At 38.6% G+C, this 72,089-nt stretch overlaps 2 protein-coding genes across 4 annotated transcripts; both read right to left on the bottom strand.

The window, feature by feature from the left end:
• Positions 1–25,810: 25,810 nt before the first annotated feature.
• On the bottom strand, positions 25,811–27,010 carry rxfp3.2a (relaxin family peptide receptor 3.2a). The gene has a single exon (XM_067363656.1). The coding sequence runs from the start codon at positions 27,005–27,007 to the stop codon at positions 25,811–25,813; it is 1,197 nt and encodes a 398-aa protein (XP_067219757.1). The 5' UTR covers positions 27,008–27,010.
• Positions 27,011–37,694: 10,684 nt separating this feature from the next.
• On the bottom strand, positions 37,695–71,314 carry creb3l3b (cAMP responsive element binding protein 3-like 3b). Of its 3 annotated transcripts, none has more exons than XM_067362959.1 (10): positions 71,163–71,314; positions 62,544–62,654; positions 60,484–60,760; positions 57,462–57,595; positions 54,534–54,644; positions 54,011–54,117; positions 50,394–50,462; positions 46,403–46,487; positions 43,836–43,932; positions 37,695–40,360 (listed from the first exon to the last, which is right to left on the bottom strand). In XM_067362959.1, the coding sequence occupies exons 1-10, from the start codon at positions 71,181–71,183 to the stop codon at positions 40,113–40,115; spliced, it is 1,260 nt and encodes a 419-aa protein (XP_067219060.1). In that variant the 5' UTR covers positions 71,184–71,314; the 3' UTR covers positions 37,695–40,112. The 3 variants fall into 3 exon arrangements, with proteins under 3 accessions (XP_067219060.1, XP_067219061.1, XP_067219063.1); XM_067362960.1 differs by having other exon boundaries at positions 57,462–57,592; XM_067362962.1 differs by having other exon boundaries at positions 40,146–40,355.
• Positions 71,315–72,089: the final 775 nt, after the last annotated feature.

Here is a 72,089-nt window from a genome sequence, read left to right as displayed (position 1 = left end):
CACTCTAGCTTTGTTATATTGAAGCCATTCGCTAAAATCATTTAAGTTAATTTTTTTTTCCTCATTAATGTACACACAGCACCCCATATTGACAGAAAAACACAGAATTGTTGACATTTTTGCAGATTTATTAAAAAAGAAAAACTGAAATATCACATGGTCCTAAGCATTCAGACCCTTTGCTCAGTATTTAGTAGAAGCACCCTTTTGATCTAATACAGCCATGAGTATTTTTGGGAAAGATGCAACAAGTTTTTCACACCTGGATTTGGGGATCCTCTGCCATTCCTCCTTGCAGATCCTCTCCAGTTCTGTCAGGTTGGATGGTAAACGTTGGTGGACGGCCATTTTTAGGTCTCTCCAGAGATGCTCAATTGGGTTTAAGTCAGGGCTCTGGCTGGGCCATTCAAGAACAGTCATGGAGTTGTTGTGAAGCCACTCCTTCATTATTTTAGCTGTGTGCTTAGGGTCATTGTCTTGTTGGAAGGTAAACCTTCGGCCCAGTCTGAGGTCCTGAGCACTCTGGAGAAGGTTTTTGTCCAGGATATCCCTGTACTTGGCCGCATTCATATTTCCCTCGTTTGCAACCAGTCGTCCTGTCCCTGCAGCTGAAAAACACCCCCACAGCATGATGCTGCCACCACCACGCTTCACTGTTGGGACTGTATTGGACAGGTGATGAGCAGTGCCTGGTTTTCTCCACACATACCGCTTAGAATTAAGGCCAAAAAGTTCTATCTTGGTCTCATCAGACCAGAGAATCTTATTTCTCACCGTCTTGGAGTCCTTCAGGTGTTTTTTAGTAAACTCCATGTGGGCTTTCATGTGTCTTGCACTGAGGAGAGGCTTCCGTCGGGCCACTCTGCCACAAAGCCCCGACTGGTGGAGGACTGCAGTGATGGTTGACTTTCTACAACTTTCTCCCATCTCCTGACTGCATCTCTGGAGTTCAGCCACAGTGATCTTTGGGTTCTTCTTTACCTCTCTCACCAAGACCCTTCTCCCCCGATAGCTCAATTTGGCCGGATGGCCAGCTCTAGGAAGGGTTCTGGTCATCCCAATGTCTTCCATTTAAGGATTATGGAAGCCACTGTGCTCTTAGGAACCTTAAGTGCAGCAGAAATATTTTTGTAACCTTGGCCAGATCTGTGCCTTGCCACAATTCTGTCTCTGAGCTCTTCAGGCAGTTCCTTTGACCTCATGATTCTCATTTGCTCTGACATGCACTGTGAGCTGTAAGGTCTTATATAGACAGGTGTGTGGCTTTCCTAATCAAGTCCAATCAGTATAATCAAACACAGCTGGACTCAAATGAAGGTGTAGAGCCATCTCAAGGATGATCAGAAGAAATGGACAGCACCTGAGTTAAATATATGAGTGTCACAGCAAAGGGTCTGAATACTTAGGACCATGTGATATTTCAGTTTTTCTTTTTTAATAAATCTGCAAAAATGTCAACAATTCTGTGTTTTTCTGTTAATAACATGATGTTTTTCTGTCTTAAATGATTTTGGCAAATGGCTTCAAATTTTAAGGGGGTCTGAATACTTTCCGTACCCACTGTATGTTCTTCTTTGATCAGTTGAATGTCTGTTTTTTTGTAGTGAACAACAAACTTGAGATCTGCTATAGATATATTCTGTTCATCCATATCAGCACTCAATAAATCCTGCAAGTCAGCTGTTTCACTGAGCAAATTAAAAAGAGATTGTCCTATGAATTTTTCAGCAGACAGGCTTCTTCTCTGACATCTGCAGGGAGACAAGGGTGCAAGTGTGTCATGATAACCAAAAGCCACGTCCAGAGCTATCTGAAAGCTGAGCTAAACTACCCGCTCTAACCGGATCACTATCATCTGGCTAGGCCAGATGGAAAGGTCATGGCCTGACCAGTGTGAAACAATTACGATTATCTTTTGAATGCAATTACTTGTGTATTTCGTGTGTCAGTTTCAGCGAGGGAGAGCAGAGGCCTGAGGGGTGTTTGAAGGCAACTTCTCACAACACGTAAGTAGAAGACGTCCAGTGGGATCTGAAGTGCGTATTGTTACAGCAGTGTGTGAGACGTGCGGAGCTGTTGAGGAATACATATGAAGGTACAAGAGTAAGGAAACAGGAATTTAAAATGATGTATTTTAGCAGCCTACACAAAACCTGAACAATCTTCATAAGTAATAGCATTTATTTATCTTCTTTCTTTCTTTTTTATTAGCTGATTAGTCCATGGAAGAGTGAAGAAACTGGACATGACTCTTTGAATTAGTGATGTCTTTTGATCCCTTTTGAACAGGTTCTTTTTACTGAACCAGTTTACCAAATCAGACTTAAAGGGTTAGTTTGCCCAAAAATTAAAATTATGTCATTAATTAATCACCATCATTTCATTCTACACCCGTAAGACCTCCATTCATCTTCAGAACATGAATTAAGGTATTTTTGATAAAATCCGATGGCTCAGTGAGGCCTCCATTGCCAGCAAGTTAATTTACACTTTCAGTGCCCAGAAAGTAAAACAGTTCATGTGAGGTTCAACCTTAATATTATGAAGTGATGAAAATAGTTTTTGTGCACCAAAAAAAAATATATATTAATGACTTTTCAACAATATCTAGTGATGGCCGATTTCAAAACACTGCCACAAATCTTTTGTTTTTTGTGATTTGTAGCACCAAAGTCACGTGTCAAACGTGATTTCAGCAGCTTGACACGCGATCCGAACGCTGATTCGAAACAAAAGATTCGTAAAGCTTTAAATCTTCATGAAGCAGTGTTTTGTAATCAGTCATCACTAGATATTGTTGAATAAAGTCGTTACTTTATTTTTTTAGGAGCACAAAAAATATTCTCATCAATTTATAATATTAAAGTTGAACCACTCTACTCACATGAACTGATTTAAATATATCTTAGTGTCTTTCTGGGCACTGAAAGTGTAAATTAACTTGCTGACTATGGAGGCCTCACTGAGCCATCGGATTTCATCAAAAAAATATCTTAATTTGTGTTCTGAAGATGAATGAAGGTCTTACGGGTGTGGAATGACATGAGGGTGAGTAATTAATGACAGAATTTACATTTTTGACCATCTAGACCAGATCACGGCTCAAGTCAGCACAAATCTACAAGCAAAACTCACTTTCAAATGTGTCTAATAGTTACTAAATGAGCCACTATCCAGCAGTAACCCTTACTCACCCAAACTTTGCATATGAATGTGATGTGAGTGCATTAGAAGGTAGTTGCTGAATCATAGGAGTTTCACATATGAGATGAGGACATAATGAGGCTGAAACCAGCACATAGTGCAAGTAGGCTTTGACCATTTCATTTTATTTATTTATTTTTTGTCCATTATATTGAAGAGACCTGATTGGAAATTGAGAGGAAATTGAGAGGAAATTGTTCTTTTTGTGCACTTGAGCTTAGCTGAGATGATTGTAGACAGTCTGTTGTTGACCTTGAATTATTGCAATTTTGAGGTGTTCAGTTTCATTTCGACTTTAGGAAACAAACACATGATTGCTCAACCGCTTCTTGTTTTTTCATTTGTCTCTTTGGTAACACTTTATTTTACAGTGCTGTAGTTACACATTACTACATGTACGAACAGTAAATTATGCATAATTACAAGTAACTAACCCTAAACCAAACCCGGTAGCACTTTATTTTACAGTCCTGTTCCCCATGTACATACTATGTACATATTATCGTAACTGCAATAACTGGGTAATAACTAGGTACTGGCCCTGAACCTATCCCTAAACCTTACCTTAACCCATGTAGTTACCTTATAATACCAGTACTTTCTTGGGTAAGTACATGTAAGTGCATGTACTGTAAAATAAAGTGCAACCCCAAACCCTAACTGTAACTCTATAGTAAGTACATGTAGTTAATTAATAGTACTCAGTATTTATCTGAGTAATTACAATGTAACTACGGTACAGTAAAATACAGTGTAACCGTCTCTTCTTAAGTGTTGAGGACTAGTGCATCTCTGAGCCTAAATTTAGTATGAGTAAAATACTGAAGTACTGTTAAATTCAGACACTCTATGACTTTTACTCAAGTCATATTGGAATTGGTAGGAGAGGAAATGTTTACTTGAGTTGTTTCCCCCCAAGTAGGGTTGAGCTCTGTTGATTGGTCTTCAGGAAAAAAAAACTGGCTATAGAAATGTTTGACAGGATTTTGACTTGATATCACGACATTACTCTCTCTTCAGCCTTTGGCTCCCAATTCTGAGTGGCCCGTCTGAACACTAACTCTTTGAATTCTGAAATAAAATAAACGGTTTGGTCATGTCCTCTAGCTATGCCCTGTCACCTTTGCTGTTTATACGTTAATGAGAGGCCGTGCTTGTTTTCCTCAGTGGTTTTACAGAGGCAAACACAACCATGGATTCAGAGTTTTGATTCACTCCATAACACAAATATAGGGATCGTGCTCACAAAGCTGAGACTCAAAGGAATTAATACAAAACTGTGTCCTGCTGTCAGATAAACACAAAAAAAATATTTCCAATGTTTTCTTAGCTTTTGCAGTGTTTAGGTTTAATCAAAAAATTATACTTTTAAAGAAGTAGTTGATTATGATTTCACTTTTTTAACTTTAGTTAGTGTGTATGTGTTATGATATAGACACGGAGGCAGAGATAAAAGCAATCCAGGTGAGTTTATTGGAACAATATGAGAACACAGAGTGGAAATGGCTGTTATCGGGTTCTTGAGAGATGAATAGAGAGTAATACTGTCCTAGTATGGTCGATAATCCAGGAGCTGAAGTGAGATGGAGGGAGACGTTGGAGACACTCACACACACAGAAGGGTAAGCACACGAAGGGACCAGGAGACGAAGGAGATCGCTGGAGCAGGTAAGTATGATGAAGGGGAGTCCTTAAGGTAAGCATAAACACAAGGTATTGCAAACGAGACCGGACAGTGAGTGTGTGTGAGTGTGGTGGTTTTGAAGTGCTGGTGATTGCAGAGTGAATGAGATGCAGGTGGCGGTGATTAGTATGCTGGTGATTGGGTGCGTGGGTACTGTGGTGAGGTGGAGCCTGGCGTGTCTGTGACAGTACCCCCCCTCCCACGGCCCGCTCCTGAGGGCCGCGGACCCCGACGTCGTGGTGGTCTTCCCCTGGGTCGTGGGGCAGGTCTGTCTGGATGGTTGGTATGGAAGTTCTGTAACAGAAGAGGATCAAGGATATCGTTCCTGGGAATCCATGAGCGTTCCTCGGGACCATAGTCCTCCCAGTCCACGAGGTATTCGAGTTTACCACCACGGCGCCGGGAATCCAGGATCTCGTGGACCACGTAGGCTGTGCCGTCTTCTAGGAGAAGTGGAAGGGGGGGCTCGGCGGCTGCCACGTCAGGCTCTGTGGAGGGAACAACAGAAGGGTGGTAAGGTTTGAGTAGGGACACGTGAAATGTAGGGTGAATTCTGCTATACTGTGCCGGGAGTTGGAGACGATAGGTGACGGGGTTGATCTGCCGAAGGATGGTGAATGGGCCAATGAAGCGGGGACTCAGCTTCTTGCAGGGCAGACGCATCCTGATGTCCCGGGTGGACAGCCAGACCTTCTGCCCCGGCTGGTAGTCAGGGGCCTCGGAGCGACGAAGGTCGGCTGCCATCTTGCGTCTGCGCAGGGCTCTTTGCAGCTGGTGGTGAGCTGAGTCCCACACCCTCTCGCTCTCCCGGAACCAGTAGTCGACTGCCGGAACGTCGGAGGGTTCCCCGTCCCAGGGGAACATCGGGGGTTGGTAGCCGAGTACGCACTGGAAGGGTGTTAGTCCAGTTGAGGCTTGGCGGAGGGAGTTCTGTGCGTACTCGGCCCAACCCAGGTACTGGTTCCAGGAGTTCTGGTGGCCGTGACAGAAGGTACGCAGGAAGCGGCCGATCTCCTGGATCTTCCGTTCCGTCTGCCCGTTCGACTGAGGATGGTATCCAGACGATAGGCTGACGGTCACACCCAGGAGGGAGAAGAAGGCTTTCCAGACATGGGAGATAAACTGGGGTCCTCTGTCGGAGACGATGTCTTCAGGTAATCCATAATAGCGAAAGACATGATTAAACATTAGTTCTGCGGTGGCCATGGCGGTAGGTAGACCCTCCAGGGGTATTAATCGGCAGGACTTTGAGAAGCGGTCTACTACCACCAGGATGCACGTGTGACCGTCAGACTCGGGGAGGTCGGTGACGAAGTCCACTCCCAGGTGGGACCAGGGTCTCTCAGGAACGGGCAGAGGAAAGAGCTTGCCGGTGGGAAGGTGGCGTGGGCTCTTGGAGATGGCGCACTCCCTGCAGCCCTGTACGTACCTCCTGACGTCGTTGGCCATGTTGGGCCACCAGAAGCGTTGTTTGAGCAACGAGAGGGTCTCCTTGACCCCCGGGTGACCAGTGCCAAGTGAAGAGTGCACGTTGTGCAGGAGTGGAGTGCGACGTGCCCGTGTGATGTACTGCAAGCCCGGTGGGCAACCCGGCGGAGTGCGTGTGGAGGCATTGGCGGAGGGAATGGTTTCTTCGGACCACTGGATAGGGCTCACGAAGATGGACTCCGGCAGAATAGTATCAGGTTTTTCGGGCTTTTCCTCAGGAGCATAGAGGCGAGATAAGGCATCAGCCTTCGTATTCTTAGAACCAGGACGGTAGGAGATGGAGAAGTTGAATCTAGAGAAGAACATAGCCCAGCGAGCTTGGCGAGGGTTGAGTCTCTTTGCGGCCTTCAGATATTCGAGGTTCTTGTGATCAGTGAGGACTTGAAATGGGTGAGTAGCTCCCTCCAACCAATGCCTCCACTCCTCAAGGGCAAGCTTGACGGCCAGGAGTTCGCGGTCACCGATGTCGTAGTTGACCTCCGCCGGGTTGAGCTTGCGGGAGAAGAAGGCGCATGGATGGAGTCTACTTGGTGTCCCCTGCTGCTGTGAAAGGACCGCTCCCACTCCGGTGGTAGATGCGTCCACCTCTACTATGAACGGGAGGTCCGGGTTAGGGTGGACGAGGAGAAAGCGGTGGTGAAGGCTTTCTTCAGGGTCTCAAAGGCGTCGGTGGCTAAAGGAGACCAGGACAGAGACTTGGGCTGGTGACGGAGGAGGTTGGTGAGTGGACTGACGATTGTGCTGTAGTTTCTGATGAACCGGCGATAGAAATTGGAGAAACCTAGGAATCTTTGGAGTTCTTTGATGGTGGTAGGAGTGGGCCAGGACTGTATGGCGGAGACCTTCCCCTCGTCCATCCGGATGCCACTGTGATCAATCACGTACCCCAGGAACTGGACGGAGGGTTGGTGGAATGAGCATTTTTCAGCCTTGAGGAAGAGATGGAACTGCCGTAAGCGCTGGAGGACCTCCGCAACGTGGTGGCGATGTTCGGCCAAGCTCCGGGAGTAGATGAGGATGTCATCTATATAAACCAGAACGGACTTATGGAGAAACTCCCGGAGCACCTCGTGGATGAAATCCTGGAATACGGAGGGGGCGTTGACCAGGCCATACGGCATCACGAGGTACTCGTAGTGTCCAGTGGGCGTGACGAAGGCGGTCTTCCACTCGTCCCCCTCACGTATCCGGATGAGGTTATACGCGCTGCGGAGGTCCAACTTGGTGAACACAGTGGCACCGCGGAGATGTTCCAGGGCCGCTGGGACGAGGGGAAGTGGATAGCGGAACTTGATGGTGATCTTGTTGAGTGCACGGTAATCGATGCAGGGCCTCAAGCCTCCGTCCTTCTTTGCCACGAAGAAGAAGCTTGAAGCAGCAGGGAAGTAGACGGGCGGATGTAACCTTGTTCGAGTGCCTCCTTGATGTATTCCTCCATGGCCTTCTCCTCCGGTATGGACAGGGGGTATATGCGTCCCCTGGGCACTGGTTCACCCGGCAGCAGATCGATGGCGCAGTCCCATGGCCGGTGTGGAGGAAGCTTGGAGGCGCGTTGCGGGCAGAAGACGTCGCTGAAGGGCGTAGTCAGGGGGAACATCCACGGAGCGCTTCTCAACAGGGCTCTCGATGGACGTGGCATTCACGAGAAGAGACTTGGAGAGTGGAGGTTTTGGAACAGGAAGCGCTGGGAAGCAGTCTGGGAAGCAGTGATCGCCCCACTTCAGGACTTCGCCCGTGCGCCAGGAGATGTTGGGGTTGTGTTGTTCCAGCCACGGGCGCCCTAGAACCACGTCAGCGGTGGATTCCTCCAGAACCAGCAAATGGATGTGTTCAGTGTGCAGGATACCGATGCTGAGTTGAAGTGGACCCACGCAGTGACGGATGTGTCTGCGGCTTAGGGGTTTGCCCGTGATGGAGTGGATTTGATAGCTCGTCGGTGAAGGAGAGATCTTAAGGTTGAGTTGTCTACAGAGGGTGCCTGAGATGAAGTTTCCGGCTGACCCTGAATCAAGGAGCGCCACCACTGGAACAGAGATGTTAGCAGCAGTAAGGGTTACAGTTGTAGTGAGTGGTTTCATTTTCTGAATGGAGGGAAATATTGCACTCACCACGGGTCGAGGAGGACGGATTGGGCATGTGGAGAGATTATGCCCCATTGTTCCGCAATAGAGACAGAGATTCAGGGCCAGCCTTCTTTGTCTTTCGTTTGGGGTGAGACGAGAGTGATCAATTTGCATGGGTTCGTTGGCTGGTTCTGGGAGCTGACGGGTTCGGACCGACGGAGGAGGGTGGTGGTGGATGACTGGCCCTGGTGTTCTTGAATGCACGACTGCATACGGGACCCCACGCGGATGGCGAGTTGGATGAAGCGTTCTAATCCCATGGAGTCCTCGTATGCAGCGAGATGCAGCCGCACGGAGGGTACCAGCCCCTGACGGAACGTGGTGATGAGGGCTTGCTCGTTCCATCCGCTGGTGGCGGCTAGCGTTCGAAACTGCAAGGCATATTCGTTAACAGATAGGTTTCTTTGCTTTAGATTATAAAGTTTCTCACCAGTCGAGGAATCAGTCAGAGGTTTCCCGAATACTTCCCGGAAGTGGGAGACGAACGCCGAATAGGATTGGACGACTGGGCCTTTCTGGGTCCATAACGAATCTGCCCATTGCAGAGCCTTCCCTTGCAGTTGTGAAATAATGAACGCTATTTTAGCCGTGTCTGGGGTGTAGAGGTGCGGCTGCATCTCCAGGACCAGCTCACATTGGAGAAGAAATCCGCTGCATTCCTCCGCCGATCCAGAGTAGGGCGCCGGTTTGGCCATGGGACTGGCGGTGAATGCAGGTGAAGGAGTGGTGCTGGTGGGTGCGGAGACAGCCGTGTTGTGGGATGACGATGTTGAGGGCTGTGGTGTGAGTGCTCGACGCAGCACGTCCACGAGTTCCTGGAATGGATCGTTTGTACTCATGCCGTTAGTTGTTAGGGTCCGGTCTTCTGTTATGATATAGACACGGAGGCAGAGATAAAAGCAATCCAGGTGAGTTTATTGGAACAATATGAGAACACAGAGTGGAAATGGCTGTTATCGGGTTCTTGAGAGATGAATAGAGAGTAATACTGTCCTAGTATGGTCGATAATCCAGGAGCTGAAGTGAGATGGAGGGAGACGTTGGAGACACTCACACACACAGAAGGGTAAGCACACGAAGGGACCAGGAGACGAAGGAGATCGCTGGAGCAGGTAAGTATGATGAAGGGGAGTCCTTAAGGTAAGCATAAACACAAGGTATTGCAAACGAGACCGGACAGTGAGTGTGTGTGAGTGTGGTGGTTTTGAAGTGCTGGTGATTGCAGAGTGAATGAGATGCAGGTGGCGGTGATTAGTATGCTGGTGATTGGGTGCGTGGGTACTGTGGTGAGGTGGAGCCTGGCGTGTCTGTGACAGTATGTTGTTGTTTGAGCATAAACAACATCTGCAAAGTTACGACGCTCAAAGTTCAATGCAAAGGGAGATATTTTCTTTTAAAGAATTTAAAATTTTAAGGACTACAACAAATGGCTGGTAGGGACTACAACAAGGTTCTTCCTAGGTTGGTGACATCACAAACCCCAAAATTTACATAAACCCCGCCCCCCAGAACACACAACAAAGGGGGTGAGGCCATGATGGGCTGCTTTAGAGAAGAGGAAGAGTTGTTGTAGTAGAGTGTTGTTGTCATGCCAACACTCACACAATTTACACTGGACTGCTTCACAAACGAGGGTCAATTCAACGCTGGATTTGCACAAAAGATTAACATGACGACACATGCTAGTCGATGAGTTGAATCAACTCAACAGCAACTACATAAATTTATCCACTAACCATTCAGAAACGTCCAGTTTCATTCTAAAAGTTGTAACTTCTTCCTGAGTCTCTCCATCAGTGTCGATTTGAACAATGTAAGGCTGAACACCGTTACTGACAATCCTCATTTTGTCTGCGTGAGATTCTCCAGCTTTGTTGTTGTTGAGCAACCGAAGCATGAGCTGTTAAAGCTCCACCCTCTTCTGGAAAGGCGGCCGGGAGCAGCAGCTCATTTAAAGAGACACAAAAATGGTGTGTTTTTGCTCACACCCAAATGGGGCAAATTTGACAAGCTATAATAAGTGATCTGTGGGGTATTTTGAGCTGAAACTTCACAGACACATTCTGGGAACACCAGAGACTTATATTACATCTTGTAAAAGGGGCATTTATAGGTCCCCTTTAAATCTAACTCTATCTAATTGGTTCCATATAATGGAAACTTGGGTAACGCTTCAGAGTATCTACACAGAAACAAATGAGTTACGCAGTATTAACATACTACAAACTATTAAGTAACAAGAAACTTTGACTAACGAATTTGTAAGTAATAACGCTCAGTTGTATGAAGTAGTTCACAATTAGCTAATCAATAACTGAAATAACACTGTTGTAGACTAGTGTATGAATATCTTAAAATAAAAATAATTAACCTCTGCTGCTCTTTGGTCATTTTTGACTGATAAATGTACTTTTTTTAAGTTTGCGGGGGTTTTTTGTTTGTTTGTTTAGAATTTTTTACTTCAGAATGTGACGAAACTTAGCTATGTGAACACACAAAAAGACATGATTTAAAAAGGTTCAATGGTCCTGAATAAAATAGTCTCTCTTGTTTTTTTTTTCACGGTCAAAAATGGCCACATTGGAAATTAATTTCAACTAAGTGGAAACATTTGGTACTGCGCCCAACCAAAATCTTACTGAAAGCTCATTTTTTGAGATATGCTAGAATTTGGAACACAACTTGTTTAGATTTTCCTGCAGTTTTAGAGTAAAAAGTGTTTTGGAAAATATATATTTCTTATGAAAATTGAAAACAGTATTTTTGTGAATTTTTCATAACAATAAATGTAAAATTCTATAACTTATTTAATGTTAATTTCTATAAACCTTTTTTTCACTTCAGCAATAATCTGCCAAGTGTAGTCTTTAAAAAGAGATCAAACTTTAGTCAATTTGGATAAGATGGAAATTTCATCTTCAGGTGTACGCTCAAAAAGTGAATAAATGGATTATAACTACTGCATAAATTTAATTTAGTACCAAATAATCCCCTAAAATACAAAATATTAAATACAAAACATTAATGAACTAAAATAAAGTACATTCATGTCACTAAAATATATAGCCTACATTGAAAATAATAATAATAAAAGTAATTTTTGACCACCACACAAGGAGCACTAGAGGGTTAAATCTCACTATGTGTGTTATTTAGTGGTTGAAATGATCCATGCAATATATAATTTGCAAGTACTTTACTAGTGTATATGTTTTGTCCGATCTTGTGGGAGCAGCTGTCATCGAGATGAACGTGAATGCTAACAGCTTTCTTCAGGTCTCAAATGGATCTCTGGAGTATTCACTCAGTAGCCTATATAATGTCAGCTCACGTACAAGGAGCAAATGTCACTATAGGTTCTTTAAGACTTTTCTCAATCATTTACAATCACAGTTTTCAGCTTCCTGCATAATAAGTGCACATGTTCCAGAGCGAGTGGTAGGACCTACTTCATGGCTTTTTATACAAGGTGTGCGTTAAAGGTTAAGTGCTCATTTCAATGCACAGACTCTGGTTAATTAGCAGCAGCGAGGGATCACGTCTCACAGGGAATCCTGGATAATTACATAGTTTAATTTTAGGCCATTTGTGTTCTTGTTTGCTTGTGTTGCATATTACAAGTACTATTGAACTTAAGGTGCTGTGATATTGATCCCTTTTTAAATTAAACCCTTTCAAAACCCTTTAGGATTTTCTGCCTGGAGGTTGTGTATTGTGTTGTGTGTTTGTAAACAGCTCAGATTTTATTCAGGATTTAGTATCCTTCACTTTGTGAAGAATCATTTTTATACATGAATTGGTTTTTGGGATATGCTGGAGGACACTTTACAGAGTGCTCGACGCTTGCATTGTCAATACAAGATCTTGACCAAAAATGTATGCAACAAATTTCCATCAAAAGGTACATTAATTTTTGGTCAAGATCTTGTATTGACAATGCAAGCGTAGAGCAGTCTCCTCCAGCACATCCCAAAGACTTTAAATGAATTTAAGGTCTGGATGTCAATTCATGTGTGAAAATGATTGTTCATGCTCCCTCCCAACCATTCTTTCACAATTTGAGCCTGATGAATCTTGGCCATGGAATATGGCTTGATCTGTCTTCCTACATGGTTGTTTAAGAAATGAAAAGTTACACACTTCATAAATTAGGGTTACTGCAACTGTTTCCAAACATATAACATACTAGAAACATCAATAATGATCCAGTCATAGACTTAAGTATTTGCCTATTAAAATCCAAACAGTGACTTAGTATTTTGTTGTGAGTAATACCACTTTAATTCTGAATTTCTAACATCATACCATGATATTTACGCTATATTTCTCTGTCCTGGATATTCCACTGTGAGATCTTGATTAAACTGACAGCAGAGTATCAATGACCTTTGCAAAAATCACAAACAAAACAGCTTAATTTAATCAAACAACTGCTGCATCCTCCAGATGCACAAGAACAGCACTTTTTAAATGGCAAATCCACTTCAGAATTGCAAAGCAGATCATCTCTGCTCTCTTACACTCCTGCAGTAAACAAATCAGTTCATTTTTCATTTAACCTTTATTCAAAAAGGGTAGTCGCATGAGATTTCCTTCTCTTTGGCAATTCAGCTCTGACATAGAAAGCTGCATATGTCTCACAGTGATGCTACGCTTAACAGACAACGATGACAGTAACACGCCAACCAAATTAAACTGTTTTGACCCGGTCTGACTGCTAAATTAAGACCAGTGCTTTCATGCAATGACATGTTTTGATCTGGTTATTGATAATGGAGAGCAGGCTCAGGGGAATGGAGATCATACACACCTACTGTGAATTGTTAAATGATGTGAATTGCCCAGCGATGCCCCTGAGCAAATGAGCCTCAGTATATATATATTTTTTTCTCTATTTCAAGGCTGCTTCTTCATGCAGTTGAGGTACAAAAACTATCATTGGTTTTATAATATTTCAGTTTGGAGACTTTATTTGTCCACGTTGTGGAACTTTGTCTTTGCCTTCACATTACAGAAACAAACAACAGTAATTTAAAAATCCTATTCACAACCTTACTCATAAATGAAAAAACTTCTTTAATCATTTGCAGATACACACTCACCAGCCATTTCCAACTGCTCATTAATGAAAATATCTAATCAGCCAATCACATGGCAGCAACTCAATGCATTTAGGCATGTAGACATGGTCAAGATGATCTGCTGAAGTTCAAACTGAGCATCAGAATGGGGAAGAAATGTGATTTAAAGGTGCCCTAGAACTTCTTTTTAAAAGATGTAATATAAGTCTAAGGTGTCCCCTGAATGTGTCTGTGAAGTTTCAGCTCAAAATACCCCATAGATTTTTTTAAATTCATTTTTTTAACTGCATCATTAACTATGCACCGATATATAGGTTGCGGCCCCTTTAATTCTCGTGCTCCCCCTCCCCCGGAGCTCGCGCTTGCCTTGAACAGCATAAACACAGTTCACACAGCTAATATAACCCTCAAAATGGATCTTTACAAGATGTTCGTCACGCATGCTGCATGCATACATCGGATCATGTGAGTATTGTATTTATTTGGATGTTTACATTTGATTCTGAATGAGTTTGATAGCACTCCGTGGCTAAAGCTAACATTACACACTGTTGGAGAGATTTATAAAGAATGAAGTTGTGTTTATGAATTATACAGACTGCAAGTGTTTAATAATGAAAATAGCGACGGCTCTCTTGTCTCCGTGAATACAGTAATAAACGATGGTAACATTTAACAGTACATTAGCAACATGCTAACGAAACATTTAGAAAGACAATTTACAAATATCACTAAAAATATCATGATATCATGGATCATGTCAGTTATTATTGCTCCATCTGTCATTTTTTGCTATTGTTCTTGCTTGCTTACCTAGTCTGATGATTCAGCTGTGCACAGATCCAGACATTAATACTGGCTGCCCTTGTGTAATGCCTTGAACATGGGCTGGCATATGCAAATATTGGGGTCATACATATTAATGATCCCGACTGTTACGTAACAGTCGGTGTTATGTTGAGATTTGCCTGTTCTTCAGAGGTCTTTTAAACAAATGTGATTTATATAAGAAGGAGGAAACAATGGAGTTTGAAACTCAGTGTATGTCTTTTCCATGTACTGAACTCTTGTTATTCAACTATGCCAATATAAATTCAATATTTAATTCTAGGGCACGTTTAAGTTACTGGTTGTTGGTGCCATGTGGGCTGGTCTGAATATTTCAGAACCTGCTGATCTACTGGGATTTTCACACATTAAAGGGTTAGTTCAGCCAAAAATGAAAAAATGACTTCAGTGGTTCAACCTTAATGTAATGAAGCATATGAAGCAAAGAATATGTTTTGTGTGCAAAGAAAAAAAAACAAAGAAGACTTATTTCAACAATATCTTCTCCTCTGTGTCTCTTCTGACATATAAGTGATCACCCAGATTTAGACCTATATTGTAGCTATTTATATAAAGCGTTCACAGGCAAATTTGCTTTATGTATTTCCCCAGCATCTAAATCAGGTACATACAGGCCTAAATGTCAGGAAACTGGCTGCATGTCAATATCCATGGATCACTGGATCTTTGGTAAGTTGTAAGGAACACTGTATCGCGTCCAGCCTTTAGTTTAAAGTGATAATCATTTGTTTTACTCGTTTGTTCCAGTGGGAAAGTGACGTCAATTCACACCCTCTATAAACTGTAATATATATATATATATATATATATATATATATATATATATATGTCACAGATCCCTTGTTCCCCTGGACTCCATTTCCCATGATCCTCCTGTTCTCCACACCTGCACTCACTTCCCTCGTCAGTTCCTCATCATCACGGATCACCTGCACCTGGACTCTATTATCTGCACTCCCTTTATATTGCACTCACTCCCTTCACTCCTCGTCCGTCTTAATGTTATGTTTACGTTGTATGTTTGGTTCCTCTTGCCTCTTGGATTAAAGTATTATGTATTGTGGAAATCCGTACCTGCCTCATCTCTTCAAACCAGTACAACTGTAACAGAAAGACGGACCAATACCATTGGATTTCCACAAGAAGATGGAGACTTTGACCAGCTCCCTGGATCCAGCTCCTCCAACGCCTCTCACCCTGACAGCCAGCGATCGCCTTATCGGGCTCCTGCAGGTAGGACGTTCGCTGGAGAGGTATGTGGAGGAGTTCGTTGAGCTTGCTTACTTGTCTAACTGGCCCGACGCTCAGTTGATCTCCCTGTTTTTGGATGGATTGGATGACGACACTATCCGTTTTGATGAACCTGTTTTTTGTTTCTCCTTAAGCGATACTATCAATTTAATTTTGTGGTTGAATGGCTCCAAATTCTTAGTGGAAGAGGTTCAGGATCAGTGTTGTCGTCCGGTCCATCCAGAAACACGGTTGGCCGGGCCAGTCAGTCAACCTCCGGCTTCCTCCGCACACCTTTCCAGCGAACTCCCTGCCTGCCCCAGGCTGGACCCATATTCCGCTACTGGGCCCAGTAAGCGGAGGAGGAGGAAGAAAGTGGCCCCAATGTCTCCAGAGCCCGCTCCAGTATCTCCAGAGCCCGCTCCAGTGTCTCCAGAACCAGCTCCAGTGTCTCCAGAACCAGCTCCAGTGTCTCCAGAACCAGCTCCAGTGTCTCCAGAGCCCGCTCCAGTGTCTCCAGAGCCCGCTCCAGTGTCTCCAGAGCCCGCTCCAGTGTCTCCAGAGCCCGCTCCAGTGTCTCCAGAGCCCGCTCCAGTGTCTCCAGAGCCCGCTCCAGTGTCTCCAGAGCCCGCTCCAGTGTCTCCAGAGCCCGCTCCAGTGTCTCCAGAGCCCGCTCCAGTGTCTCCAGAGCCCGCTCCAGTGTCTCCAGAGCCCGCTCCAGTGTCTCCAGAGCCCGCTCCAGTATCTCCAGAGCCCGCTCCAGTGTCTCCAGAGCCCGCTCCAGTGTCTCCAGAGCCCGCTCCAGTGTCTCCAGAGCCCGCTCCAGTGTCTCCAGAGCCCGCTCCAGTGTCTCCAGAGCCCGCTCCAGTGTCTCCAGAGCCAGCTCCAGTCCCCACAGAGCCAGCTCCAGTGCCTGTGGGGATTTTAATTGTATTTGAGGGGATGAAATGGCCCTCAACCCCAGTCTCCTCCGAGCCAAGTTCTCCAGTCTCCTCCGAGCCAAGTTCCCCAGTCTCCGCCTCCGAGCCAAGTTCCCCAGTCTCCGCCGCCGAGCCAAGTTCCCCAGTCTCCGCCGCCGAGCCAAGTTCCCCAGTCTCCGCCGCCGAGCCAAGTTCCCCAGTCTCCGCCGCCGAGCCAAGTTCCCCAGTCTCCGCCGCCGAGCCAAGTTCCCCAGTCTCCGCCGCCGAGCCAAGTTCCCCAGTCTCCGCCGCCGAGCCAAGTTCCCCAGTCTCCGCCGCCGAGCCAAGTTCCCCAGTCTCCGCCGCCGAGCCAAGTTCCCCAGTCTCCGCCGCCGAGCCAAGTTCCCCAGTCTCCGCCGCCGAGCCAAGTTCCCCAGTCTCCGCCGCCGAGCCAAGTTCCCCAGTCTCCGCCGCCGAGCCAAGTTCCCCAGTCTCCGCCGCCGAGCCAAGTTCCCCAGTCTCCGCCGCCGAGCCAAGTTCCCCAGTCTCCGCCGCCGAGCCAAGTTCCCCAGTCTCCGCCGCCGAGCCAAGTTCCCCAGTCTCCGCCGCCGAGCCAAGTTCCCCAGTCTCCGCCGCCGAGCCAAGTTCTCCAGTATCCGCCGCCAAACCAGCTCCATGCTCCTCCACCCACACATTGACTTTATTCCTTGGACTCCTCTATATGATCCTTAACCTCTCCAAGTATTTTTTTGGGGGGGCCAAGTACCCGTGGGTGGGGGACATGTGGGCGCCACACATGTGGGTGGGCCTCTGACGTGGCCTGCCAAGGCTCCTGACCCGCCGTGGCCTGCCAAGGCTCCTGACCCGCCGTGGCCTGCCAAGGCTCCTGACCCGCCGTGGCCTGCCAAGGCTCCTGACCCGCCGTGGCCTGCCAAGGCTCCTGACCCGCCGTGGCCTGCCAAGGCTCCTGACCCGCCGTGGCCTGCCAAGGCTCCTGACCCGCCATGGCTCATGGATCCACCCTGGAGACCTCCACTCCAGTCCACTCATCCCCCGGCACCTGCATGAGGTCTCCAGGGCGCCCGCCCCCCCCTCCCGGTTATTCTATTTACGGCGCGAGGACGCGCCTACCGGGAGGGGGAGGTACTGTCACAGATCCCTTGTTCCCCTGGACTCCATTTCCCATGATCCTCCTGTTCTCCACACCTGCACTCACTTCCCTCGTCAGTTCCTCATCATCACGGATCACCTGCACCTGGACTCTATTATCTGCACTCCCTTTATATTGCACTCACTCCCTTCACTCCTCGTCCGTCTTAATGTTATGTTTACGTTGTATGTTTGGTTCCTCTTGCCTCTTGGATTAAAGTATTATGTATTGTGGAAATCCGTACCTGCCTCATCTCTTCAAACCAGTACAACTGTAACAATATATGTGTGTGTGTGTGCGTGTGTGTGTGCCTATATTATGGTTAAAGCATACCAAAAATAAAATGCATTATTTAAAAAAAATACTTTTTCATGATCTTCCATTTCAATTAAGAAAATTTAATTTGAAAGGTTTAGATTTATTGTAAATGTATCTGCTGTTGTTTCAAGTGTCTATAAGTTTTATGCAAAATATAGACACTTGAAACAACAAAATATTTGAAGGTAGGCTCAAACTGGGCTAAGTCATTAAAACACAGCCTTCAGAATGCATCTGCATTTTCTTTATAGTGCAAAGTTGTGTGAGGCACTTAGATCAAGATGAGAGTAAGACATCTCTTGCATCAAACTGCCACAATATTTCAAGGTTTTTTTTAATTTTTTTAAGAAAACTTTTTCTGAGTGTGGAGTGTGTCTAGGCCTATTTTATTAATAACTTTACACAGACTGTGTTAAGCTACTTAACAATAAGCATGTGAGACCATCCATCAAAGCAGAAGCAGCACAGCATAATTGCAGTGAATTATCCTCCATTAAAGCATTCCACTGTAAACAGCAGGAATCAGAGGAACGGAACCTTTTGGCACTCTGGTTTTTCAAGCAAACTTGTCAAAATGTTTTTTCCAAAATGTTCTCCCCAGCATCTGTCACTTCGGCAGCTTCTGAAACTGATCTTGTTTTCAATCCAGCGAGAGATGAGGTGAGTAACGGCATGTCACCGTCAGCAGTGCCAAACGCTTCAAAAAGATTTACAAACACACGGGATGTGTGTTAAGACTGCAAATTAAGTCATTAGCATTCATGTATGCTAGTTGCCATTTTGATGGTGAGCAATTAAAGCATTACAGATGTGTTTGTACAAATAGGCTATTTGTTCATTTAAACAAATTAATTTGTGAATGAAATGATTTAATGACTCACTCATATCTGCGTCCAAAATCGCATATCTCTGAGCAGGTACTTCTTTAGAACAATTAATTACTTTGCCCGTCATGTTGTCATTGGCATGTGACCTACCAGCATCAGTTGCATTGCTTCACTGCAATTCATATATTCTCTCACATGGCCTCACAGGATAGGAAAAATGTCCATTGAATGCGCACTTCAGAATTAATTAGTAAGATATATTTTGGATACTGTTTTATGAATACTTTAAATTCAGACATACCACCATGTTCACATACTGTTTTCATTTTATTATACAAAAGTACTATGTGATTTCTATGGAAGCTTGTTTCCTCCACTGAATAAAAATAAAGATATAAAGTCACAAATGTGTGTTATAATGTCACGGTCGCTGGTTGCAGCACAAAGGAAAGTTGTCAGGATCTAGATGCAGCAGCTTCTTTTATACAAAACACTGGTTAATCTCTGGAACAGAACAACCAACATACGTAATAATGAGGACAGACAGTATACTGAAAGAGACACAGGGCTTAAATACACAAAAGCAAACAAATGAACTAATAAGGCTAATTAGCGAGACAAACCTGAACAGAACTAATTTATTCTAACATTAGTCAGGGAGAGAATTGAAGAGAACTGAAAAAAAAATAAAAAATTGGATTAACAGAGAAACTCAAACATGAACAGAACAGATCAAAAACAAACTCTAAATGTGAACAAGCAAACTCAAAGAGTGACACAAAGTCAGAAACTCACAATTCTGAGAAAAAAAGTCAGAATTGCAAGTTTATGTCTCGCAATTCTGACTTTATTGTGAGTTATAAAGTCAGAATTGTATGTTACACTAAAAAAAAAAAATAATAATAACTCTTTGAACAAACATAAAAAAAATCATGGAAAGGATTTCCACATGATTAAGTTGCTTTATTTCAGCATTGTGCAATTTTGTTATTCCAATTTAATGAACTTACGTTGGGTCAACTTAATTTATTAAGGTTGATTAAACTTATTTATTATGGTTGGGCACAGCTTAATTTAACAGTGTCAGCCCAACTAATTTGCACTTTTGTGGAAAATAAATAAAAAGCAATAAATAAATAAATAAAAATCAATTGTTTTCATATACATTGATTTTACAATTAAATCTTCTTGTTTAATTTTGTGATTTATATAACTTTTGTGATGTTCTGTGTTAGAAATCCTGATGTGATACTGGATTCATCCTAAATTGCCTTAACCAAAAACATTGTAAAGCCTAAATTGGTAGCAATGGTTTTACAAACAACATAGGCTTACAATGCTTTTGGGAAATGCAACCCAGAACACTACCACAGTGACTTTTTTATTAAATAAAATGAAAGTTTGTTAGCAGGTCCTCAACCCAAGCACAACTGCAACAATTCACCACAATGGTAACCCTAAAACTATTAATTAACAGAAACGTTTAAATACCAACATAATAGAACAGTAAACATTAAAAAGACTTTCCATTTTCTTATCTTCCTAAAAACTGCTTAAAATAACACTTTATTTCAACATATACACTCCTAGTTCAGCCCCCTTGCAAAGCATGATGGGAAGTGAAAATCCTGTTTGATTGAGTCCTGGTTGGGTTTACTTGATTGAAACATGTTATTTCAATATGAAAACATCAAGTTAAAGGGCACCTATTATGCCCCTTTTTTACAAGATGTAATATTGGTCTTGGGTGTCCCCAGAATGTATTTGTGAAATTTCAGCACAAAATACCCCACAGTTAATTTATTATAACCATTTGAAAATGTCATTTTTGGGGCCTTTTTTAAAAAGAGCTGTTTTGGTGTGTACCACCTTAAATATAAATGAGCTGCATATCCCCGCCCTGCCTTTGGATGAGGGCGTAAACAGTCGGTAGAAGCAGAATGGCTGAGAGTGAGAGACCCGCTGTTTTGAATGGCATTCAGCCGTACATGTTTGAACCGGAATCAGACCCAGATGATGAAGAGACTCCGGCAGAAGAAACACAATTGAGAATGGAGCAGGACGTTTCTGAATGGTTATTTGATACATTTATGTACTTATAGAGTTTTAATCGCGCCCCCTTTGCAATTATGGATGTGCAACACGCACACACACACACTGTGATAACGTTTGCACAATTTTTTGAAACTACAAACACAAATACTGTGATAACGTTTGCTAAGTACGTTAGCTACACACTATACAAACAAGGTTTAAATTATATACACAGACATTCTATGACGACGACGACAACAACTTTAGACGCATTTGTTATTGAATTGGCTGACATCGACTGAAATGACTATTTGCTCAAAAAAACATTAAATACACTTACTTCTTCTGGAGGTGACGTTGGATCGCGAACAGTAGGCAACGATCCACTCTTGAGGATTAACTTTGAAGCAAGACCTGCTTTGAATTGACCCTCGTTCTCAAAACAGTCAGTCAAAAAATGATTCGCGCAAACATAAACGTATTTTGGAATTTTGAGTGGCGCCTTTCCTTTGTAAATTAAATCCATCCACTGCGTTTTCAGTGGCTCTGATGTTGGAAGTAAGTGAAAACTACTATGTTCATTATTACATCCCACAACAGAACACTTATGTTTCTTAGGAGACATTATCGGCTGTCGTTGAAACAATGGAGGATGGTTGACAGATCACCGACGGCAGGGTCTATGCCAAAACCAGATTGTCAATCAAACCACGTGGGTGGGGCTTAGCGCAATTCTGCGTCACAGTGAGAGCAATCTTAGAACAGGGCATTCTGAGGCAGTGCTTATGAATTATTGAGATTGTAAAAAAAACACTGGGTGGATTTTTCTCATTCTAGGGTGGTTTTGCTCACACACTGCTAACACACATTTATGGTCAAACAGAATGTAAAAGTGAATTTTGCATAATAGGTGCCCTTTAAGTCAACGAGTAATCATTTCAAGTCAATTTAACATGAATCAATCACATTGAAATCAGAAACCTGATACAATGGTACAATTGAATCAAAATAAATTGTTTAAATAAACTGAACAGCATCAAAAAAATATATATTTTTTGAGTGTATAAAGTCAGCATTGTGAGATATAAACTTGCAATTTGGAGAAAAAAAAGTTAGTCTTTTTCCTCCAAACTGGACTTTATAACTTGCAATTGTGAGTTTATATCTCACAATTCTAAGAAAAGAAGTCAGAATTATGAGTTTATATATTGCATCTGCAAGAAAAAAAGTCAGAATTGCAAGAAATAAAGTTAGAATTGCGAGTTTGTTACTTGCAATTGTGGAGAAAAAAAGTGGCAGAAACAAGCTTCCATGGATTTTGGATCCAGCCAGTTACTTTTGTTCTTGAATGAATGAGAATCGGTCGAGTGAATTATTCAATGGTTCACACATAAAAAAGACTGAATTACAGAACCCTGCACATGACATGCAGAAAAATTTTTTGCAAGATTTACTTTTTTTTCCTGCATGTCATGTGCGAGGCTCCGTACTGAATGAATCAGAGTTTTGAACAAATCGGCTGAATGAATGATTCAGTGTCTCACTCATAAAGACATCTTTTTCCACAGTCACATATCGACACCTACGGGAGTAACTGCATATCTTGCAAAAAAAATCCTCACCATTAATACACTCTGTAAGTTACTAAATAAATGAAAAAATTCACAGAGGATGTTTCTTTCTACTTCAAAACACACTTATCCCCAATGTTTTGAAAATGATTTGAGACAGTTACACGTCTGTCCATTAAATTGTTATTTAAGATGACGCAATGACATAAGAGGCCAGTCATACAGAATTATGGTTATAATGGCACTGAAAGATATTTACACTACATCAGCTGTGCTACATTTTGGTTTGACCGAATCAAAGCAGAGCATGCATTAGCTATGCTGCTTTATTTCTGAAGTCCATGAAAAATGTAGGTTAAGCTTCCAGCACAAAATGTTCAGCAATTTCATCCAGAGCCCCTGGTAACAGGCAAACAAATTTAAGATTCACCACAGAATCCCTAAATAAATCAACTGTCAGCTCTGCTATAAAGCAAAGCCATGCCACTCATTTAAAATTAATAGGCACAATCTAAATCTGATTATTTAGAATAAATGTACTGCATATAATAATTTAAATCATTTAAAATTTAAACAGGATCCAGTATATTGGGGTTAGTTTTATAATATCTCTTCAGTCACAGCTGCAAAATCTAAAGCTGATTTACAGAAACAGATGCAAGAGTGAAGATCTGTATTGCCAGTTGACAGACATGACTAATGAAGAGCGCTTCATGACCTGAGATTGTGCATCTCACATGAAACCTATCTGAACATGTGGAGAGATGAGAAGACTTAACCGTGATTGACAGCTCACGATGCTGAATGTCAGATGAGAGGTCACGATCATGCATATTGCAGTGAAATTTTTCTCCAGTTTTATTGCATTATTATTCTGTGTGCATGAAGCTTGGTTTTCATCAAGTGGAACGCATGCTATAGAAACCACATCATCACATTTCCATTCTTGTCACTGACCTGTTTACAAGCCAGGCTAATGTAAATGCACAATCACTCAAAATATTAATAATAATAATAATAATTCTTTGGTTAAACTTAATTTGGTTGTGGGCAGAGGTTTCACACACTGGAAATTGATTTTTTCAAAGGGATAGTTTACTCAAAATGAAAATCTTCATCTCGTTGCAATCCTGTATGAGTTACTTTGTTCTGTGAAACAAAAAGAAGATATTTTGGAGAAATATTTCCCCATGAAATTAAAAACAAATCATTTTAAGATTTTCTCTCTCTGTGCTTTCTTGCATCTGGAAATGACTGGCCTAGTTTCAGCAATGCTGCATTAACAGCGACGGATATTATTTGTACACAATTGGATTGAGTAAACTTCTGTTTTAGAAACTGAAGTGGATTGCATGAATTATACTAGCTCATTTTAATTAAGTAACCAGCAAAAAAATCATTTCTGAATGTTTCAAACGTTTGCTTTCTCTTACAGTTGCACATTATATACTGTATTGTGCCTATTTTCATTTTTTATTGTTGTGTTTCATCTTTGGTATTTTGCTCAAATAATCTAGAGTGAGGAAGATGTTAAAAATTGTGACTAAATAAAACTGGTTATGGAAGGTCAAGTAAAGTGCTTCATACTGTACAGTATTTTAAGCAATACATACAGTATTTATTTATTTTTTTAAAATAAAGGTTGCAAAAGGGTTTTTTGCAGTGATACCATAGAAGAAACCTTTTGTTGTTGTTCAAAAAAAAAAACTTCAGTGAACAGTTCTTGAAAGAACTTTTTTCTTCTTAGTGAAAAGAACATTTTAAAATCTGAAGAATCCTTTCCAATGTAAAGAACCTTTTGTGGAATGGAAATGGATGTTAAATGTTCTTCACGGAACCATACAGTGAATGTCAATAAAGAGCTTTTATTATTAAGAGTGTATATATGAATCTGACACACATTACAGCAAAGCCTGCAGAATCTATGTAATACAAATACCTTGAATATCAAGGCATAATGCAGAAATTGTTTCAAATTAACAATGCTCAATTTTAATTTTAAAAATGAATGACTTCAACAACTGGATTTAGATGTTATGACAAATTGTGCATCTCCAATAACAAATTCCATTTTTTCTCAATGTCATTGACTATCATTTGAACAAAAGTGAATAATCACCAAAAATAGAGAATTTGCTTGAAACATTTTTATTTACACAGAGCCATGTACAATCCAGCAAAGTGAACTATTGCAATTGACTCATGCTATCAGAAGATGTATCAGAAGTGGAAATATACTTAAACATTTATTTTTTCGCAGAAATGACACTTTGAAACATCAGAAAGACAGTGTTGTTGATGACTGTGTTCACACTGCAGATGGACTGAACTATTCAAAGTGCTTAAGGACAGTTAAGAAAATAGTTCCTCTCCTCATGGCTTTTTCCTCTCAATTCAGTCAATATTTTTCTGTCCTTATTTCCCCCCCAGAAGGAAAGAATAAACTCCGTCTCAGTGAATGTCCTGAAGCTCAGCTTTTGGAAACACTGCATATTTTATGGAGACATTGGCTGTTTGAGATATTTGAGATGGCCAGAAAACAAAATGTTTAGAAATACAATCAACTATCATGGTCTCATATGTCACATTACCAGTCAGGAGGCTGAACACACCTCATTTATTATATAACTATTATTGACATTTTAGAATAATGGACTCATTTACAGGATTCTCAGAAGCACAAATCTTCATAGTTGGATAAACTTCCATAGTTGTGAACAGAAACTACAACAAATATCATTTTTGCATTCCCATGACATTTGCTAATGCTTTTACATCACTATCTGCTTCAATTGACCCATTAAATGAAGATTAGATAGATAGATAGATAGATAGATAGATAGATAGATAGATAGATAGATAGATAGATAGATAGATAGATAGATAGATAGATAGATAGATAGATAGATAGATAGATAGATAGATAGATAGATAGATAGATAGATAGATATTTTGACAACACTTTATTTTAAGGTGATGTAGTTACACAGTACTACATGTACTAACTACATAATAACAGTAAATTATGGTAATAATTTAAACCATACCCTACATGTAACATATTTGAGTACTTACAGTACTTATTTGAGAAAGTAAAATTTAACTACGTCACCTCAAAATAAAGTGTAACCAATTTTTTTTTGTTTCTCCCTTAAGCTATTTAAGAATATTTCCTTCAACTTGAATGGGAAAAACATATAAAAGTGTGTCCAAATGAATAACTGGTAATGCAGATGTATTATATGCTATTTCAAATAAGCAATGTCTGATAAATCCATGTTGTAGAAGTATGCGATGATGATGCATTTAAAAGTTCAAACAAGTCTCAGTGGCTTTTTCCTTATTGGTAACGTCACATCCCGATATCCATCTGCACCACGGCAACTCCAGGCGGAGCCTCCGCCACCTTCTTCCTCCTGTAGACCAGCTTGGCCAGGCTCCGGATGGACGGAGTGGCTCTAAACAGCAGTTTCTTGAGTCCGGTGCGGTACTCCTGTCGGATCAGACAGTACAGCACCGGATTCAGGCAGCTGTTGGTGTGCGCCAGACACACGGTGATAGGGAACGCATATGCCTGCGCGTTGTAAAACGCGTTACTGAACGGCACCAGGTCGAATTTGATGAGCACTCCCCAAAGGGTCAGCGCCTGGTTGGGCAGCCAGCACAGAAAGAACGATAGAACCACGATGGTGACGGATCTGGTGACTTTGGAGCGGCGCTTGTGCCGTCCTCTCTCGCTCTCCGAGCCGGGAATGCCGCTGACGCGCCGCCGCAGAACGAAGCGCAGCAGGAGGAGGTAACAAACGCAGATGATGACTAGCGGAATTACGAAGCCCAAAAGGACCTTCTGGGTCTGATAGAGCCCGAGCAGCAGCTGCGGGTCCCAGCTGCCGGAGTCCGAGAAGCGGACTAGGCACAGCTCGTCGTCGGACACCTGCGCAGTAGTCGAGTACACCGCGTGCGGGATGGTGGCCACCACTGACACAAGCCAGATCCCCAAGCTGGCCCACTTGACCTCGGCCGAGGCCGTTTTGGGACTTTGCATCCGTAGGGAAGAGGACAGAGAGCAGTAGCGCGCCACGCTCATGGCCGTCAGGAAGAACACGCTCGCGTACATGTTCATGGTGGTCACCGAACTGATGATCTTGCACATCACCTTTCCAAACGGCCATCTGAAGTCCAAAGCAGTGTCCACAGCCCAGAACGGAAGGGTCAGGACGAACTGCAGGTCTGTCACGGCCAAACTCATGACGAAGCAGTTGATGGACGACTGCTTGAGTCTGTGGCGCGACTGGAGCAGGTAAAGTGCCAACAAGTTCCCGACGAGCCCCAGCGCGCACACGATCAGGTAAACGAGCGCAATCACGACGCGCATGGCCATGCTCGAGCTGTCGCCGTAGAGCTCCGGCGCGGATTCTCTGGAGAGAAGCTGCAGCCAGCAGCGGAGCGACAGGTTCTGGACAGTCCGGTTCGACAGCGCATCGCCCTCGTCCAGTCCCGGACCGCACGACGCTAAACCCGGTGCCAACGCGCTGCTGTTCCCCTGCATGGCACGGCTTTACGCACCCATACAATTTCTACAACATTCTATGCGCTACACAAATGTTTCCCTAAAGTTCATCCTACATGTGCAGCATGCGATCCTAATGTGTGTAAACACTTTATTCCCAGATTCAGACGCTGCTGCTGCGTGAATCTGTGTCGCTCCTCTCTCCTCTAACTCACCGCACCTGAATGAGCTCGAGGAGCATCACTGAGCTTTTATAAGCGAGACTGGCTGCTGTCACATGGGGAAGTTTTCACTTATAGCGTTAAAAAAAAGAGAGATAATATTGTTGGCTAGTTGTTTTTTTGTTTTTATATATATATATATATATATATATATATATATATATATATATATATATATATATATATATATATATTATTATTATTGTTGTTATTTAACTTATTATAACAGACATTTGAGTATGGATGAAAGCATCGTTAAAATCAATAAATGTATGTTCTACAAGACTGAAACTTATATAAGTTATATATAAAATGTAGATTCTTTAATGCCATTTTTTGCATTACAGTAATGCAATCTGATGAAATGTATGTGGGTGACTATTATAATGTCTTTTTCCTGGTCAATAACAGTGGAAATGTTCAATGGCTCTAATAGACTTTAGAGAGCGTGTCTATACTCAAATGTTCATAAAAAATAATCTTACCTTGAGAAATATTCACTGTAATAATTGCTGGACACACATATATAATGAACCCCAAAGCCATTAACATCACCGTAGCTAGAATCGTGGGATTGAGAGAAGTGATTTTTTTTGTAGTTGAAACACAAAAGCCTGTTCTGACCTAAGCAAAGTAACTGGAACACATATCAGTTAATTCATTGAGTTTTACCAAGTTTTTCACTCTTGGGAGATACTGAAATTAATTTAACAGTTTGTCCTGAAAATCATCCCTGTGTAGTAATATAATCTAAGAATGCATATTCTTAAACTTTTATAGGTCAAACAAGGTGACTTTTCTGAATGGATGTGTCCTGTTTTCCTTGTATATTCTTGAAGATTCTTAATAGTTCTTGTGTGTTAAACAAAGACTGATACTTAAGTCATTATTTGCTGAAAAGACAATGTCATCATGCTTTTTTCCATAAGTAGGTTTAAGGGTTAAACAGAAATAGGGGTGACACTATTCATTTATGTTGTTAATTTAGATTTTCTTATATCATTTTAATATGATCATACTTTTTTCTCCACCCAAACAATGTCACTTGGAGGACGTTGCAGAATGAAAAACAGGAAAAACAGGAAAAAACAACTATAAATTGATTAAAATTTAAACTATATTCCTAAAACAATGAGATTATATAGAAAAAAAAATAGGCACTGCTGAAATATTTATTTTTCGTGTTAGTAGTGAAGCAGAAATCATCTGATCAAAAACACCTGCTCAGACCAAATCAATGAAACCATTTCAAATACACTTAACTGTGATAAAAACAAACTAATTTATATCTTTAAATAACTTTAAGTTTATAAACTTTAATTCATATAGGGAGGTTTTTGATAGCCAGCTGAGAGGTAAATAACTGAGAAATGTGAGAGAGATGGTGGCTGAATTCTGCTGAGTTTGATGATCTTCAACATTTGCCTGTAAAAATGGGTCAGTATTCAGACTTCATATCCATTAGAAGTGTTATTGGAATGCAAAGGGATTGCACTTATAAAACCATCATACTGAACCAGAATTCTTCTCAAAAAGCCAAGTTGAGCAGGAGGATGGACATCTGAATGTGTGCGGAGAATCACTGACTGCTCTGATCTCTCTCTAACTTCATTCCCTTTGCATTCCAATAAAACTTGAAGCAACAACAACTGAACCTCAAACCGAAAAAGGGAAAGTGGCAGTATGCGTAATCAATCACGAATGAACATAGTGTAATACCATCTGTTCTGTTCAGGGACATGCAGAGAGTTCCTCAGGGGCAGGGGCTCAAATGTAAAAAAATATGATATATATATGATCCTATTCCAATTGCCATTTGTTTTTGGTGTATGTATTTAACGCTGTTTTCAGATCTGTAAAGGGTATAGAACATTTTTCTGGTTTAATGCTTCTTTGGCAGCATTGTCTGCTGAATTAGATTCCTGAGTGGCCAGGTACCCAAAAAAAAAAAAAAAAAATCTCCAAAACAATCGCAGAATACGCAGTGAGGTGGTGTTTATTAATTAATAATTGTTTGTTTATTAATTAATTTTAGGTTATCTAAAAATTTTTAAGTGACTTCCAAGCTCCACCTTGGAGGATCACTGGCCTACGCAGTCATTATGGTACACCACATCGCCCTCCACTGAGCGTATTAATGAGCATTTTAGCATGTTATGCTGTCATACTTCTGTGGTTATTTTGGTGAAAGTAACTCAAAAGTAATGCAAAAGTAGTGTAATGCATTACAATTCAGATAGAGTAATATTGTAATGTAACTAATGACGTTCAAATGACAGTAACTACTAATATATAATGTATTACATTTTTGAAGTAAATTGCCCAACTCTGTTTATTACACATACTGCCACTTTCCCTTTTTTCGGTTTGAGGTTCAGTTGGTGTTGCTTCAGGTGTTATTGGAATCAGGGGCGTAAATCGCGGGGGGGACGGGGGGGACATGACCCCCCCTATCTGAGTGCTGTCCCCCCCAAAAAATATAATTAAAAACCACTCTAAGTATTGTAAATAAATGATATATCCTTAAAATAATTGTGTAAGAAGCAAAGCAATACAAACGCAAACAGGCGTTTTAAGTTTAGAAACATTTTGAGTCACCCCTCCCTTGCCTCACAGTGGTTTGGTCCACCGCGCACGTCACACTCGTGCGTGTAGAAATCCGGCGGCGCCGGCGGGAGAGAAGACAGACGGTAGTTGAGAGGAGCTCTAGTAAGTAGGCTGTTTAGGCTATTTTATTCAAACACATCGGATGAAGTGGTTATTTTTGCTTTAATGCTGACGACGCTGAGTAATTAGTCATAACAAAAAAAAGCAAGATGATAACATGATTTTTTTTTTTTTTTCCGTGAGTCCGCTATTTGGTTTCAGGCTTTCGAGGAGTGCACATGTGTATGCAAAGCCTACAAAATCTTATCAATTGACAAAGTAAAAATAAGTCGACAGAGCCCTCTGCTATGAACACTAAAATGCAGATCAAAATCATTCTAGATGCTGGCAGTGTGCAAAGCTAACTTACATCTGATAACAAAGTCTTTCTGTAGGCCTAAAGGAGAGCATATCAATACAAAATACAGGGTATTGTCCTTTGGACAAGTAAATTGGTCACTTGTCCGACCAAAAAAGTTGTCTGGAAAAAATTTGATGTTTTTTTGGTGTAAATATAATTTATTCTGAAGCTATATTCTCAACAGTGTTCCGTCAGCTTTTGCATATTTATATCTGCATATTTGTGATATTTACCCCAAGGGCATTTTTTCCCCTAATCTTATTACATGCTTCATCTTTTATTTCATTTTTTTTTTACATTTGATCAATAAATTCAATAAGAAAAATAAAGCAGGACTGTTATGAATCAAATTAAATAATTTACACTGAAAAATTACAACTGCATTAAATAATGTTATGATATTCTTTAAATATTTTTGAATATACAAATAAGAAATGTTGGGAAAATTTAAACATGAAACTGAACTGGCAGTAGGTGGTGGCAAGTGACTGTCCTAGTCATTCATTCAAACGACTGATTCATTCAAGAATGAGGCAGGTGTTTTGGAATAGGCTATTACTGATTCTTGACTCAACCGATTCGTTCAAAACGCTGAATCATTCATTAATAAAATATTTATTATTAAATATTTATATTATCCATTATCAATCGCCACTTACACTAAATGTAATAGAATCATGCTTGCGTTTTGATGACTCCCTAACTATTTTTGTTATTGTTGTTTTAATCAGGACAAGTAAAGCTCTCTTTCTCTTGCCCCTTCAAGAAATTAAGCGTTAATGTCGAGCCCCGGACGGCCCCGGCCCAATTTAACCCCTGCATATATCCTTTATAAGTAAAATTTTGGCTGTATTATTTGTGTCCCCATCAAAAATTGCTCTTGAGAAATGTTATGTTTATTGTCCCCCCCTACTGTCCGATGAAATTTACGCCCCTGATTGGAATGCAAAGGGAATGCAGTTAGAGAGAGATCGGAGCAGTCAGTGATTCTCCGCACACATTCAGATGTCCATCCTCCAGCTCAACTCGGCTCTTTGAGAAGAATTCTGTAATCCAGAACAAACTACTCAGCCCTGGGCTCTGTGAGACAGTGATTGACCATGTTAGAGGTGGAGGGGCAATCGACTTTTCCTCAAGGCGGCTGATGCGTTAATTGAGTTCATTCCAGGACAACTGGCTTTCCACAGATACTGAGATATTCAGTCAGGATTGTTTTAGTGGCTCTTCTTGAACGTTTCATCCAGATAAACTCTGATGTGTATAGAACCATTCAAGATATAATGAGGAATGTGTGCAGGATCATAATTAATAATCAATCCTAAATCATTCTAATGGGACCAAAGAAGAATCCTCAAAGAATCAAATAAGAATTTTTTTTACACTACTCAATGAACATTTTTTAGTCCCCAAAATATATATATTTTAATTTGTTTTATTATTATTTTTTTTTTTATTAAAGCTACGCTATGTGGGTTAAAGCATAAAAATACAAGGAGGAACATTGTTTTGGTAATGACGTGAGTTGTGCTTCAATTCCGCTCAGGGCCGGCGCATGCCTAGGGCGGCAGCGCAGTGAAGGCGGCAAAAAAGAGAGGATTTTTTTATTTATTTAATTTAATTAATTTTTTTTTTTTTTTTTGTACGTTTGTTTGAAATTATTTCACTTATATCAAAAAGTTATCACCAGATTAGTTATTCTAAATCTAAATTACCTTTCCTTTATTCTACAAATTATCAAAACCTGCCCCAACCTAGAGCGGCATATATCACACTGAACAAAAACACTGGCGTTTGGAGCGGTCAGTAGACTATGAGTTTGCACGCTCACATATCATCTCATAATAATAAAACTAATTGTGGCGTGCAGTGGTGTTCTGAAATGTGTTCTATTTATTTATGAATCAATGTAAATTCATGCATTACTCTTAACGTTGACACATCTTCCTTGTTAAATGAACATTACTTTACATTACATCAAAAAAGAAAAAAAGAAACCAAATATGATTCTATTTTGTAATTTTACATTTAACAATGTAATGTTCTATTTATCAAAACCAAGTCAATCTCATCAAGTTAGTGTTTTAAGCATTTCTACATTAATTCCAGAATAATAACTAAAGGCAATAATAATTTAAGCAATATCTTTTATTTGTGTATTGATGTCTTACTTTTTAATAGTCAACTTAGGCTATTTTGGATCATCAGTCATGCTCCATAAACACCGTCTGTCACAGACACAAATTGCATTTTTAATTTCATCAAGCTGATTGCAATAAAAACCCCCGCAGTCATCATGCTTTCAGTCCATTTCAAGTTTGATTTTGATGTGACATAAAGCGGTGATATCTAACTGTGATCTGTTTACTTCCTTTTCAATTAGTCTTCCCTGTGACGCCATCATTCGTTCATTCAAACTGACACGCGGAACGTGCACCTCAACAAGAGGCGGGATTTATCGCACAAACCAATCATATCCAATCATAACCAATTACATCCAATCATAGCGCGATGGAGACATTGCCTCCTCTCACGTGACTTTCCTCCATTCATTCTCAATTAGCCCCCACAAAACCCACCGCACGCCGGGGGTCTGATGATTTTCTATGGTTTTCTATGAGAGCAAAGGGAGGCATGACTCCTGCTGTAGCTTTACCTGCGGGTGTCGCTATTGGGCAGTGTTCCTTTAGAAATACGCTTGACTTGCTCTCTTTTTAATGTCATAATTTGTAATATTTGTGTTGTTTTATATGTAATATGGATTATTTTCTCATCCTATTTTTTTTTTTTTTTTTGAGGAGGCACTGCCTGCCTTGCCATGTCGGAGGAAACGCCCATGTTTTAGACATTATGTAAATAAGAGATTCATTGTGCAGACAGCTTCATTTAGAGAACTTTCTAAGATTGCAATAAAGTTGCCTAATATGACAACTTTTTAGTGATTATTGAGGTAACGCTCTTTGCGCGCTTCCTGCCATGCCAAATCCATTATACATTTTCTGTTGAAAATAGCAGTGGTTTGTGAACATACTTAGATGCTTTAATAATGCTTTGTCAGGAGAGGCTGTGTATGTTGTGCGACGACACGGAAACTGGAACTATTAGAAGGAAATGTATGTTTTTTTTAAACGCACTTCTCCTTAGCCTTTTCCTTGGAGTTTCCTTGCCATATATTTATAACTTCTATTTATAACGAAGAGCTGTGCACACGCAAGTGACGGCAGTTTGAGCGTGAGAACCGCGTGCACACCGTCGCTTCACCACTATTATGGTAGGTGTCCACTGGCGTGGGGCGGGCGGAGCAGAGCGAGCGTTTTCAATTCATTCCTATGGAAGTCGAGCTTCACAATCCCACAATGCAACTTGTGAGCCTGAAAATCGACTTCCATAGAGACAGAGCGCATTTAGTATAATGTGAAAATCACGCCCACCGGGGGGGTGTACAACAAACAAGCTAAAAAACCCAGAACTAAGTTTTTATAAGCTACCGAAGCTGACACTCAGTATGCCTCAGTAAGCCTATGTGTGCAGTAGACATTTAGTCACTGTTAAGTCAAATATCCAAATGTCAGTTTTATATATTATATTTCCTGTTGCTGATTACATTCCCCTCCAGTGGGCGTCACCTGTATCCACTTTTTAGTCCTTAAACGTTCGTTTTTTGGGTCGACAGCTTATAAAAACTTCTGGGTTTTTGGTTTTGTTTTTGTTTAGCTTGTTTGCTGCACACCTTGTCATATAACAGCTTTTAGATATTGTTCTGTTTTTTTCATCATGAAAATCTGACTTTTTCCATGTTTAAGTAGCCTACTATAATCGGGACAACCCAGTAACTTTGTTTTGGTAAGCTTTTCTCTGCAAGCATGTGAAAAAACGGCATGCTCAGATTTCACTCCCCTAGAGATGTAGGAAGGGTATCGTATTATAATATTACCACCCCTTAATCTGCACGTTTCCAACAACAGCGCCGCCATTTTGTTTTCGCAAGCGAAAATGATGGACCAATTCTAAAGCCATGGCAAAAGTTAGAGCAAAGCATGCTAACTGTTCTGTGGTTGGCTGCACAGATGAGCACTGAACACTATTTAAAGTCTTGTTAGCTTAGATAGCCTGCAAGTTGATCCTGGCACGTTCAGTTGCTAAAAATGAGCGTTTCTGTCCAAGCAATATTTTGGAAAATATATTAGACCACTCACAGCATTTAATAGCAATCATAAACATTAGCCTGGTGTATATGGCTCTGTTTGGCAAACAGGTACACTATGTATAGTGGATGTCCATACAGGTTTTGCACAAAAGATTAACATGACGGCACATGCTAGTCCAGGCACTGCATGTTTTCCAAGTATCCTTAATCAAACACACCTGATTCAGATCATCAGCTCATTAGTAGAGACCCCAAGACCTGAAATGAGTGTCAGACAAAGGAGAGATACAAAATATGCAGTGTTGGGGGGCCTCCAGGAAAGTGGTTGGAAACCACTGTGATAGTTGATGAGTTAAATCAGCTCCACAGCAACTACATACAGGTGCTGGTCATATAATTAGAATATCATCAAAAAGTTGATTTATTTCACTAATTCCATTCAAAAAGGGAAACTTGTATATTATATTCATTCATTACACACAGACTGATATATTTCAAAATGTTTATTTCTTTTAATTTTGATGATTATAACTGACAACTAAGGAAAATCCCAAATTCAGTATCTCAGAAAATTAGAATATTGTGAAAAGGTTCAATACTGAAGATACCTGGTGCCACACTCTAATCAGCTAATTAACTCAAAGTACCTGCAAAGGCCTTTAAATGGTCTCTCAGTCTAGTTCTGTAGGCTACACAATCATGGGGAAGACCGCTGACTTGACATCTGTCCAAAAGACGACCATTGACACCTTGCACAAGGAGGGCAAAACACAAAAGGTCATTGCAAAAGAGGCTGGCTGTTCACAGAGCTCTGTGTCCAAGCACATTAATAGAGAGGCGAAGGGAAGGAAAAGATGTGGTAGAAAAAAGTGTTCAAGCAATAGGCATAACCGCGCCCTGGAGAGGATTGTGAAACAAAACTCATTCAAAAATGTGGGGGAGATTCAGAAAGAGTGGACTGCAGCTGGAGTCAGTGCTTCAAGAACCACGCACAGACGTATGCAAGACATGGGTTTCAGCTGTCGCATTCCTTGTGTCAAGCCACTCTTGAACAACAGACAGCGTCAGAAGCGGCTAAAGACAAAAAGGAGTGGACTGCTGCTGAGTGGTCCAAAGTTATGTTCTCTGATGAAAGTAAATTTTGCATTTCCTTTGGAAATCAGGGTCCCAGAGTCTGGAGGAAGAGAGGAGAGGCACACAATCCACGTTGCTTGAGGTCCAGTGTAAAGTTTCCACAGTCAGTGATGGTTTGGGGTCCCATTTCATCTGCTGGTGTTGGTCCACTGTGTTTTCTGAGGTCCAAGGTCAATGCAGCCGTATACCAGGAAGTTTTAGAGCACTTCATGCTTCCTACTGCTGACCAACTTTATGGAGATGCGGATTTCACACTGCCAAAGCTACCAGTACCTGGTTTAAGGACCATGGTATCCCTGTTCTTAATTGGCCAGCAAACTCGCCTGACCTTAACCCCATAGAAAATATATGGGGTATTGTGGAGAGGAAGATGCGATATGCCAGACCCAACAATGCAGAAGAGCTGAAGACCACTATCAGAGCAACCTGGGCTCTCATAACACCTGAGCAGTGCCACAGACTGATCGACTCCATGCCACGCCGCATTGCTGCAGTAATTCAGGCAAAAGGAGCCCCAAATAAGTATTGAGTGCTGTACATGCTCATACTTTTCATGTTCATACTTTTCAGTTGGCCAAGATTTCTAAAAATCCTTTCTTTGTATTGGTCTTAAGTAATATTCTAATTTTCTGAGATACTGAATTTGGGATTTTCCTTAGTTGTCAGTTATAATCATCAAAATTAAAAGAAATAAACATTTGAAATATATCAGTCTGTGTGTAATGAATGAATATACAAGTTTTACTTTTTGAATGGATTAATGAAATAAATCAACTTTTTGATGATATTCTAATTATATGACCAGCACCTGTACATTAATCCACTAACCATTCAGAAACGTCCAGTTTCATTCTAAAAGTTGTAACTTCTTCCTGAGTCTCTCCATCAGTGTCGACTTTGGTTTGCACAATGTAAGGCTGAACACCGTTACTGACAATCCTCATCTTGGCTGCGTGAGATTCTCCAGCTTTGTTGTTGTTGAGCTGTTAAAGCTCCGCCCTCTTCTGGAAAGGGGGCCAGGAGCAGCAGCTCATTTGCATTTAAAGAGACACACAAAAATGTTTTGCTCGCACCCAAATAGGGGCAAATTTGACAAGCTATAATAAATTACCTGTGGGGTATTTTGAGCTGAAACTTCACAAGACACATTCTGGGGACACCAGAGACTTGTATTACATCCCGTTAAAAGGGGCAGGTTCCCTTTAAATGCATATAGTAGTAGTCTGACCTTCTTTCCTTTATTTACGGATATGCCGTGAACGCACACAGATGAATGATGAAAGTATGCAGTTTCCAGGGAAATCTGTCCCAATAACTCTAAAGTATGAATAATAATTATAGGCTTACCATAATGATTTAGGGTAAGGCAAAAACACGGGTTGGAAGATGTTTTATGAGAGCTACTCGTTTATTATTTACATTTTGTTGATTTCGAACAAAACAGTTATATATAGTGTAGCTTTAAATATTGATGGAGAAACCCATGGTGCACAACTGAGCCAATTATATACCTATACTATTTAAGTGATGTTAAGTTGTGGATATTTTCAGCAAACAGTTTCATTAGTACATTCATCATTAGAGGGCAAATGTTAGCATTCAACTGAACTGTGTATATGCTCTTTCATAACACATTAACACATAAATCACATACACTGCTTTTTATACACCTTTCGAAAATAGAAGTGGTTAAAAGTGGACCTAACCAATGTTTAAAAAAAGAGTTATGAAAACCTTTGTCATATTAGATATTGTAGCGCCTTAACAGACCCTCACTTTTATTGGAGTTTAAAATACCTGAAAGACTTTTTTTTTTTTTAAATAAATATATTCATAATCATAATAGTCCTATATTGGGAACATAATGCTCTGAAAGATCAAGCTTTTGAAGAAAAGTGATACACTAAAATGTATTAAAATGCCTTGTGACTGGAAGCTTTAATTAGGAGAGACTGGATCTTGGTGTCTGTATGAAAGGAGATTAAATCTGCAGTTGAATTACATACATCCACAAAGTTAATTAACTTCTAAAGATGGATTTCTTTGTATGTATAAAGCTCATTGTTAAAGCTCAGATAATGCTGGATGCAAATAAACTTTGTGAAATTAACAAATTAAGTATACATCGTAAACATGATCTACTTGACTGCTGTCAGTCAGAGGATTTTCAAATCTCAAAGGAACTTCACACATACACACATAGCAACACCTGAGGTCATTTATTTGCAAGTGGATGCCATCATTCAAGTCTGAATATCGTCTAAAAATACAAAGCAAAAGGAAATAAATACATTCAATTTAATGTGGTATTTTACACATTATTGCAAAACCTTGAAATCTTCCAACTTTATCTTGGAAAATGTAATGCCACATACTCATAATACTGAGGTTACCAATTGATCAGTAATATTCTAAAGACTCACTGCTTCAATTATGCAGTATAAAATGTAAAAAAAAAAAAAAAAAAAAACACACACCAAAAAGTAGAAAAGAATTTAATGAGCAAAAACCACCGAGGAAGGAGAGGAGAAATGTGTAGAAAGAAAACAAAGCTGCTCCTTCAGTCCAGGGTTGCACTGTATTTCCTGGAGCTCCACACTGTGTGCCAGCAGCGCGGTTTTGATGCAAAAGGATTGACCTTGAGTGAAATGGGTAATTGTTATTCCTCACTGCCTTTCCCTCACCGCTCAAGCACACAACATGAGCAGAACATTCGGCTCAGCACCTGAAACTAGTGCATGTTGAAGCAAAGGGTGCTTTTTAACGCACATGGCCTTGACCACTCCTGATGCGCTGATGAATGCTTCGGTCTCAGGATGTGTAATACTCCACGGATCCAATTATACACATTCAGATCGTCGGGCAACCGCTGCCTGGAGGTTCAGAGATGGAGCAAGAAAGAGCAAACCCCTGCTTGAACAATCTACATTCTCTGCTTCATTATTATGCAGTAAGTTTAGGTTTCACAGCTGCTGCCTGTTTTAATAGGCGACTAAATGGATTGTGCATCTAGTTTACAGAGCAACAAAAAGTAAAAGTGTCATTTAGCATTCAGGAACCGCACTTGAGGGAGTTCTGTGCACCGAATAAGTTAGAGAACAAAGTTATAGACAAAAATGACCCCTCAGATAAGGATTAAGACAAAGATATTACTGGATACAAACTCACATTAACAAACGTCTGGAATGAACACCCAGTCCTATGTTGGTACATTACTCTTTTGCTGCTGCTTGATTCTGCACAAATGAGATGAGCTGTCTGTGCATCAATTTGAGTTGATCAACAGCTGAAGCAAAGGTGATCTTGGCACGGCGATCAGCACACCGCTTGGCAGGAGCATTGGCTTTTAATGCGATGTGCCGTTTTAGGCCAATTTCCGAATGATTAATCTCTTCCCCAATGGCAACATTTAAAAACACAGGCCAGCATCTGACTTTCTTGCAAATTTGTGGATGCATATGCTGGCTCACTGATGCATATTGCACAGAAAACACTTCCTAATCAAATCTGATTGGCTGGTTTTATGCAGTTTAAGGAAGTGAACAAAGCCATGTTTACAAATGTTGATGGTCAGAAAAGTCAGCTTAAAGGGCTGGTTGATTATGTTTCACTTTTTTCACTTTAGTTATTGTGTAATGTTGCTGTTTGAGCATAGACAATGTCTGCAAAGTTGTGACGCTCAAAGTTAAATGCAAAGGGAGATATTTTCTTTTAAAAAATTCTCTTTTTAAGGACTACAACAAATGGCTGGTAGGGACTACAGCGAGCTTCTTCCCCGGTTAGTGACATCACAAACCATACAATTTACATAAACCCCGCCCCCAAGAACACACAACAAAGGGGGTGAGGCCATGTTGGGCTGCTTTAGAGAAGAGGAAGAGTTGTAGTAGAGTGTTGTTGACATGCCGTCATTTTACGCCAAACTGCTTCACAAACGAGGGTCAATTCAACACTGGATTTGCACAAAAGATGAACATGACGGCACATGCTAGTGGATGAGTTGAATCAACTCCACAGCAACTTCATACATTTATCCAATAAGAATTCAGAAACGTCGAGATGCATTCTATATGTCTCTCCATCAGTGTCTGACTCTGGTTTGAACAATGTAATGAACACCATTCGTTACTGACAATCGTCATTTTGGCTGCGTGAGATTCTCCAGCTTTGTTGCTGTTGAGCAACCAAAGACTTGTATTACATCTTGTACAAGGAGCATTATAGGTCCCCTTTAAGCGTCTGTGAAATATGCACTTTATCTATACACATTTTACACTATTTTTTGTTTTGCATACGCTGTTTCGATATTTGACGTATTTATTTTCCCATTCCATTATGTTATTGTGTAAAAAAACTATTCTGATAAACCTGGAAAAATGTACACTATTTTACAATTTTTTTGTGTTTTCTGTACAATTTTATTTTTTGCATAGGCTGCTGCATCATTAAAGCATGATTTATGTTTCCATTCCAGTCTGTTATTGTGATCAAATCTACTCAGATAAATGCACAACTGAATGCAACATAGAAGCAAAACAAACTGGTTGGTTGCAGATGGTCTGCACATCTGATATGTGGCCGGAATGAGCAGCGTTGCCATAGTCAAAAGTCTGGTATAATATGCGCCAGTTGCTTACATCACTTCCTGTCTTTATCGTGATGTGATACCCAGCTCACTGAGGCAGCGTGGCCGGTGATGGGGTCGCTGTGGTGATGCTCACGGTCTCTGTAGCTATGGTTGTGATGTAGACGGTCCATGTCGGCGTACTCGGGCCTGAGTTGAAGCTTGCTGCGAGGGGACGAGGACACATCAACATCTCTGTTGACTGAGTAGCCAGGCTGAATGCTGTAGACTTCCATCACCGAGCGCAGTGACCTGGACTGAACTGCAGGAGAGAGGGGAAGAGTAAAACAGATCTTGTTTTGAGTCTCGGCACAGTGACTCACTGCTGCATATTCAGTGTCTTCTGTCTCCGGGAGTTTTCAGAGTCAGTGAATTTTTTCATTTGTATGTACATAGAATTAAACGTTCACCCAAGTGCATTTCCATCATAGTATAAAAACAGGATATTGCTATAGTAGAAAAAGATCAGTATGTCTGGACATGCTTCAACACTCTTGAGCTTATTCTGTCATAATTTTCTCAGCCTTCAGGGTCAGAACAATACGAGGGTGAGTAAATGACATTTGGATTAACTCTCTGTTTAAAACTATAATTTTACTTTAGTTCTTTTCAGTACTTTTAGGTTCTAGAAATAATTTTCTATCAATAATCACTTTTGGCTGTATAGTGCACTTGAGTTGAGCTGTATCTCTGGATATTAAAAGAAGTTGTAGATTGCGACATTAAAGATCTTCAAATCAGTGTTTTAGATTCTGGGTTCTTTAAAGAAGGGGTTTCTAATGTTTTGATGACATTGACCCCAGATATAATGATCCTCTTGCTAAAATATAATGGCAGACTATATATTTTTATGTATAAAGACCCATTTAAATTGTGTGAGAAATAGTATGATATGATACATCATTTTGTAAAATAATTATTTAATTAAAAAAATTTTGTATTTAAATATTTACCAACATGTTTTTTATAAAAATTAAATAGTAATAATTATGTTTTATTAAAATATTAGCTTTGTATTATTTTGAATTAATCTTTTTCTCTTCCATATATATAAGATGCATCAGTCATTTTGAAAAATAACCATTTAATAAAAAAAAATTATTTAAATATTTATCAAAATATTTTAAAATATTTATTCAAATTAATATAATTAATTTGTATAATCCCAATTATATATATCTACATATATGCAGACACATATTTACAACTTGTTTTTACATTTTTTTATAAAAATTAAATGATAATATAAATAATTGTTTTATTAAAATCTTTTTCTCTTTCATATTAATGTTAGATGTTACAAAAATTGAAGCAATTCATTTAAATTAAATTAAAATATATTTGTATAGTGCACACTAAATCAAATTTTTGTAAAAAACAAAAAATCGTGTCAAATTTTCCACAGACTTCGTAGAACCCTCTTCTAGAGCCTAGTTTGAAAACCCCTGCTATAAAACACCAGATGGTTTCTAGATGTAGAGAATAAAAGATTTTATTTATTTATTTATTTATTTTTTCAGCATCTCCTACTATTGTCCATAACATTGTTTGGTTGAGTGCAAGCAGACAGTGAAACGAACACTATCAGAGATTAAATCAAGCAGAGTATGAGTAAGGTCAAACATGAGTTGAGAAGAAAAGTTGTGCCACATGAAAAATAAATGCAGGTGAGTGTTCTGAGCATCTGTGATTGTGAAAAGCACACATTGTATAACATCTGACAGCCGTGACCCCATTGCTGTCACTACTCTAAAAGTACAGAAGTGCCTGGCGACTCTCATATGTGAGCTATAAATTGCCTGTTCGCTTCAATGCTGCAGCCTCCCACTTTGACCTGTTCAAGAAACTGAATATAAATCAGGTTAAGCCTTGATGTAGAGTGCTTACAGTGGGTACGGAAAGTATTCAGACCCCCTTAAATTTTTCACTCTTTGTTATATTGTAGCCATTTGCTACAATATTCATTTAAGTTCATTTTTTTCCTCATTAATGTACACACAACACCCCATATTGACATAAAAACACAGAATTGTTGACATTTTTGCAGATTTATTAAAAAAGAAAAACTGAAATATCACATGGTCCTAAGTATTCAGACCCTTTGCTCAGTATTTAGTAGAATCACCCTTTTGATCTAATACAGTCATGAGTCTTTTTGGGAAAGATGCAACAAGTTTTTCACACCTGGATTTGGGGATCCTCTGCCATTCCTCCTTGCAGATCCTCTCCAGTTCTGTCAGGTTGGATGGTAAACGTTGGTGGACGGCCATTTTTAGGTCTCTCCAGAGATGCTCAATTGGGTTTAAGTCAGGGCTCTGGCTGGGCCATTCAAGAACAGTCATGGAGTTGTTGTGAAGCCACTCCTTCGTTATTTTAGCTGTGTGCTTAGGGTCATTGTCTTGTTGGAAGGTAAACCTTCGGCCCAGTCTGAAGTCCTGAGCACTCTAGAGAAGGTTTTCGTCCAGGATATCCCTGTACTTGGCCGCATTCATCTTTCCCTCGATTGCAACCAGTCGTCCTGTCCCTGCAGCTGAAAAACACCCCCACAACATGATGCTGCCACCACCACGCTTCACTGTTGGGACTGTATTGGACAGGTGATGAGCAGTGCCTGGTTTTCTCCTCACATACCGCTTAGAATTAAGGCCAAAAAGTTCTATCTTGGTCTCATCAGACCAGAGAATCTTATTTCTCACCATCTTGGAGTCCTTCAGGTGTTTTTTCATGTGTCTTGCACTGAGGAGAGGCTTCCGTCGGGCCACTCTGCCACAAAGCCCCAACTGGTGGAGGGCTGCAGTGATGGGTGACTTTCTACAACTTTCTCCCATCTCCCGACTGCATCTCTGGAGCTCAGCCACAGTGATCTTTGGGTTCTTCTTTACCTCTCTCACCAAGGCTCTTCTCCCCTGATAGCTCAGTTTGGCCGGACGGCCAGCTCTAGGAAGGGTTCTGGTCGTCCCAAACGTCTTCCATTTAAGGATTATGGAGGCCACTGTGCTCTTAGGAACCTTAAGTGCAGCAGAATTTTTTTTTGTAACCTTGGCCAGATCTGTGCCTTACCACAATTCTGTCTCTGAGCTCTTCAGGCAGTTCCTTTGACCTCATGATTCTCATTTGCTCTGACATGCACTGTGAGCTGTGAGGTCTTATATAGACAGGTGTGTGGCTTTCCCAATCAAGTCCAATCAGTATAATCAAACACAGCTGGACTCAAATGAAGGTGTAGAACCATCTCAAGGATGATCAGAAGAAATGGACAGCACCGGAGTTAAATATATGAGTGTCACAGCAAAGGGTCTGAATACTTAGGACCATGTGATATTTCAGTTTTTCTTTTTTAATAAATCTGCAAAAATGTCAACAATTCTGTGTTTTTCTGTCAATATGGGGTGCTGTGTGTACATTAATGAGGAAAAAAATGAACTTAAATGATTTTAGCAAATGGCTGCAATATAACAAAGAGTGAAAAATTTAAGGGGGTCTGAATACTTTCCGTACCCACTATATGTGTCTGTATTATACAGTCTCTTTAAATTAAAATCAGTCGATGTTTATATTGACATCTCAAGTCACAATTCACTACACGCTTCAGATGGAAAACAGAGATGTTTGGTAGATACACACAGTTTTTCAAAATGCGTTGAGAAGCATATCATGATATAAATAAAGTAAAATTCACAGTTTCATGATGCTGTCTGAAATGCTTTTCATGTGACATGATGTTGATGTTGACCAACCTTTCACGGTGCTGAAGTCCCCGGGGTCAGTGGCCCTTCTGTGTGAGATGGGCTGGAGGCTCGGGATGAGAATGAGAGAGAAAGAGATGACTAGCACCTAGGAAAAGAAGGAATATTAAATGAGAGGAATTAAATATACAAGTCCTGCTATATGGGTCAGCTTATGACCTACATCCTTTAAACAGGCTTGTACCAATCAACACTTTCATTATAATCAGCATCCTCATTCTTGATCAGGAAAGATGAAAAGATTCAGAAAATCAAGAATGTTCTTTACTATAATCGGCGATATTGTAATATTCTCTGTGATATACTTATAATAAATTTTTAGTTTTTTAAAGAAGTCTCTTCTGCTCACCAAGGCTGCAATTATTTAATCAAAAATGCAGTAAAAACCTTAATATTGTAAAATATATTTTTACAATTTAAAATAACTGTTTTCTATTTGAATGTAATTTAAAATGTCATTTATTCCTGTCATCAAAGCTGAATTTTCAGCATCATTACTCCAGTCTTCAGTGTCAAATGATCCTTCAGAAATCATTCTAATACGCTGATCTTGGGCCAGATTCATGAAACATTCTTAAGAATAAAACCCTTCTCAACTGCTATTTTTATCTTATTTTCTAACTTAAGAATAATTTGCATTCCCAAAAACATAACCGCTTAAAGTTAGTCATTTATCTTCATGGTATCTGTGTTCACTAGAATTTAAACACCCAACCTGTGCCTCTCGAGTCACTTTCAAAATTATTCATTTATTCATTGATGCTTGGATTTATTAATAAAGCTGAATGTAATCATATCGACCGGCACAGAGCACGGACAGCAGCGAGAATGAAAGCAGAGTGAAACCACGAAACACAAACTGTGATTATTATTTCTTTTAGTTAATTTTCTTTCACTGCCAATGCATAAAAGTTTTGATTTTGTTTTTGGGTGTACTAGAATATTTGGGTCTATTAAAAGATTTACAAGGTTTAGACTGTAGTTTTCAAGCTTGAATGTTTATAAAACTCATTATTTTTCCACATATTTGACACTGTTGCAGCTCCTCTTTTCCCAGTCAGTCAGTAACATTCTGTTTAGTTCGATAAATCGAAATTGACCCGAAATGGTGATTTGGCTTGCGATTATGATAATGCAAAGGCTTTGTGATCCATCTGAAAGCACTGCATTTGAAAAAGCAACACGCTTCAAACATACAAACTTTCCAAACATGAGAAGCGTTTATGAACCTCTTTTCCAACAAAATTTAATAATGTGTTTTTACTCCAAAGTCACTTCATAACATCAGTCGAGTGTTTGAAATAGCATTTTGATTAGCACTGCATTATAAAAATATGTACTTTTTATTATGGAAATACCCAAGAAGGCTTGAAGAACACAGATAAACCATGCATTGTAGTAGTCGTGTGTTTATTATATTCATGTTTAATCAATCAAAGTGTTTCAATCTTCTTTTTATTCAGTTACAGCAGTAGTATGATACCCATAGGGGATTTCCTGGAACTGTGTGTATTTATTACTTCTCTGAGGCATATTTGGAGTATCTGCTCTAGGGCACCCTCTGGCGTCCAGTAGGAAACAGACATTTTTAGCACCAAGTATTGCTCATTCAATCCTATTCTGGGTAAAAATAGTAAAAATAGGCTATAACTGTAACTATATAATCAATATATTATTCTCCAGAGCACAGGAGGTTTTTTTTTTCACAGTGGATGCATAAGAGGCACATATTTAATATTAAATACATGGCGTCCATTTTTTATTTTGCATATCTCCTGGCAAAAATAAAGAAATTATTGTCACAGATCTTAAGATAATGTTTTATAATAAATCCGTAGACCTTTATAATTATTTATAGTCATGGGCTGTTGCATTACAAGTTTTCTGTAAAATAAAAATATTACTATTTTTTACTATTGAGTTATATTATACAAGAAAAACAAACCTGGTATTGTTTATAAATGTTTTGTCATTTGTTTTATAAATCGCATTTTAAATCGCAATTTTAACCAGAAAAAAAAATAAAAAATCGACGATCGGTCTGCGCAGAGCCGATGCATCTTGAACAAGCTATGCATCTTGAATAATCTCTATGAAGCCCCTCCTCCTGAAAAGCACAGTGTGCTCTGATTGGTCATCTGGAGCAAAGTTTAATGCTCTTTCAGAGGAGTATGTGAAGAGCACAGCCAGATATTTCTGACTTGTAATTGCAGCCTTTGGAATCTTGGCAAATCTGAGCATAGTTTGATACAGTAACTCACTGTTTGAGTGCTCATGATCAGTCAATGATGTAATCAGTTGTAATAAAGAAGAAAATGACTTAATTAAGTGACACTGACGACACAGTTGAAATCTCTGCCTGCTCTGGTCGATGTGTCACTGAAGATTTATTTTCTTCCTTTTTCTGAGTCTTCCGCAAATGTTCACTTTGAAGCTTTACTTTGATTGTGATTCAGTTCTAAAACCGCCTGGAGCGGATTCCTTCAAAGCACAGAGCTACCTTTCTTCCTTCATTTCTTTTCCTTTCCTTTCATTCCTTCCTTCCGCTGTCATCTTACCAGGATGCAGGTTCCCGTTTGAGCCGGTTTACAGGAGCCATTCATCACCAGTGACTGCAGCCGACGTAACTGCTCCATCAGAGACCTGACAGATAGATGGGGAGAGTTATGAGTTAGGGGAAGGGGAAGGAAGTAGTAATAAAACTTCCATTTGATGTGAACTTTGAAAGTGTAAAGTACCAAGTCATGCTTTAAAAGGAAATGGCTTCATTTAAGGACAAATATGCAGTGAGTGGGAGGATTTCAGAGTGCTAAAAGGTGTTTTGAAAATGTCAAGATGGATGAAATAAGTTTTGAAGTTGAGTGAGTCCATCAAACCAAGTATATATATATATATATATATATATATATATATATATATATATATATATATATATATATACATACATACATTCATACATAAATACATACATACAGACTGATATATTTCAAATGTTTATTTCTTTTAATTTTGATGATTATAACTGACAACTAAGGAAAATCCCAAATTCAGTATCTCAGAAAATTAGAATATTGTGAAAAGGTTCAATACTGAAGATACCTGGTGCCACACTCTAATCAGCTAATTAACTCAAAGTACCTGCAAAGGCCTTTAAATGGTCTCTCAGTCTAGTTCTGTAGGCTACACAATCATGGGGAAGACCGCTGACTTGACATCTGTCCAAAAGACGACCATTGACACCTTGCACAAGGAGGGCAAGACACAAAAGGTCATTGCAAAAGAGGCTGGAGCTCTGTGTCCAAGCACATTAATAGAGAGGCGAAGGGAAGGAAAAGATGTGGTAGAAAAAAGTGTACAAGCAATAGGGATAACCGCACCCTGGAGAGGATTGTGAAACAAAACCCATTCAAAAATGTGGGGGGAGATTCAGAAAGAGTGGACTGCAGCTGGAGTCAGTGCTTCAAGAACCACTACGCACAGACGTATGCAAGACATGGGTTTCAGCTGTCGCATTCCTTGTGTCAAGTCACTCTTGAACAACAGACAGCTTTAATCTGGGCTAAAGACAAAAAGGACTGGACTGCTGCTGAGTGGTCCAAAGTTATGTTCTCTGATGAAAGTAAATTTTGCAATTTGCAATTTTTGCAAATCAGGGTCCCAGAGTCTGGAGGAAGAGAGGAGAGGCACACAATCCACGTTGCTTGAGGTCCAGTGTAAAGTTGCTGCAGTAATTCAGGCAAAAGGAGCCCCAACTAAGTATTGAGTGCTGTATATGCTCATACTTTTCATGTTCATACTTTTCAGTTGGCCAAGATTTCTAAAAATATTAAAAAAGTAATATTCTCATTTTATGAGATACTGAATTTGGGATTTTCCTTAGTTGTCAGTTATAATCATCAAAATTAAAGAAATAAATATGAAATATACAGTCTGTGTGTAATGAATTAATATATAATATACGAGTTTCACTTTTTCAATGGAATTAGTGAAATAAATCAACTTTTTGATGATATTCTAATTATATGACCAGCACCTGTATATATATTACAAATAATTTAGTTATAATTCATTTTAATCTAATATCTTTATTTTATTGTTATAGGATTCTTTCTTCATTCCATTTGGATTGATTTAAAATTATGATTCATTAAGGATTATTTGACAAGAGACTGAATAAATTTTTCATGTTGAATTCTAAGTAAAATGCTGATTGAAAATTACAGAAAATTGTAATGATATTCTGGTGTCTTGAATGTATAGACCATTGTGTCTTGCCTAACAACACCCTTTTACTGGTAAAAATCATTATAATGCACAGCCTCTCATGGTTTATTGCTTTATTTTATGTCCGTTTTCACTAGACTTCTCCTTTAAATTTAATAGCTGATTTTACAGCATCTTAAACAGCCTGTAAAATAACCAATAAAAGACAGAAAGAAGTGCCATTCTGCAAATGAATCTCATAATGGAACATGGTTTCAGGAGAGTCAGGTTTATAGGACAGCTAAAGAGGCAGTTTGCATGAGCGGGTTATAAAACCTACACATTTTACAGCAGTGGATTTCAACTGATGGGTCACGTTCTGATCACATAGCAGGGGAAAAGCAAAGCTACATGCAAATAACTACTGTATATAATCTTGAATAGTGCAAATAGCAAAATAAATCATTTTATAAAGGGAGGAGAAAGAGCTGTTGCATACATCACAGGGTTTATATCCAATCAAATGTACTAACACTTTGCAATAAGGTTTCATTACAACATTAGTTAACATGAACTAACAATGAACAATACTTCTACAGTTAATTGTTTAGATCAAAAGTTGTATCTGTTAGCATTAGTTAATGCTCTCTGAACTAACATGAACATGAACATTTTTATTAACTAACATTATGGTTAATAAATCCTGTATTATTTTTCTCATCATACATGTTAGTTGATTGCATTAAATAATGTTAACAAATGAGAACTTATTGTAAAGTGTTACCTCAAATTGTATGATATTTTGAATCAGAAAATAGTAGACGCTGCAAATAATAACATTGCTTTGGATAAAAGCGTCTGCTAAATGCATACATGTAAATGTGAATGTAGAAGAAGGCCAAATTAGACAGATGCCAACATTTGAAAGGCTCTTTGAGGACTGTAGGGGGAAAAATTACACTTAGTTTATTTTTAAGGACATTTTAGGGTACTTTCACACTAGCACTTTTGGTGTGCACCCAGGTTTGACTGATGTCAGAGTTCGGTTTGTTTAGTTCAGGGGTGTCAAACTCATTTTAGGTTGAGGGCCGGATGGGAAAAATGTAACCATGTGCAGGCTGAATTACCTTTTTGGTATATTTACCATACAAACTACAAATTAATACAGCTAGAAAAACACACTGCTCTGTGAAAACTGCCTATTTACTGTGAAAAGACTTTATTACATTTTTAAAATAATGTTTTATTTTACATTTTTAATAGCTGATTCAGATTTTTTACAAGCAAACCGGCCTGTTTCGGTTTGTTTAAGCAAATTTATTTGTTGTTTATTTGCTCTATAACAGGCCAAACTGGCCTTAAACAAACAAACAAAAAACAAACAAACAAACATTTGTAGCCAGCCAATTAAAGGCAACCACTATGTTTTAATCATGATGCAAACAAAGATGCTACACATTTAGCATGAACATTTTTTTTTTTTTTAATTATTATTATTATTATTTATTATTATTGTATAATTTCAAGATTTAAAGGAAAAACAGAATGGTCTGACTTTTGTATTGTGAAATTATGCTAGAAGACACCTGCACAAAACAAAAACAGCAGACTGAATGAAAATGCAAATTCACTCTCTGCCAGTAGGTGGCGTTTATGGAACAGCAGCAATATAGTGTTTCCTTGTTTACAGCTGTATACAAAACAGCACTGCGCATTTAAACACTACTTTATACAGAGGTAAGAGGACAAGAAAATGGCAACTATTATGAAGACAGTTCCTTATCATAGATACAATCATATAAACCTAAATCTGTGTTCTCTTTGCGTCAGTCCTCAGAGTGCCTTGTCTGGTCTGTGTTAATGTCCTGTTTATAAACTTAATAATATTCCACACAAAGGACAATTTGTGTGCAAGTCTGGAATATAGATTGGCCAAAATGAAACTTAAAACCATACAATTTATGGCTGTTCGACTGGTGCATCTCTATTTTCTATTACTGTTAAAATCATCTCCTGGTCTGGATTGGTCACTGTCGTGGGCTGTATGTTTGACACCCCTGGTTTAGATGATGTGAACGCTGTTTTCCGAACTCGGGTGTGCACTCGCGAACCGTACCCGAGTCTGCATAAAAAAGTGGAAGGGGAGCAATCGAACTCAGGTTTGGACCATGCAACTGAACCAAGTGTGAAAGCACCCCACTTTGTAGTGTAAGCAATTTTAGTACTCTGTGGCCACTTGATGTCCAATCTAAAGTCCGGATCCTGAAGCCAAACTAGTAGAGAACCATTGATTTATTGCCTTGCCAGAGCGGAGCAGATCTGATATTGTTGTAAAACAAGACTTACGTGTTGGTCTTCTCCAGCTGGAGGACTTTCCGCTGTAATTCCATATTCTGAGTGCTGCAGGCAGCCATCCTAGACCAGAGAATATTGGCCAATTACTCACAGTGATAAATCTGAACTACAGGCACCCTCACACACTCTCTGTCTGTCACAGCCTGTGTACGTACACACACTTCCTATTTAGTGTGCATGGTGTGCTGCAGCATCAGTAACACAATAATTCTTGGTGGTTCAGTATTTCTCATGATTGGGAACGCCAACAACCATATAAAAATGCTGGGTTAAAAACAACCCCAGTTGGGTTGAAAATGGACAAGCCCAGCAACTGGGTTGTTTAACCCAGTGGTTGGGTTAAGTGTGCCTGACAGTTTTATTTAACCCAATTATTGTTTAAAAATGACTATATGGCTGGCTTAATATGAACCTAAAATAAGTTGGAAATTAAAAATCAGACATTATTACTAGAGGCAACAATAATAATCAAAAGGTGATCATTTATTAATAAGCAATTTAAAAATTTTTTGATTTATTTAACTATATAATTATTATTGATGTTTGTTTAATTATTATTCATTAAACTTAATAAATTTCCTTTTATTTAACATATTAATAAATGTCATATTTAAACAATAATTGAGTTAAAAAAGACTACCGGCAACACTTTACAATAAGGTTCATTAGTTAACTACATTAGTTAACATGAACTAATAATGAACTGCACTTCTACAGCATTTATTAATCTTTGTTAATGTTAATTTCAACATTTACTAATACATTATTAAAATCTTGTTAACATTAGTTGAACTAACATGAACAAACAACTGCATTTTCATTATCTAATGTTAACGAAGATTAGTAAATACACTAACAAATGTATTGCTCATGGTTAGATCTTGTTAGTTAACACATTATCTGATGTTTAACTAATGAACCTTTTTGTAAAGTGTTACCAAGCTACCCAGTAGGTTGGTAACAAACATTTAACCCAATCACTGGTTCAAACAACCCATTCACTGGGTTTATCCATTTTAAACCCAACTTGGGTTGTTTTTAACTCAGCATTATTTTAGAGTGAATGTTCACCTTTTGATTACAATTGTTGCCAGCAATTATGTGTCTGGTTTTTAATTTCCAACCTATTTAGGGTTCATTTTAAGCCAACCATTTAGTAATTTTTAGTTGTGTAAAATAAAACATTTAACCCTACCAGTGGGTTCATCCATTTTCAACCCAACGTGGGTTGTTTTTAACCCACTGTATGTGTAAATTCACATGACCGAAGTGTGAATGCGTGAATAAAAAACAGCAAGATGGCTGTGGTGCTTTTAGTGACTGCAGTGCCTGCTGTGGAATGAGTTTGTCCTTTGGACAGATAAACCCACGGGCTCTTCCTTAAAGGCCAATTTCATGCACCGAAATTTGTGGAGCAGTGTGTTCTAAATCATTTCTTCAGCCTCTCGGAGGATATACGATTCCTTTGATCCCAAGTTAAGATAAGTTCGAGCCTGGGTTTTTAATGACTTTCGACCTCAATTTCAACTTTACTGTGAGTTTACTTCGTAATGAGTTTTTCTTTGATGTCATATTCATTCATTCAGACTACTTGTACCACAAACTGGATGTCGGAGGTAAATGCTTTGATGGCACACAAGACAGGTACATACAGTAGTTCACAATATACACTACCGTTCAAGAGTCTGAGAAATATTATTTCAATTTGAAATCATTTATTTTTTAATATATTTTCGAATGTAATTTATTCCTGATGCAAAGCTGAATTTTCAGCATCTTTACTTCGATCTTCAGTGTCCTTCAGAATATGCTGATTTACTCAAAAGAACAGCATTTACTCTATGTGAAATAGAAATCTTTTGTAAAAGTGTAAAAGATTATACTGTCACTTTAATTTAGTATGTCCTCTCTGAATATAAAAAATAATTTCTTTTAAAAAAGAAAAAAAGACCCAAACTTTTGAATTGTAGTGTATCTATTCAGATCTGTTTTCTCATACTACATATGTGCAATAAAAAAAAAAAATTGTAAGCTAAAATTGAAGAAATAAGGTCTGCATTCATGTACATATCTATATTAGGGCTGTCAATCGATTAAAAATTTTAATCTAATTAATTACATACTCTGTGATTAATTAATCTAAATTAATTGCATACATCATTTTTGCTGTGAAAGTATTAAATATTTCAATTCAAATGAATCAATGCAGGGTTTTTCCTGGGTCAAAAATGGTCTTCGGTGGTGACAGACATGGTCATCCACACAAACAGTAAAAAGTGCCCTACCCACATGATCTGCGAGCCCGATACTGACAATAAAGTAATTGTAATTCTTTCTTGCCCTCTTTGCATAAAAAAAAAAGAAAAAAAAAAGTGATTTTATAGCTTTGTAAGAGAAGATGCTTTTTTGCTAAACTTGAAAAGTAATAAAAACTAGCATTTAGAAGTTATATTAACTAATAATATAATTTTCTACCATATACAATTGAATGCACCTAGCTAACAACAACTTGCTTTGCTCTGGTTTCACCTCACTCCAGTCTATACTAACTGATTTTATAGGTAGGCCTAATTTACTACACATTGTCATTTAAATAACCTGAAAATATTGTGGATTATTAAGGCTAATTTTACTAACCACTCTTGCTAAATGGGGTAAGCATACTTATGTTCTCATTTCAGAGTTGTTCGAGTAAATGATTCATTATAGACTGTGTGGACAGATCAGTTGTTGTCATGATTCATTAAAATGAATCTGTTCAAATGAGTCATTAGGTCGCGAATTGGACATTAGCGGACGTTGACGCGTTGTGTGCGAATCGCGACTGTTATTAGGACATCGCAAAAGATTTGTCAACACAGAAAACACTTCACCACTGGATAGGATTTTCTTTTTGTTTACTGAAAGTGTGGTTTATGTCAGCTGCAGGGCGCCTGTCAGAGAAGATGAGGTGACGTTCTTTTGAGCTCTACTCACACCCAACGGTTATTCAGGAAAAACATTCTCCGAATGCGCCTCGTGAGACATGAATTCGGTCTTACGAACTTTTAGCATTGTGTCAGTTGACTTAGATTATTATGTGTGAGGTAGAGAGAGTGCAAAGACGGTGCTTACTTTGAAGACAGATAGAGCTCCAGGTTCAAAGGTCAATACTGAATGGATTAATCTGCGTTTTTTTTAACGCCTTATTTTTTTCTCAGATTAATTAATCAAAATTAACGTGTTATTTTGACAGCCCTAATATCCTCTATCTATCTATCTATCTATCTATCTATCTATCTATCTATCTATCTATCTATCTATCTATCTATCTATCTATCTATCTATCTATCTATCTATCTATCTATCTATCTATCTATCTATATATACAGCTATGGAAAAAATTAAGAGACCACTTAACATTGATTTCTGAACTTGGAGTGGTCTCTTAATTTTTTCCATAGCTGTATATATATGCTCCATGTATAGAGCAAGCACAAATGAGCCAAGTGTGACAGCTCTTGCGGTGCACTTAGTGTCCGAGTACACTTTTTCATTCACTCCCTCAAGTGAACTACATTAGTGGACTAATGTATGAAATAGTGAATGAGGGTATAGTGTGTGTTCACCTGCCCTCCAGTCCATCTATATATTCCTTCTTTTTCTTGCGGCTCTCCTGTGCCGACTGCTTGTTTCGGATTTTCCTTCGAATCTTCTTCAAAACCTTTTCTTCATACTAATAAAAGCATGAGAGAACAAGCCAGACAAAATGTTAAAAGGAATTCACGTTGAATTGAGGTAGCACAAAAGTACATTTTTAACATTTATTTTTTGATACAGATTTTATTGGAAGGTCTGAAGTAGGTGACACGTGAATTGAATCAAATCAGCTTAATCATGACATTATCCATTATCCTAACACAGAGGGAAAAACCTCTGCGGCTGAAAAGAAGGTGTTATTACGATGAAAGCCGCCTTTCATCACTGACTTCCTTCATCTCAGCCTCTATAAAAGCCTCTTTACTCCCTGCTGATGTCTGATCGGTCTTCTGGCAGAAAATATAGAGACACGTGTAGGACATGGATAGATTATTACAAGTGGCCACGTGGCCTTGGTCTAATTCAGGGGGAACCTGTGTGTGTTCAGCGTACCTTGTTGAGAGGCAGTTGGCTGGGAAGACTGACTCCTTCCTTGGCTAAAAGTTTCTTCTCATCTTCATTGAGAATCAGTTCTTGCTGGGATTGCTGGGAGGAGGGTTTTGTCTAGACGCAGAAGCACACATTTCATTTCATGCTCTTGTTCAAAAACCTTCAAATTTGTAGGAACTGCATATATTAGGATTATGATTAAGGACACTCTACTTTACAAGAAATTCTTCAGGAATTCAGGAAAGTGTTTTTGTTTGTTTTTATGCAGCATACATCACAATGCATAAATCAGATCCAATGCATCATCAACCCAAACAGTGAAACAGCATCTGTGGAGGTATTAAAGCGCTATGCACTAACAGCTCTCTATTTATGTTGCCCAGTAATGTTTACAGGTCAAAGTCATTACCAGTGTGAGGATGAGCTGTTTACGCTATATTTGATAGAACACATTGCCCTCTCCATCCTCAACATGCTTTTATCTGTTCAAAAAAACACTCTTAAGCTGCCTCACTGTCTGTTGTCTACACAGGCAGCTGCTTTCTAAGGGGGCATTCTTTCATAATGCACTCTTTACGCTTCCCCGCCCTTGACATAATTTTCCATCATTTATTAGACAACACTTCCCCACCCTTGACTGAATTTTTCATCATTTATGAGACAATGCTTTCCCGCCCTTGACAGAATTTTCCATCATTTTTTAAGACAATGCTTCCCTGCCCTTGTCGGAATTTTCCATAATTTATGAGACAACGCTTCCCCACCCTTGATGGAATTTCTCATCATTTATGAGACAATGCTTCCTCGCTATTGACAGAATTTTCTGTCATTTCTGAGACAGTGCTTCACCGCCTTTGGCGGAATTTTCCGTAATTTTTTGAGACAACACTTCCCTGCCATTGATGGAATTTTCCATAATTTTTGAGGCAACGCTTCCTCACCATTGACAGAATCGCCATCATTTATGAGACAACGCTTCCGAACCATTAATTTTCTGTAATTTCTGAAACAACGCTTCCCCACCCTTGACGGAATTTTCCGTCATTTTTTGAGACAACACTTCCCTGCCATTGATGGAATTTTCCATCATTTATGAGACAACACTTCCATGCCATTGACGGAATTTTCCATCATTTATGAGACAACGCTTCCCCACCCTTGATATCATTTTCCGTCATTTGAGACAACGCTCCTTGAGACAACGCTTCCTCGCCCTTGACGGAATTTTCCGTCATTTTTTGAGACAATACTTCCCTGCCATTGATGGAATTTTCTGTCATTTATGAGACAACGATTCTGATTTTCACTGTTGTACGGTAGGGGTGGGGGGGGGGCGCTATTATGCTACTTTCTGGATCAAAACACATGCAAAAAGGAGCAGAAACAAGTGATTACTTTAATTTTTGGGAAAAAAATGTGATTTTCTCATCTTTTTGTTCAAAATGTTGCTTTAATGTTGATTTAAAGGTGCCCTAGAATCAGAATTTGAATTTTCCTTGGCATAGTTGAATAACAAGAGTTCAGTACATGGAAAAGACATACAGTGAGTCTCAAACTCCATTGTTTACTCCTTCTTATGTAAATCTCATTTGTTTAAAAGACTTCCGGAAAACACTCGGATCTCAACATAACACCGACTGTTACGTAACAGTCGGGATCATCAATATGTATGACCCCAATATTTGCATAATGCCAGCCCATTCTACGCATTAGACAAGGAAAGGCAGTATTAACGTCTGGATCTGTGCACAGACAAGGTAAGCAAGCAAGAACAACAGCGAAAAATGGCAGTTGGAGCAATAATAACTGACATAATCCATGATAACATGATATTTTTAGTGATATTTGTAAATTGTCTTTCTAAATGTTTCGTTAGCATGTTGCTAATGTACTGTTAAATGTGGTTAAAGTTACCATCTTTCTTACTGTATTTATGGAGACGAGAGTCGTTGCTATTTTCATTATTAAACACTTGCAGTCTGTATAATTCATAAACACAACTTCATTCTTTATAAATCTCTCCAACAGTGTAGAATTAGACGTTAGCCACAAAGCATATAGCCTCAAACTCACACAAAATCAAACGTAACCATCAAAATAAATACTTTACTCACATAATTCGAAGCATGCATACAGCAGGCATGACGAACATCTTGACAAAGATCCATTTATTAGCTGTGTGAACTTTGTAAATGCAATGTATAGTCGAGAGCTCGTGGGGCAGAGGAAACGCATCTCTTAAAGGGGCCGTGTTGAAAAAAATCAGTGCATAGTTAATGATGCCCCAAAATAGGCAGTTAAAAAAATTAATTTAAAAAAATCTATGGGGTATTTTGAGCTGAAACTTCACAGGCACATTCAGGGGACACCTTAGACTTATATTACATCTTGTAAAAAAACAATCTAGGGCACCTTTAAAATGATCAAAAACGCTGGCAGTGGCTGGCAACTTTAAAAAAAAAAAAAAAAAAAAAAAAAACTGTAAAGCCTGACATATGAAATAATAGTCCAAAAAATTTATTTTATTAACATTATAAATATTGTGGAATAGAAGTATTAGTTTTTTTTTTTTTTTTTAAAAACTGACCTTGTTTGTTGGAATGCACTCTGGGATTTGCTTCTTAGTGAACAACGCATGCAAAGCTGCCTTTAATTTTGTTTTCTTACTTACAAGCTTTAAAACGTTGTCTAGGTCTTGTAACTTGCTAAGTTTTCGAGCCATTGCGTTTCTCTCTTTCTCTGTCATATATTTTTTCCCAATTTCCTCCACATCTCCTGTTTTCCAGTATGAAATCTGACATCTCCACTGCTTTCTCTCTCTATTTGAGTGTGGATGTCACACTCAGCAGTATGTGTCACACTGAATGTCACAGCAGGACTGTTTAGTCACATACACAACATGGTGTCTGTTTGTGTTCTGTCAGTACTCACCGGTTCTCCAATGTTGGAGAGCAGCAGGTCTTTTATGGTGAGCTGGTAAACGGGGGTTGGTTGAGTTCTCGCCACTGCTGACGTGCACTGAGAGTCTGTCAGACCGTCAGAGAACAGGCAGGCCTCCCAATCTGCTACACACACAACACACACAAACACAGGAGCGTTTTACATCACGAAATGCGTTTGCATCACATTCTGTCTGAAGAACAACAGACAAAAAAGATCTTTTCTTTTTCTGAGTGGTTGTTATTACATTGCCATATGGTAGATAGAGTTTTGGCGTTTTTAAGACATTGGAAAATAGTTGTTAGGGTGTTTTGGGAGTTTACCACATTTTAGGTGGTTTCTAGACCACTGCTGTGCAGTTGCCAAGGTGTTATGATGGTTGTTTACACTAAGGGGTTACAAGGTGTTGTTACCCCATTTCTATGTGGTTGTCAGGGCATTGCTATGCAGTTGCTAAGGAGTTCAAATGGGTTGTTTTTTAAGTGGTTGCTAGAGCATTGCTATCCAGTTGCTAAGATGTTCTAGGTGGTTTCTAGGGTGTTGTGGTGCAATTTCCAATGTGTTCTCAGTGGTTGTTAGCACATTTCTGGATGGTTGCTGGGGCATTGCTATGCAGTTGCTAAGGTGTTCCAGTGGGTTGATTTTTTAAGTGGTTGCTAGGGCATTGCTATGCAGTTGCTAAGATGTTACAATGGGTCATCATTACCCCATTTCTAGGTGGTTGCTAGGGCATTGCTATGCAGTTGCTAAGGTGTTCCAATAGGCTGTTTTTCTAGGTGGTTGCTTTTGCAGTTGCCAAGATATTGTAGGTGGTTTCTACAGTGTTGTGATGCAAAGTGTTGTGAGTGGTTGTTTGCACATTTCTGGGTGGTTTCTAGGGCCTTGCTATGCGGTTGCTAAGGTGTTCCAATGGCTTGTTTTTCTAGGTGGTTGATAGTGCATTGCTATGCAGTTGCTAAGATGTTCTGAGAGAATGTTAGCACATTTCTGGGTGGTTTCTAGGATGTTGCTATGTAGTTGCTAAGGTGTTCTGAGCAGTTCTTGTCACATTTTTTTTTGTGGTTGCTGCTGTTCTGGGTGGTTGATAGGGTGTTGCGAGAGGTTGATAGGTGATTGCTTACTGGCTCGAGTCAAAAAAATTGCAATTACTAAATTACAGGTATTTTTGGTGAGAACAGACCTGCATTAGTGGAGGAAAACCACCACTGCGGTGATGCAATAAGTAAAACTTACGTCCCTTATGGTCTGCTTTCTCTAGGAAGATCACAGGCCTCTCCTGCCTGGCTCAGAATTATAAGTGCCTTCCTGCTGACTCTGTTCAGACTCTGTTCACTACATTTTCTCAGGCTTTGTACTCTGAAAGCTATGAATGTCTGTTGTGTGTTCTGATGGTTTTGCAGGCCCTACAGGTTTTTGTGACTGAAAGAATAAAAGGAAATGCAACCAATCCCAACACTACTTGCAAACAGCTTGCAATTTTGCCTTATTTCTGCAATTTTCCACTCAAAAATTAAGCAAGTCAATATCAGCTAATCAAGTTACATAAATCACAGTCTAATCAAATTGATCTTATTATTTTTTTGCAGCTGTATTACAGCAAATGTGCCTCATAAATGGCAAATATGGCAAAATCAGGGGGTAGTACACTTGAACAGTACACTTGAGTTGATTTCTTGATTTCTCAGATAAAAACTGAAATGTTTGTATGCAAATCAGTTGCACATAAGGTAGTGTTCATAAACACTTGTCTTCATGACAAATGCATTCAAGTATACATAAATAATTATTATAGCTCTTCTCTAGTGTTTTTTATATAGCTAACCAACCAACTGTGAACACTGGATAACTTTCCTGAGGTAAATGCAACGTTAAGCGACATGTTGTTCACATTGTTTTTTGATGTCTGTCTGCAGTTTAAACAATGATTGAGCAATTACATGAAACATGATTAATTTCAGTAAGTTGTACCTTCTGATGTTCATGCATTTTTTTTTTTTTTTTTGCACTGTAACTTGTGGAAGAAAAGACTCGAGTTACTCGAAAAGACTGAACTGAGGCACTACTGTGATCTGTGACGTCCCATTTAAGCACATCTAAATGCCATTTATTTGAATTTCATGTTAAAATGGACAGAATTTGAAAGCTGAGACTTGTTTCTTATCACAAGTAACAAACACACAAAGCTCTTTGTGATTATTGGATGGGAGGTAGAAAGAAAAAAAACACAGATCTGGCAACCCTGGCTTAAACTACGGGTGATTCATAGGGTCAAATAGAGCCTGCTTTAACATCGCTGTTTTTAACTGTTAATGCATTAAGTTCAAGACCATTTATTTATAAAGAACATTTAAAAAACATCCACAAGACTGACCAAAGTGCTGTACATTAAAATCAAACTGTGAACACATAAAACAGAAAGTGAATTTAAAACCAAAGAAATGACAGATAAACAAGACCATGATACAATGAAATAAGAATGGGTGTATGGTAGGCCAGATCAAACAAGTGTGTTTTTAAAAGAGACTTAAAAATGGATAGGGAAGGTGCCACTCTAATTTCAAGTGGTAGATTGTTCCATAATCAAGGCCCAACCACAGAAAAAGCTTGATCGCCTCTACGTTTTAGTCTGGACTGAGGAACTAAAAGGATAATACTAAAACTAATGCATTATTGTCATGTTAACTTGTCCTAAATTCAAAACGAGAGAATATAATCGGTCCTGATCATGCCGATGGCCGATAGTGAAAATAATTGCTTTTAACGGCGATATCCGATTAATTGGCAGATACATCGGTGCATCTCTACTTTAGTGCATCCTTGATGCAGCATAAACTCTAGTGTATATTCACCCTAACTGTACTCTTTAAATTTGTATTTACATAATGATTGTTGATGTTTTTTGTTTTTACTGCAAAATGAAAAACAATTGATCATTATTTCATGCAAGGTGTTCCAATCAAAAAGAGTCTGGTGAGATTCTGGTGGGACTGCTGTTTGAAGAGCGAAATCTCACCCAGATCAATGGAGATATCAGGCTCTATGTTTGTGGCATGTGCAGCCTGCTGCTGAAGACGCTGAGGAAGAAGATGAGGATGCTGAGGGAGGAAGATGGAGTCGAAGAGTGGGCTGGTGGGCGGCGGCGGGCTGTCCAGGTGCTCGGACGGGTCGTCACTGATTCCACTGTCACAGGGTGAGGGGACCCAGAGAGGAGAGCAGGGCTTTGGCATGACGCTGTTGGATGCTTGAAGCAGGGAGTCCAGGAAGTTATCAACAACACCTTCACCATGAATCTGCAGGGATACAAACAGAAAACACTATTATACACATCTGTGTCATAGCAAAAACTACGGAAGAGGACTAGGGCCAAGCAATAATAAAAAAATAAAACCATCTCGAGATTAAAGTTGTTAAATTTCGAGAAAAAACTTGTTGAATTTCGAGAAAAAAGTCGCGATAAAATGTTGAGAATAAAGTCATTAAATTACGAGAAAAAAGTCGTTAAATTATAAGAACAAATTCATAATTTAACAAATTTGTAATCGTAATTTAATGACTTTTTTCTCATAATTTATTGACTTTATTCTCAACATTTTATCTCAACTTTTTTCTCGAAATTTAACAAGTTTTTTCTCGCAATTTAACGAGTTTATTCTCAACATTTTATCTCGACTTTTTTCTCGAAATTTAACGAGTTTTTTCTCAAAATTTAACAACTTTAATCTCAAGATGGTTTTATTTTTTTATTACTGCTTGGCACTAATCCTCTTCCGTAAAAAACACACATGCAAAACTATGATACACAAACATTGCAGATAGGTCATCTCTTTCTCTAAATTACAATAGCTCATGTTACATTTACTTGAACATAAACTTGCGATGCTAGGAGAACCATTTTTGGTTCCCAAAAGAGCATTTTAGAAAACAGTTCTTAAAATAACCTCTTTCTTTAGTGTGAAGAACATTTAAAAAAAATTGAAATGACTTCTTTTTCCCATTATGTAGAACCTTTTGTGGAATTAAAGGTTCTATGGATGTTAAAGGTTCTGCATGAAACCGTCGATGCCAGTAAAGAACCTTTATTTTTAAAAGTGTAAGAGAATTAAATTTTACCTCTATAAAAATATCTATATTTACACAAAATAAGAAAACAAATATTTACATTTTTAATATATTATAAAAAAATATATATCATTTTTGAATGTATATTTTGATACAAAATGTCTGTCCAAAAATGTTTATTTAAGTGCATTTTGTCAATGCTTGCTAAATAAACTTATTCTTAGTCTTAAACTAATAAAAATATTGATTTGAAATTTTAAAGATTTAATGTTTGTATTTAGATCAGTTAATAAGTCCTATTTTGTCTTGAACTGTTCATCGCTCAACAGTGGTACATGTTTTCTGCCTGTCCCCAGTATTGTCTTGCACCCTTGGCACATTTAACAGATTAACCCAACCAACTCTGACACCCATCAATTTCCCCCAAGTAACAGCACATTTCAAGTGAAATTAAAGTATAAAAACACTCCTAATGCAATGCTTTCTTAAATAGATACATAGCAAATCAGCATATTATAGAATGATTTCTGAAGGATCATGTGACACTAAAGACTGGAGTAATGATGCTGAAAATTCAGCTTCTTATCAAAGGTATATAATACAATTTAAAATATATTTCAATAGAAAACAATTATTTTAAATTGTAATAATATTTCACAATATTACTGTTTTTACTGTATTTAAAAAAAAAATACAGCCTCTGTGAGCAGAAGATACTTCTTTCAAAAATATTTAAAAATCTTCTGAAAGGTCCACTAGGTTTTGGAATCATACACAACAATGTCATATCAGATACAAACACACACACACACACACACACACAGAAGCTGTCAAAGTCAAATCTGGGTCAGACATGTGAAGTGCTGTCACTGTGCTTACAAGAAGATTTTCAGGGCACCTCATTAATTAAAATAACTAAAAATAAAATATTCCCAGTGTGCTCTCAGTAGGAAGCATGTCTTGCAATTTATCGGATAAACTCAGGTCACAAATATCAAACAGCATTTCACTCACGCTTTGATCTGTGATTGACCACGCTGGGTTGTCATGGTCACCATCGCTCTCCATATGAGAGACCTTATGAGGCTCGAGGAGCAGGTCTAGGAGTTCAATCCCAGAATAACCCTGAGATGTAGAAGAAAGATGAAAAGGAGGAGGATACGTGGGATAAAAACAAATGTAAGTCATGTCCTTAGGTGCCTTCACACAATAAAGTCACCATTTTTTAATGTATTTTTACAGTGTTTATTATAGATAATTTATCCCTGCACATCATTTTTTTATTCACGTCCCTCGTAATCTTTATCAAAATAACGTCTCCTCCCTCTTGCAGCAACATCTCTTCTCTGAAGATGTGTTCACTGGCCTGAGGGCGGGGCAACCTGTCACTCATTTTAGTGGCCATGTTAGCTGGTTTAGGTAATAATCTTATCCAAAAAAAAGCTTTCAAGTTTTAAGCATTTAATGCACGTGTTGTTCACAAAAGCAATGGCGTTCTGTCTTTTGGTGCATTCAAGTCATGTCAGAAAGATTATGAGTTGAATGTGCATGAATATCACTGCAAAGTCACAACAAAGAGTGGGAAGCTCAGGGTTTTCTTTAAGCCCTGAGTTTCCGAGTTGGTGGTGAGAAAACATGCTGTACGCAAAGATGCAGCATCTGTATTAATGTGTTAAAGTTAATTAAAGTGCTCTAATTAACACTTTTTAGGTAACTTTACCTAATGTCTTAACTTAATTATAAAAATCTAGTAGCCTAATCTGTAATATTCACATACTATGCCTTGTTTACTCAGAAAACCCAAGTTATGGTTAATTGGTTTGAGTGCAATTTTGTCAAGAAAATTAGAAAAAGAGCAGCAGGTCAATTCTTAATAGATTTTTCACTCATTTCCTCCACTTCTACAGTTTCTTTCTCTAGTTGCAATCACTCATTTCCCAAAGTCATCTTCAATGTTGAATTGTCAATACAACTTAAAAATTAGAAAGAACATCACATAAGCTTTATAAATTGATGTTGATTTTCCTAAAATGTTTTTGTTTGCTCTCACCATTATGGTGATTAGTGTTCCATTTGGTTGGACACCTGGAACTTAATTTATATTATTGTAATTCTCTTCATATCGATGCAACAAGAAATCACAGTTATTTGGTTTCAAAGAAAGGGAAATAATACATAGGTTGCTTTTAAAAGGTGACATAACTTACCAAATCATTAACTAATCTATTTTTCATGTTGATTAATGATCTTTTAACATTTTATTTCTACCACTTATGTCATAAACACCTTGTGTAACTTTTATTGGGGCTGATATAATTCCTCTTTATTTGTAACAATTGCAATTGATCATGCTTGAGTCACACAGATTTCAACATTCAGCATGCATAGCACAATGGTAGCTATACTAATTGAAGAGTAAATCTAAAGTAAATTATCAAGTTTTAAGTAACTAGAACTCTCGTGTAAGTGAACTATACTAAGTTTTTGTCAGTACAACATACTATTCCTATTTCACTTTTTTGCATGCTTTTATTAAAGGCTAACTAATTAGATTTCACAGCAAACAAAATACCATATATATTGTACAATTAAAATAAAATATTTAGGGATTCAATTCACAGCACCTTCATAAACTGAAGAAGAAAAAAAAAACATTATCTCACAAAAACATTATCTCACTGTGGACTGAAGGGCAAAATGTGGAGTTAACGTCAAATGTAGCCTATATGAATGGAGACGAATCCATTGTCATAGTCCCCAAGTATCTTGGCAAATCTGAGCACAGTTTGAGACTCTGTTGAGAAACTTTAGAGGAGACACATGTGAGATTACTGGGGTTGTTCTTGGGAGAAAAATATCATACACTGTAAAAAATGACCGTGATTTTAACAGTAAAAGACTGTAAAAATGCTGCGGTGAAAAACTGTCAATTGGTTTACAGAAAGTTTCCGTACTATATACGGTGAATAACTGTAATAGATCTAACGGTACATTTAATGTAATTTTACGGTAAAATACTGTTAAATTCACAGTTTTTGGACGTGAAAAATAACAATTCATTGTAAAATTTACAGTGAAAAAACGTAAATTGACATTCCCACAATTCCCTGCGTGAAACTTCACATTTGATATATTTTCGTTGAAATAACTCTGTTTCTTCTTAGTTTTTCTCATTTTTTTTCTAATCTGTTATGTACATTAGGGTTTTATGTTACATTTAATGTTGTTAAATGAATGTTTATTGCATTTTTAAAATGTCATGCATGTTACCTTGATGGTGTTTAGTGTGTGTGTGAATGACACTGTGTGCACCTTCTATATGTTAGTGTTGTCCTTCTCAGCTTGTGGAAAAGCTGCTTGTGATGAACTTTGATTCATCATGTGACTCTTATCACCGCTGTGTTTGGTGTCTGTCAGTGTATTATAAAAGGTACAAAACAGATATTAGTACTTCTTTAGATTGGTAAATTAACATTATATCAGTTAATGAAATACGTTATTTTACCGTAAATTTAACAGATTTTTTTTTACGTTGCTACTGTATTTTTTACGGTTAAGTTCTGGCAAACACACTTCAGAAATTGTCTTCATTATTTCCACATGTCTGGGGTCCTGAATGTAAATCTTCCAATTTCACAATTTATTAAAGAATGAGGCAGGAAGCTGCTCCGACCGTTAAAGTTTAACAAGGTCCGTCGGGCTGGCATTAAGTATTCATTTGAAAGTCTGCAATATCATTGTTAGTGCTGTAGCACAGAGAACGCTTGTGGTTAGTGGTAAAGAATATGACATTTGAAACACAGCTGGCTGTTTGTGACACAGCTGACAGAAAGCCTGGTTACAGCATTAAGTAACAGGATGGCATCAAATGTGTCACAAATGATGAATGAATCCATGTGGCCAGGCCATGCACCTGATATAATGAGCACAATGACACAAAAACCCATTAACCAAGATGGATTCTTGACATCTGACATGTTGATGATGTGAAGAAGACTTGTTCCAAGCAAGTTCAACTTCAGCTCTGCTAACTCAGAAAAGAAGATAAATACAAAATAAAAAGAATTTCATGCTCTGAACAACCTCTTGATGTACCAGAGTTGAAAGATTCCCTCTGCCAGAGAAAGTAAACTTGGTCCCAGAGCAATTAGTCTGCTGAGAACCAGAGCATTGATTCAGCATCACAAACGCACTGGATTCACACTGAATCTCTGTTTTATTGGTTTTCTGTTTAAGATTTAGTTGATTAGCTATCTGTGCAGAATTAAATTAGGTTGTTAGACTGCACTAGATTTTCTTCCTCTGTATTTTTCTCTAGTTTTCCTGTAAAAATATCTAAACATTCTTAAATCAACATACATTTACTTGAGAAGCCAAATGATTAAGTCTTGTTTTCTAAAAAATAAATAAATAAATAAATAATAAAAAAAAATACAATATATGCCACATTAGCAGAAAAATAAATTTAATTTAAAGGGAACAATTTTACTTTTTTTAAAAAAAAATTGTTCTTGTTTTAAGCATAATTTTGATACAATTTTCAGAAAAAATAATAGCTTATGTCATTTTGATTCAGGTAATTTTGTCTTGATTTAAGAATGTTTAGATGTTTGTACTGGAAAACAAGATAAAAGGAAGAAAATCATTTTTGCAGTGTAGTTTTGCTAAGCTGATTTCTAGCAACAGTTTCTCACAATACACTTCTAAAATTGACTATAACTTGGTCAAACAAAGTCTTCATTTTGTTAATGCCTTGGGGAAGAAAAATCATTAACGAGATCTATTAATTTGATCTCAATTGCTTTTTGCAGACAGCAATTAGATTTTTTTTTAGATAAAATCGAGATGTTTGATACTGTAAATCTCCTATCTCTCAGATTTATCTTATGAAAAACATGCTGCAGTAATACAGTAAATATCTCAAAACTGAGATGTCAGTAGCAATGTTTTAAAGTGTGAACAGATTATATCAAAAACTGCAGTCAAAACTTTTAATATGAATTGCCAAAATGATTTGAGCTATGTTATCTATATTAAATGTATCTCTTCAGTATCTCAACTGTTTCTTCCAGACACCAATAAAACTGAAAGGAGATCAAATAAAGACTTTAGTCTCTAACTTTTCTCCTAGGAAACAGATCTCTCGTCTAGAGTTTTAGAAGAGATTCAACAATGCCCTCATGACTTTAAAAACAAACAAACAAAAACCATCTGAGACAAAGTTGATACTTTTTTGAAATTCAAATCAATTCAATTCACATTTATTTGTATAGTGCTTTTCACAATACATATTGTTTCAAAGCAGCTTTACAGAAAATGCATGTCAACATTATAATTTAGAGTGATCTGTTATCAGAGTTGACAGGGTCCAAATTATGTAATTTCAGAAATGTACATATATAATCACACAGCTAACAATGTAATAATTTAATTTACAATCACTGTTAGTGAAGTAATTTAAATGTTAATTGAAATATAAGCAAAAACTGTCCTAAGCTATAAAAGAAAGTGGTGGACTACACAAATCAAGTAAGTAAAAGCACAGATACCCTTTTAAAATATTACTCCAGCAAAAGTATAAGTAGGCCTACTCATTTTCAGTTTTACTTGAGTAAAAGTACAAAAGTACTTAATGTACTTATACATAAAAAAAAAAAAAAAATCATGTATTAATCGCTTTTTTTATTGCCAATATGTGTGAACAGTTTGTAACGAAACTTAAAAAAGTGAGACCTTCCCCAACTTCCTAGGTTGTCTATATATGAAAGCCTGTAAACTGATTTTTATGTGAAGTTCTCGGGTCGTTTTTGCCAGGAAATTCGAAAGGATGTGACGTTTACACACGCAACCGATAGCCTCAATTTTGTTCAACAACACTTTAAATGAGTGCTTACACAATGTTCATATAATACCGAAAGAACCATTCTGTACCGTAATGTCAATGTGTCATGCAAAAAAAAGCGATTAATTCAAACTATAGTCTCACATAGCCAGATATGTCTATAGTCTCAAATACCCTATAATCAAATTATCAGTGCAGTTTTAATTAGGCCTACCTCTCCTGTCGACAAGATGACACCGTACACATCATTATGATCAGATTAACTGCTGCTTTTTCACCGCTGTCATTTTTGTTTATTTTGTTACTGAGAGAGGAAAGTGCACATTACATAGGTTACACATTCGTCTAAACGTCTCTCTCAGCAGCGTGGACGATGTCTGGATGTTCGTTAACAGTATATCACTGCCTGGTATTTACAAATTATTTTTATTTCAAAGAAAAGAACAAAAAATAACAACGCCATTGCGTTCAGTCTCTCGCAACCTACTCGTGTGCACAACTTCGAGCAAGAGCAATAAGTTGCTGGCTGCAGTTCACTTAATGACCACCGGTGTCGCTAATAACAAGGGTAGAATTAAAAGTAAAAAAGTACTGACTGATGAACCATATACAAGTGCATCTCAATAAATAAGAATTTCATGAAAAAGTTTTTTTTTTCTTTTGTAATTTAATTAAAAAAGTAAAACTTAAATATATTCTATATTTATTATACATAAAGTAAAATATTTTCAGACTTTTTTTGTTTTCAATTTGATGATAACAGCTTGCACACTCTAAAAAGTGTGGTTGGAAAAGGTGTACAAGTGAAAGGAATGGCCGCAGGCTTGAGAAGATTGTCAGGCGAAGCTGATTTAAGAACTTAGGAGACCTTCAAAAAGACTGAAGCTGGAGTCAGTGCATCAAGAGCCACCGTACACAGACGTCTTCAGGAAAAGGGCTACAACTGTCACATTCCACGTACCAAGCCAGAACGTAACGTCAGAAGCGTCTCACCTGGGCTAAGAAGAAAAAGAACTGGACTGTTGCTCAGTGGTCCAAAGTCCTTTTTTCAGATGAAAGTAAATTTTGCATTTCATTTGGAAATCAAGATCCCAGAGTCTGGAGGAAGAGAGGCACAGAAACCATGTTGCTTGAAGTGTGAAGTTTCCACAGTCAGTGAAGATTTGGGCTGCCATGTCATCAGCTAGTGTTGATCCACTGTGTTTTCTGAAGTCCACATTCAATGCAGCCATCTACCAGGACATTTTAGAGCACTTTACTAAAATGCTTCCTTCTGCTGACAATCTTTATGGAGATGCTGATTTCATTTTCCAGCAGGACTTGGCACCTGCCCACACTGCCAAAGGTAACAAAAGCTGGTTCAATGACCATGGTGTTACTGTGCTTGATTGGCCAGCAAACTCGCCTGGCCTGAACCTCATAGAGAATCTATGGGGTATTATCAAGAGGAAGATGAGTGACACCAGACCCAACAATGCAGATGACCTGAAGGCCGCTATCAAAGCAACCTGGGCTTCATTACACATGAGCAGTGCCACAGGCTGATCGCCTCCATGCCACGCCGCATTGATGTAGTAATTGATGAAAAAGGAGGCCCAAGTATAGAGTGCAGAAATTAACATACTTTTCAGAAGCCTGACATTTCTATTTAAAATCTCCTTTTTTTATTGATCTTATGAAGTATTCATTGAGATTTGGTGGGTTTTTGTTAAATGTGAGCCAAAATCATCACAATTAAAAGAAACAAAGACTTAAAGTACTTCAGTCCGTGTGCATTGAATTTATTTAATACACGAGTTCCACAATTTGAGTTGAATTACTGAAATAAATGAAATTTTCCTCGACATTCTAATTTATTGAGATGCACCTGTATTTATTCTAGCCAGCACTAGTCAGACTAGTCAGAAGGCAGCATTACTATGAAAGATTAGAGCATATTTGCAGTGTTATTTGTCGACCAATTCAACAGAATAATTGGAAAGAATCAACTCGTTCATGAATCGGACATCGCTCTTGCATCTCAGAGGGGGGTGGCGATATCTTCAGTTCAAGATAATGAGGAACAATGTGTTTTTATTGGTATGTAGTGGAGTAAAAAGTATGATATTATGCTTTGGAATGTAGTGAAGTAAAAGTTTCCCAAAATAAAAATACTCTGATAAAGTACATGAAAAATGTACTTAAGTACAGTAATGAAGTCGAACTACTTTGTTACTGTCCAGCATTGATAAAAGATTGATTAAATGTTTCTTTGTCCTTGAATGGTCGGCTGTGGCTTATTGAAAGATTCCTAAAGGAAAGGTTTCATTTGGTATGACAAAGCCAAATTGAAAACTGTGATACCGAGTGCTAAGAATGAGAATGTGGTAATACCAAAACAGATCAATTTCTCCAATGAATACCAAAAACCCTTGGGATCATTTAAAACCTCAGCTTCGTTTTTCATCCCAGACGGGTATGTCCTCTCAACCCTCAGTTTATTTGTGTTTCATTGACAGGATTCTCGAGCAGCCTGCGACCTACATCGCTCGGTGATCATGTGGTTTTGCAGTGAAGATAAGCTTATCTGATCTGAGCAAAGTTTTATGTGGCTTGTCCTAATAGCACAGAAGAGTAACAAAACCACGACATGCTTGAGTCAACCTCTAAAGAGCAGGAGACAATTTCATAGCTGGTGGTTTCGAGGACACGGACACAAGGATATTTGTGAAGTGAGACTCCTCAAATGAGAGCAATGCCAGATGGGTGTAATTGAGTTTTGTCATCAAACAAATCGAAGAAACCTAAACGTGCACACAGACACACAGCATATTACACAACAAAAGAGCAATCTGTAAACTCCAATTCCATTTGGGAGGTTTTATATAAACTGATTGCTGTACTAAATCAAGATTATAGATGGAAAAGTAATCCACTGACACAACAAACATCTCTCATGGATGAGTGGGTAATTACGATGTTTTAGTCTAATTGCGTAGATTTGTTCAACTTTCTCTGCCTCATCTGTTGTTAATGGAAAAACTCTGAGAGGAGCCTTGGGTTTTATTCTTGTTTATGCGCTCGCCGAGGCTAACTAGACTAATTAGGAGAAGATAATTATCATCGGGTTTGTACTGTCATTTCCACAAGCTTTCAAGCACAGCAAATACACTGGTTCAATAAAACCTCAAAATAGCAGATTGCGCCTTTTCCCGATTGATGAGATACAAATGGAGAGCAAATTTGCGAAAGTGAAAGAGCCCTATAATCTCACACATATCTCAACTAGAGTTTCATAAGAGATATCAATAATGTCTCAGATTTGCCAAGATCTGCCAGAGATCTCAATATGTACTCAAACATTTTTTTTTTTTTTTAAATCAAATTCTTCCAAGACAAACATTATTCTCGTGGTTCAGATCATCTGGCTTAACTACATTCATTGGGTCATTCTCAATATATATATATATATATATATATATATAGATATATAAGACTCATATTTGTTATATGAGTCTTTGTAAACTGAAAACTGACTGATACTACCGGTGTATAAAATATATGAATTTTAATCATTTAATTTTTTGGAAGACGCACCCAGTTATGGCGGTCCAACATTGTCTATGGCGGTCACAGCCCTGGTACTTTGGGCTTTGGGTACTTTTGAGATGGTTCAACAGTAACCTTTTCAAATGAAATTATTTAAAAAAAATCAAGCATAAAATTGGCACTGTTACCTGAGAACGACCCCATTCCAATATGACACAAACTATGAAAATCACAGTAAAAGCAAAGGATATGCAATACTTCACCTTGTCTGAGAGAAGTGCCATGTTCCAGGCACGAGAGTGCACTTCAGATATACAAGCAAACAGAAGAAAATGACTAAAATCCAGAGAGAAATGCACAGTATGTCAGTATGCTGCCGTCCTCTGCACAGTTGTGTTTCTGGTGTTCTCTGCTCTAGGACAAAGTTGAAACACCAGATAAACTCCAGATAATGAGCCTATGATTCAATTGGATTGGTAATGTTCAGAGGGCTTTGACTGACAGGTCAATTCAAACATGTAAGAAACTGCATACTGTTTATCAGTGAGGGGATGATGATCTCATCAAAATAAATTAACATGATAACAGGAGAGGATGACATCATTGTCTAAATGAAATGTAAATTAAGTGGAAACAGGCATTCAAAAAAGTTTCTATATATGGAGTCTTAAATGATTGGATAGTATCATGTTTAAGAAAAATTCTAAATAGAATCTTAAAGGGTAGAGTCAGGTGCTTCATAAATAGAATATTTTATTGGTTTCCATCATGGGATCATTTTATGAATTTTGTTGAAATTAATTTTAACTTCAAATTCAAACATCAAACATCACTAGAAAAAATGGAAATAACCCATTAACAGTGTGGAAGATTTTATTGCTCAGAGGTTTCTCTTTCACAACTCAAGACACTTAAGTTTTGTTTTGAGTATCAACTTTGTCTTACATTTCTTTGAAAATGTCTTTGAAGGGATAAAAATAGATCCAAATGAGTATACTGACATACCTGTACAGTGAAAGTAAAGAGCTATAAAAGTTAATGCGGATAGATTATTTGAGAAATCGTTTTTTGGCTTTTGAATAAGGCGCTGGTATCTTGGCAAATCAACACAGTCTGAGACATTCTTGAGATTTTTTCTAAAACCCACAGCTGTGGCCGAAAGTATTGGCAGTGACATAAATCTTGTGTTT

The sequence above is a fragment of the Chanodichthys erythropterus genome, chromosome 16, assembly GCF_024489055.1.
Source record: "Chanodichthys erythropterus isolate Z2021 chromosome 16, ASM2448905v1, whole genome shotgun sequence".
NCBI classification, from domain to species: domain Eukaryota; kingdom Metazoa; phylum Chordata; class Actinopteri; order Cypriniformes; family Xenocyprididae; genus Chanodichthys; species Chanodichthys erythropterus.
Note: the sequence above shows the minus strand (reverse complement) of the source record. Positions and strands in the feature narration are given on the sequence as shown.

Excerpts from the sequence above, each read along its gene's own strand:
- rxfp3.2a (XM_067363656.1), bottom strand. The coding sequence starts at position 27,007 with ATGCAGGGGAACAGCAGCGCGTTGGCACCGGGTTTAGCGTCGTGCGGT.
- creb3l3b (XM_067362959.1), bottom strand. The coding sequence starts at position 71,183 with ATGGCACTTCTCTCAGACAAG. Across the intron at positions 62,655-71,162 it reads TGGCACTTCTCTCAGACAAG|GGTTATTCTGGGATTGAACT; the intron begins GTGAAGTATTGC and ends TCTACATCTCAG. Across the intron at positions 54,645-57,461 it reads TCTCCAACATTGGAGAACCG|ACAAAACCCTCCTCCCAGCA; the intron begins GTGAGTACTGAC and ends TTCTGCGTCTAG.